A 70,988-nucleotide genomic window follows, 5' to 3' on the forward strand; every position below is an offset into this window, starting at 1 on the left:
TTCCAGTAACACAAGTACAGTCACATCCGAAGGTACTGGGGGTTAGGTCTTCAATGTATACACTGTTAGGGGCAACATTCAGTCATAACAACCAATAATGCTTAGTTTACATGCTTCTGTTAGTCTAACCACATGTGTAAAAGTTGGGTACACGAGCTGCCAAATATGTTTTATTTCTACACAATAATCAGGAATGTCTAGAGGAGGTGAAAATTCAGAGATTGGGGACACCCAGTTGGTGAAGCTTCAGGTCAGAAAATGGAATTTTGAAAGTGCTTTTTTGTGCCGACTGAGGAGAAGCTGTAGAATAGTTGCCTATCGCTTTACATTTGGGAGGGTGATCATGAATAGAAAACGAGCCTGTAATCTCTTGCCTGCACACATTTCTAGGGACAGAAGATGCTCCAGAATTTGAGGAGATGAGGAGTGTGGCAGATTCCACATGACCTGTTCATCTTCTCAGTGGTTTTAGCTGAAATAAAAACTTTATGTTGACTATGGCACATCGGCTCATTAGTCTTTGGGGTTTGACAGGTGATTCTCCTTTCCTTTCCTTTTTCCTTCCTTTCCTTCCTTTTGCTTTCCCTTTCCCTTTCCTTCTTTTCTTCTTTCGACAGTTTCACTCTTCTTGTCCAGGCTGGAGTTCTGTGACATGACCTTGGCTCACTGCAACCTCCACCTCCCGGGTTCAAGCGATTCTCAGCCTCCTGGGTAGCTGGGATTACAGGCATCCGCCACCATGCCCAGTTAATTTTTTGACAGTGGATTTCTATTAAAAATCTAAAATCAATAAATGTGGCCCATAAAGTCGAAATCTATCACCACATAGTACTCCATGTTGTTTTCCATGTTTGAAGAGTTACATAGAAAGCCTCAAATAATAGAACATTGCCATTATTAGATGAAGAATCATTCACCAACAAAAATTACCAAACACCTAGTAAGTATCAGCATCACATGTGTTAAAGATGCAAGAGTGAACAAAGCAGATGAAAATCTTATCCCATGGAGCTCACAGGTAGGAAAAGCTACAAGATTTGCTTATATCAAAATTAATGGCATTTTAACCAGAACAAAGATCCCCCAAATTGAATGTTAAATGATAGACCTTGAACCAAATAACAATAAATGTGATAAAAATGGATATCTTTATATAGAAGTTATAGTATATGTTTACATACATGTTTTATATACATATGTAAGTTCATATACACAAGTTTTATATATATGTATGACTGTCATAAAATGTTAAGGAAAAAATGTTAAGATATTAATACATGAATGGTCAAAGGGCTAGACAAATAGTTCTTACAGAAGACTTGCAGTTGGTAAGTAAAAATGAAACCTCTCCAGAGTGAAACTGCTTCCTGCCTTGGCCTGCCTGTGACCTGCTGATACTTGGATACTTGGGTTTCAATTGATGAGGATAACTGGCAGTTGTTCAGACCTTCAGATGAGGTCTCCTATGCTATGCCAGGGGTTATAACATAATAAAGGCTAGAATGGCAGGCTGGTGAGGACAGTGGAGGCAGGGCCAGGCATTCTGCAGGCCCCCAGGGCACTCCACCTGGGCCTGGCTCTTCTGTCTCTACACTCCCAGCTCCTGCATCCTACTCTCAGTACCCTTCACCCACCCAGAATCGCAGGATTCTTGCTAAAATTGGACAAGGTAGAACCACATGGAAGCCCAAAAATCAGGGCCTAGTTGAGAAGAGAGCTGAGAGCCTGAAGTAGAATTTGGTCCAGAAGACAATCTTTGTCTGACTGGGAGAACAGGGAGTGTGCCACTCTCAGAACTGAGCCCAGCAGCTGGGCTGACGGGAGGGTGGCCATGGTGCTCCCCTGGGGAGTGCTTTCATCTGGAACATGGAGCAGAATGTTGTTTCTGGTTCCAAGAATGATCTCAGCTGCCCTGAGAGAGTGGGATGCTCGCAAGGAGATCTGTGGGATGGTTCTGAAGCCGGAAGGTGTGGGAGGTGATAGACAGTGAATCCCCGTGTGCACGATAAGTGTCTTGGACTCTCTTCTGTGTTTCTGCAGGAATGGTGTTCCCAGGTGGGCCGCTGGCAGCTTTGCCACAGTAACAACAGGTAAGCCCAGGTCTGTGCTCCCTGGGCCACAGACAGTTTGCTGAGGACCTGCTTGGGGAAGTAGGAAGTTGGCACAGAGGTGGGCGGTCCCAAATTTAATAACTGTTACATTCTATTCTCCATGTGACATAAGAGATGCAGACCCTGGATTTCTACCAGCAGTGGCAAAATAGTTCCTTCTGCCTGACTATCCCTCCTCACGGACCCCAGCCTGCCCTTCAGGCTCCAGCCCACGCTGACAGCCAGCCCAGGTAGGCATCCAGCATCATTGCATTGCAGCGGGTAGTTGGACTTAACTTACAAAATTTTAACCAAGACTACACTGTAAGTGTGGCTTCCTGGCCTGAAATTCCTCTGCCAGAAACTATCCTTATTTCTAGCCACCTCAGCTGGTCAGAGTTCATGGGTAAGTATCATTAGGAAAAAGGGGAGAGGTTTAATGGGCCAAGGAAAGAATCATAAAATGTATAGCGTGGGCCATGCTTTCTGCATGGGCGGGGACAGAGCACTGTTCTGGGAGGGAGATGCTGATTTTGCTGTTTTCAGAAGTGGGGTAGAAACCATGTCTGCCATGGGAATATGGCAGGGTGTGGATCCAAGAACCTCTTCTCATTAAACAAATTTAATCACACGGGATTATCATTACACTAAAATACGGTCATAAATTCCCCTAACATGTGAGATAGTACCAGATAGCAGGACCTGTCAGTGGGACTGATAAGGAAATAGCCTAGAGCAGCTGATGAAGGCAAAGAATACGTTCAGACATCTGCAGACGCCACGTCATAAGAAACCTCGATGATGACTACTGGTGGGTAGATTTGCTGTGGTTTGTGGGCTCCATTTATCATGGAAGGAAAGCCTACGTTTCAGATAGAAGGTAGTAAAAATGAAGATGCTATCCTTCTTTCTGTACAACTATACTAAGGACTTTGTGGGGGGTCTCCGATCTGGGGGTCCAAGCCTCTGGGGGCTTCTGGACATCCAGTCACCCCGTGAGACGTCTCCTCAGGTGAGGTAGTGGAGGAAAAATGCAAGATGTGCACATGCCTTACATTGTTGCTAGCAGATGTTCACTTCCACGTTGGCACATGCAGAGCATTGCAACAAGTTGACTGGCCCCACTGACCTTGTTCCACCAACCACAAACTCTTGCCTATTTTTGCACATGTTGCTAATATGGACAAGGGAGGTCCACTGCTATGTGCCTGCACTGCAACAGGCATGTCACAAACATACTGTCTCCATTTCCATCCTGAGAAGTAGGCACTGCCATCTTCCCTGCACATTCCTGAAACCAAGGCTCAGACGAGTGGAACAGTGTGTCCAGGTTCACACAGTGCTCTGTGGCAGAGTCAGAGACAGGACTCACTCCAAAGCCTATTCTCACCGCAAAATGATCTTTTCCCTCTTTTTAAAGAAAGCAAGAGACAACATTTTTATCTGTTAGCTTGAGGTTATGATGGAGGCTGAACAGGAGGAAGTTGGAATGAGGTTGCAGGTTGTTCTTGGTTGGGTATCATATGTATTTGTCTCTGTCTGGGTTGGTTTAAGGTTATAGAAAATGAAACCTGAATTTCAGAGTATAAAATAAATCTTTGCCATTTCCTGGAAACCTGCCTTCAAGAAGGACACGCGGTGAAAGCGGTGGGGCCCTGACGCCTGCTGAGTCGTCACATCATGTTATTGCAGGAGTTTTGCAGGCTTTTCCTCCAACCCCTGCAAGATGAGTTTCAAGGCAGGTGGGGTGGGACAGGCTGGTGGTGGGGGAGATGGCTTATGAAATTCCACAAGGCAGGGAGTCTGGGATTCCTTCCTAGGTTGGGGAAGTCCACACATCTTCTTTGAAAGGAGAATTGATGACAGAATGTGTAGAAGGAATGCCAGAATCTGTCTAGCAAGTCCTGGCTCTGTCGTTTTGTGGGGCCTGAGCGGAGTTCTGTCTGGAATGGAAGCTGGCACTTCCCACCAGTTTTGAACTGAGCAGAGTTCTGTCTGGAATGGAAGCTGGCACTTCCCACCAGTTTTGAACTGAGCGGAGTTCTGTCTGGAATGGAAGCTGGCACTTCCCACAAGTTTTGAACTGAGCGGAGTTCTGTCTGGAATGGAAGCTGGCACTTCCCACCAGTTTTGAACTGAGCGGAGTTCTGTCTGGAATGGAAGCTGGCACTTCCCACCAGTTTTGAACTGAGCGGAGTTCTGTCTGGAATGGAAGCTGGCACTTCCCACCAGTTTTGAACTGAGCGGAGTTCTGTCTGGAATGGAAGCTGGCACTTCCCACCAGTTTTGAAGGGCATCTTCTACCCTAACCACGCCTGAGGGGTTGGTGGGTCCTCTGGCCTTCTCTGAGCTCATGTTTCGGTCTCCTCTGCAACTCTTTATCGACTTTGTTCAATAAACAAGAACCTGCTATGTTTGCTGCCTCACTTCTCGGCATCGTGCTGTGCCTTGGCAGAGATTCCAGCGAGGCCCTGCTGACCTCTACACCTGTCCTGGGCCTGTCCCTCTCCTGCTCCTCCATGCCTTGGCCTCCAAGGCACCCGGACAGCCCTGTTTCTCCTCTCCTGCAGGCCTGACACCTTCTCCTTCGCTCTCCTGCTCCCCCACGCCTTGGCCTCCAAGGCACTGGACAGCCCTGTCTCTCCTCTCCTGCAGGCCTGACACCTTCTTCTTCGACACTCAGCCGAAGGAGACCCCAGGAGGCTCCTGCCTGCCCACTGTAGAGAATAACCACAACATCCTGAACTTTCAGACTATGCAATCAGGATTTCAGTGCCTGGCAGGAGGGTTTATTGCCTTTTATGGCTAGATATATCAACTTGTCCATAGATACCAATGAAGAATGACATATGTTGTAATAAGAAATTCTCAAAGTTTGCTTATAAAGGTGTTTATCTTATCTCCCTTGTCTCCCATTTCAAACAAGTAGACTGGGATAGAGTTTATGCCCTCACAATAGATCAGCAAGAAAATAAAGACAGAGGGAGAAGGAAAATGGGGTAGAGGGAGATTCCCAGTTCCTCATCTGGAGAAATACAAGCATGCCATAAGAGTTGATTCTGGGAGGAGAAAGGAAGGGATAGATCTCATGAGAAGGAGATCTTGGAATTAGCATTGAGGAACAGCTGGACAATATCAGCTACAAGCCAGAGACATACCATCTCTTTAATCCCCACAGAACCCAGGGAGACTTTGGACTCTTCTTTACAACTCACAAAACAGAGGCCCAGAGGTGTTGTGAAGTACCCCTGTCACCCCCTGCCATGAGGACCACTTTCTCCCACTTTCTCCCAGGTCTTGTTCTTTCACAGATGGGCTTCCTACTAATATCTCCACTGCCCCTTGAATGGTGACCAGTTGTCTTCAAAAAGATGAACAGAGCAACATACAAGAAGAACAGGAAGAAGCAATTAGAGAAATCATGGTTTGGCATAAAATACAACTCTGAACTTCCTGATGGCCAAAAACTCTTTTATCTAAGAGTTCATACTTCATATTATTCGAAAAAGGAAGCATGCTGTTTCTTTGAAAGAGAGGCAGTTCCCCCCCACCCCTGACACTTAATTCTAGGAGAGATTTATTATTTGCAGTCTTCCACAGCAATGTCTAGTTCAGTCAATGAAATCTCTGCTACAACTGCCTTGCCTTTTGTGTCTCTGTTTCTGGAGCTGGATGCTCGATAAATGCTTGTGCGAGACCCAACATTAAAATGGTTGTTGAAGAACATATGACCGGGTGGTTCTGAATTACAAGCTGTTCTGAATTCTTTTTCTTTTCAAAACTTAGTTGCTAAACTCACAACAATCTTTTTCCCCAGAGAGTTTTCTATTAGGAGATCAGAGGGTCAGGAACAGTTGTTCTCACAGTATCCAGTGCCTAGACCAGTGCAATTTACTGCACTTGGTTTTGTGTCAAGATGATATTGATCTGTAGTGCGTAATCATTAGGCCACTTGAATTAGAGTGCTATAAAAGTAAGTGAAAGAAAGGGGTAGGGAGAGCTCATCTTCAGGATTTTGCTCCTTTTCCAAGTCTCCATTCCTCTCTAGGTGAGGACAGTTGCCTTCCTCTCCATCTCAGAGGCAGTCCCTTCACAAGAAGATCTGAAATACTTGAAGGTGAGCATTGCCAGTGTGGGTGCTAATACCCGTGTCAGGGTGGCTGGCTCTTTGTGGGAAGGTGACTTCAAAACTGAGAAATGTGTGTCCTTAGCTAATGGAGTGCTTGCTTTGAGATGCCACAGCCCAGACCTTTCTAGCACATGCTATAGTAGGAGCCTGGGCCCATGTCCTTGACTCCTTCATTCTCACCTGGGTCTTCTGCAGCGTATCAGAGGAGCCATTATGTCCCTGTCCTCCAGCCTAAAGAGTCTCCTCACCGTCTGTGTCCTCGCTGCTTTCGTTGCCAGCACTGTGGGTAAGAATGAACAAATGCCCCTTTCTCCCAAAGATCTGAAGGGTGAGGATAGCAATAAGTCCCTTAGGGAGCAACTGTGGACCGTGTGGGCCTCCAAGGACCCATCCAGCCCCACAGGGACCAGGTTTCATGTGACTTTGATTCCCAGGGATCTCTCGCTATTGAAAACATCAACTCTGACTTGACAGTTTTCATTCTTGAATTATTTTTTGAACAATATTTATTTCCTTTTAGAAGAGAGTTACAAATGTGTACAATGTGATCAACAGTGTGACGAGGAGAAAACTTGTGATTCCTCTCATGGCTGCTTCAGCAAAAAGAGTGAATTTAATATGACAGGTAGGCCCCAGCCACCCTGCCCGAGCTGCTGGATACTCAGGGCAGACAAAGGAGGTGCTTAGTGTGAGGGGGTTACTTTGTTCAGAAACTTGATGTATCTCCTCATTCCTTTATGCATCATCTTTTTTATCCTTTCTTCCTAAAATAATGTCCTGCCAGGATGGGGCTAGGAGAGTGTGGTGGCAGGGATGGGGCACTGTGTGAACACTGGGTATTCAGGGAAAGGTATAGGTGATCCTGGCTCCTATACAATCTCGTGGGGACCGTTGAGGCCTGACACTCCCTTTTTAGCAAATTCTAACATATTGTCCCTCTGTTGGTTTATTCTATGGAATGGACCAATGCAAAAGCAGTCTTTCGCAGAAGAGGAAAGACTAAAGACACATGGAGTGGGGGCCTGCAATCCTTTAATACTGGCTGCCCACTGGGCCTCACTGCCTCTGGCGCAGAGAGAAAATTCTTGGGGTTTGGTTCTGTGCAGGGCAGCAGCCCTATACTATCCTGCAGAAAGGCTGTTCTTCAAGCAAGTGTGAGCCACGGGCCTTCTCGGCGACACTGGGGGTTAACCACACATATGGGTATGGCTATCAATGCTGCCAAGCTGAAAAGTGTAACAAAGCAGACTTCCAAGGTGAGGACCAGCTCAGCTCTGTGCTCTCCCTCCCTTCCTCCTCCTGCTCCCAGTCCATCGATTTTAGCCTCTGCCTTCTAAGAACCAGTCCACAACCCATCTTTCTGCTTCTGAGATACCCACTGACGTTGCTTGCCAATTGCTTGTCCTTCTTCCTGTGGAGCACCACGGATAGACACCAGTCTCTCTCTGCATGGGAGACTGAGTGAGAGTGGGGGAGAGTGAGTGGCGGTGGGGGAGAGTGAGTGGCGGTGGGGGAGAGTGAGTGGCGGTGGGGGAGACTGAGTGATGGTGGGGGAGAGTGAGTGGCGGTGGGGGAGACTGAGTGAGAGTGGGGGAGAGTGAGTGAGAGCGGGGGAGAGTGAGTGGCGCTGGGGGAGAGTGAGTGGCGGTGGGGGAGACTGAGTGAGAGTGGGGGAGAGTGAGTGAGAGTGGGGGAGAGTGAGTGAGAGTGGGGGAGAGTGAGTGGCGGTGGGGGAGACTGAGTGATGGTGGGGGAGAGTGAGTGGCGGTGGGGGAGACTGAGTGAGAGTGGGGGAGAGTGAGTGGCGGTGGGGGAGAGTGAGTGGCGGTGGGGGAGACTGAGTGAGAGTGGGGGAGAGTGAGTGAGAGTGGGGGAGAGTGAGTGGCGGTGGGGGAGAGTGAGTGGCGGTGGGGGAGAGTGAGTGGCGGTGGGGGAGACTGAGTGAGAGTGGGGGAGAGTGAGTGGCGGTGGGGGAGAGTGAGTGGCGGTGGGGGAGAGTGAGTGGCGGTGGGGGAGAGTGAGTGGCGGTGGGGGAGACTGAGTGAGAGTGGGGGAGAGTGAATGGCGGTGGGGGAGACTGAGTGAGAGTGGGGGATAGTGAGTGGCGGTGGGGGAGACTGAGTGATGGTGGGGGAGAGTGAGTGGCGGTGGGGGAGACTGAGTGATGGTGGGGGAGAGTGAGTGGCAGTGGGGGAGACTGAGTGAGAGTGGGGGAGAGTGAGTGAGAGTGGGGGAGAGTGAGTGGCGGTGGGGGAGAGTGAGTGGCGGTGGGGGAGAGTGAGTGGCGGTGGGGGAGACTGAGTGAGAGTGGGGGAGAGTGAGTGAGAGTGGGGGAGAATGAGTGGCGGTGGGGGAGAGTGAGTGGCGGTGGGGGAGACTGAGAGTGGGGGAGAGTGAGTGGCGGTGGGGGAGAGTGAGTGGCGGTGGGGGAGACTGAGTGAGAGTGGGGGAGAGTGAATGGCGGTGGGGGAGACTGAGTGAGAGTGGGGGAGAGTGAGTGGCGGTGGGGGAGACTGAGTGGCGGTGGGGGAGAGTGAGTGGCGGTGGGGGAGAGTGAGTGAGAGTGGGGGAGACTGAGTGAGAGTGGGGGAGAGTGAGTGACGGTGGGGGAGAGTGAGTGATGGTGGGGGAGAGTGAGTGAGAGTGGGGGAGACTGAGAGTGGGGGAGAGTGAGTGGCGGTGGGGGAGAGTGAGTGGCAGTGGGGGAGAGTGAGTGGCGGTGGGGGAGACTGAGTGAGAGTGGGGGAGAGTGAATGGCGGTGGGGGAGACTGAGTGAGAGTGGGGGATAGTGAGTGGCGGTGGGGGAGACTGAGTGATGGTGGGGGAGAGTGAGTGGCAGTGGGGGAGACTGAGTGAGAGTGGGGGAGAGTGAGTGAGAGTGGGGGAGAGTGAGTGGCGGTGGGGGAGAGTGAGTGGCGGTGGGGGAGACTGAGTGAGAGTGGGGGAGAGTGAGTGAGAGTGGGGGAGAGTGAGTGGCGGTGGGGGAGACTGAGAGTGGGGGAGAGTGAGTGGCGGTGGGGGAGAGTGAGTGGCGGTGGGGGAGAGTGAGTGGCGGTGGGGGAGACTGAGTGAGAGTGGGGGAGAGTGAATGGCGGTGGGGGAGAGTGAGTGGCGGTGGGGGAGAGTGAGTGGCAGTGGGGGAGAGTGATTGGCGGTGGGGGAGAGTGAGTGGCGGTGGGGGAGAGTGAGTGGCGGTGGGGGAGACTGAGTGAGAGCGGGGGAGAGTGAGTGAGAGCGGGGGAGAGTGAGTGGCGCTGGGGGAGAGTGAGTGGCGGTGGGGGAGACTGAGTGAGAGTGGGGGAGAGTGAGTGAGAGTGGGGGAGAGTGAGTGAGAGTGAGTGGCGGTGGGGGAGACTGAGTGATGGTGGGGGAGAGTGAGTGGCGGTGGGGGAGACTGAGTGAGAGTGGGGGAGAGTGAGTGGCGGTGGGGGAGAGTGAGTGGCGGTGGGGGAGACTGAGTGAGAGTGGGGGAGAGTGAGTGAGAGTGGGGGAGAGTGAGTGGCGGTGGGGGAGAGTGAGTGGCGGTGGGGGAGAGTGAGTGGCGGTGGGGGAGACTGAGTGAGAGTGGGGGAGAGTGAGTGGCGGTGGGGGAGACTGAGTGAGAGTGGGGGAGAGTGAGTGGCGGTGGGGGAGACTGAGTGAGAGTGGGGAAGAGTGAGTGGCGGTGGGGGAGAGTGAGTGGCGGTGGGGGAGACTGAGAGTGGGGGAGAGTGAGTGGCGGTGGGGGAGAGTGAGTGGCGGTGGGGGAGACTGAGTGATGGTGGGGGAGAGTGAGTGGCGGTGGGGGAGACTGAGTGATGGTGGGGGAGAGTGAGTGGCAGTGGGGGAGACTGAGTGAGAGTGGGGGAGAGTGAGAGTGGGGGAGAGTGAGTGGCGGTGGGGGAGAGTGAGTGGCGGTGGGGGAGAGTGAGTGGCGGTGGGGGAGACTGAGTGAGAGTGGGGGAGAGTGAGTGAGAGTGGGGGAGAGTGAGTGGCGGTGGGGGAGAGTGAGTGGCGGTGGGGGAGAGTGAGTGGCGGTGGGGGAGAGTGAGTGGCGGTGGGGGAGACTGAGTGAGAGTGGGGGAGAGTGAATGGCGGTGGGGGAGACTGAGTGAGAGTGGGGGAGAGTGAGTGGCGGTGGGGGAGACTGAGTGGCGGTGGGGGAGAGTGAGTGGCGGTGGGGGAGAGTGAGTGAGAGTGGGGGAGACTGAGTGAGAGTGGGGGAGAGTGAGTGACGGTGGGGGAGAGTGAGTGATGGTGGGGGAGAGTGAGTGAGAGTGGGGGAGACTGAGTGGCGGTGGGGGAGAGTGAGTGGCAGTGGGGGAGAGTGAGTGGCGGTGGGGGAGACTGAGTGAGAGTGGGGGAGAGTGAATGGCGGTGGGGGAGACTGAGTGAGAGTGGGGGATAGTGAGTGGCGGTGGGGGAGACTGAGTGATGGTGGGGGAGAGTGAGTGGCGGTGGGGGAGACTGAGTGATGGTGGGGGAGAGTGAGTGGCAGTGGGGGAGACTGAGTGAGAGTGGGGGAGAGTGAGTGAGAGTGGGGGAGAGTGAGTGGCGGTGGGGGAGAGTGAGTGGCGGTGGGGGAGACTGAGTGAGAGTGGGGGAGAGTGAGTGGCGGTGGGGGAGACTGAGTGAGAGTGGGGGAGAGTGAGTGGCGGTGGGGGAGAGTGAGTGGCGGTGGGGGAGACTGAGTGAGAGTGGGGGAGAGTGAATGGCGGTGGGGGAGACTGAGTGAGAGTGGGGGAGAGTGAGTGGCGGTGGGGGAGACTGAGTGGCGGTGGGGGAGAGTGAGTGGCGGTGGGGGAGAGTGAGTGAGAGTGGGGGAGACTGAGTGAGAGTGGGGGAGAGTGAGTGACGGTGGGGGAGAGTGAGTGATGGTGGGGGAGAGTGAGTGAGAGTGGGGGAGACTGAGAGTGGGGGAGAGTGAGTGGCGGTGGGGGAGAGTGAGTGGCAGTGGGGGAGAGTGATTGGCGGTGGGGGAGAGTGAGTGGCGGTGGGGGAGAGTGAGTGGCGGTGGGGGAGACTGAGAGTGGGGGAGACTGAGTGAGAGTGGGGGAGAGTGAGTGACGGTAGGGTAGAGTGAGTGATGGTGGGGGAGACTGAGTGAGAGTGGGGGAGAGTGAATGGCGGTGGGGGAGACTGAGTGAGAGTGGGGGAGAGTGAGTGGCGGTGGGGGAGACTGAGTGGCGGTGGGGGAGAGTGAGTGGCGGTGGGGGGGACTGAGTGATGGTGGGGGAGAGTGAGTGGCGGTGGGGGAGAGTGAGTGGCGGTGGGGGGGACTGAGTGACGGTGGGGGAGAGTGAGTGACGGTGGGGGAGAGTGAGTGGCGGTGGGGGAGACTGAGTGATGGTGGGTGGCAGGGATTCGTTTGGGGATTTTCTCTAAATGTGAGTCTTTCGATTTAAATAGTTTTCTCTTCAATTCCAGCTGAAAGACTTGTCCTTCCTCATCTATTTAATTCCTCACTCCTTCAATCGTATCTTTTTAGACCACAGATTATCTTCTCTACCATTATTTAAATATTTTTCTCCGGTCAGGGCAGAGAGGGGGTGATTCATGAAAAGGGAAAATAACACTGAATTCCTAATAAATGTTTTTCATTACTTTACATGGAAACATCTAATACCTACAATCCTCCTCCCTCCTCCCCATGCCATCCTAGTTGTAATTGTGTGTGTGTGTATGTGTGTGTATATGTGTGTGTGTGTAGAAATCATAGAATAACCATGATCTTGGGGATAAATAATGAACTCTTTTATCTGCCTATTTCTTAAGATACATTTTTTTTCTCTCTTCAATCAGTGGCTCGGAAGTCCTCAGATCCCAATGGCATTACCTGTCCTGCCTGCTACAATGCGCAAGGTGCTACCTGCCAACCAAGTGACCTCGCCTGTAAAGGGGAAGAGACGAAGTGTCTTAACTTTACAGGCACAGGTATCGATATTTACCCAAGCATTTGGTGTTCACTTTCCTAACGGGCGTAGTGTATTAGCCAATTATTGCTGGATAACTAGTTACTCCCAAATTTACAGCTGAAAACAACAAAGGGTTATTTTACAGTTTTTGTGTGTCAGGAATCTGGATGTGGCATAGCTGGATGGTCCTGGCTCACGGTCTTTCATGAGGTGGACATTAAGGTATCAGCAGGGTCTGTGGTCGTTTGGATGAAGGGTTTGCTTTCAAGCTGGTTCACATGGTTGTTGGCAGGTCTCTGTTCGTCTCCTATGATCTTCATAGGTGCCTGAGAGTCATCTGGACACATCAGCTGGCTTCTCCCAGAACAAGCGATGAGAGAGAGAGAGAGCAAGAGAGAGAGAGACTATAGTTTTTAATAATCGAATCTCAGAAGTGACACATCCTCACTTCCACTCTTGGTCACACACAGATCAAGACTGACAGCCTGGGAGAGGTCTATGCCAGTGCACAAATACCAGAAGATGGGAACCACTGGGGATTATTTGAGAGGCTGACTGGTACACACAGCAAGGTGTGCTACAGGGCCAGATGCTTGGTTATCCCTCTAAGGTTTGGAGGGAGACATCTGGAAGGAGAAAAAAGAAAAAGGAAGAGAGGGGAGGAGAGAACATAATTGCTTCCCATAGCTAGGACTGAGGCTTGAGGGGGACATGTATCACTATGATGTCCTGAAATGAGCTCTTGGCTCATTGGCAATGAAGGGGGTGATGGCACCTCAGTTCCAGTTATTATCATCACTACCGTTATTACCATTACCAAACCCCACGATTAAGCATTTACTTTTTGCATGGTGTCGTTCTGAAATCTATAGAAAGATTTGTAATTTTCCTGAGTAGGGAAGAAGTATATTTGTGGTGAAGGGCACATATGCCATTCGACCATAATCTCTTTCTAGATTGTACAGCTGGATGGAGGTACTGTCAGTTCTCTTCTGATCCATTTGGAAGAGGTTTTCTGGAATTGGTGGTGTTTTACGAGCTGATTAAATGACAGGAGAGAGAATTTAGTGGGAAAAGAGACGAGTTATGCTTTCTTTGGAGGGGAAGGGAGGAAGATCTTGAAGGAGGGTCTGGTACTCGCAGGTGAAGGGCCCTTTGTCTGGATATGTTGAGATGACTGAGAAAAATATGATGTCTGGTAGGATACAGAAAAGGGTTGGAGCTGTTGATAGTGGGCAGTCTCTCTACTCCCTCTTACCATGTGGATAGCACAGACATGCAATGAGATTTCACAGTACTAATCTCCCAAGAAACTCAGAGCCCTGGGGAGAAGAGCCACAATCTTGAGAGAGATCTGCAATATTTCACTGTGGTTTCCCCAAAGGAAGCAAAGGTAAGGAGGAGGACAGGTACCACTGAAGTATTTTAGCAAAATACATGAGATCTGACTTCTTTCTAGCTTTTTTCCTACATCAACGATCCCTTCCTTAGTCAGGACCCAAAGGCCCCAGTCTCAGTCATGCATCTGAGACAGCAAGGTCCCTTTGGGGTCTCTCCTCAACTGGAGAGATGTTGGGACCAGAAGGCAGTAAGGCTTGGTCCCTGGATGGAGTTGGAGCCACCGTTGATGCCTCTCATGCAGAAGGCAGAAGGCAGGGATTCTGGGGCACTCTGCACACCCTTCTCTTCCACAGGGGATGCAGATAGGTTGACCTGAGGATGTGGGTGAGGAGGGGAGACACGACTAACCTCTGGATCCTTCTCTTTGCAGTTAATGACACCATATTATTATTTGGTATGGGTTGTGCAACTGAAACTGCTTGCAACTTGAAGGATGTGGAGACGATAAATTACATAAAAATCCGTACCTACTGTGAAGGCAGCAGTAATGGAAGCCCTCAGCTGATGTCCATCATCTCATCAATTCTGACTGCTCTCTTTCTGCTGAAAGTCTTGATTTGATCTCTGAGGCACTTCCAAGGCCATCTACAAACGTTTCCAAGCACTTCTATAAACCTGAAGAAGTTGGAGACCTTGAATGTCTCCCTCCCCCAGCACTGCCTACCCACAATATCAGAGAATTAAAAGGTTGATACGTCCAGAAGTATGTGTGTGATTACTTGTTTGTTCTTGAGGTTAAAAAACCCTATTCACCCTTCTAATGGCTTCTTTCTTCAACCCAAATAGCACATTTCAGAGGAAGTCTGAATGGCATCTATAAGAATCCCTGTGCTGCCATCTTGGTGTGAATCGAACTATATCCTCAGTCACACATCCTGGAATGCACCTGTTTCCTGATATTCTCAATTCCCACTCTTGATCCTTAACTGCCCATTGCCAGGGAAAATTATTTTGAGTGAACAATTCACATCCCAAGAGGGTCCTTTCCCACAGATTGTAAAGTCACAGCTGTAATGGACTTTCCCTGACCTCAGGATCCTGTGTGTGAAATTCTTGCCATATACTCTGGATACATCTGCTTTCAAGGATGGATGGGTATCAGGATAAAGGATGCAGGCAGAGGTGGTCTGTGAGGTAGTTTTAAATGCTAAGTTTAAAAGATGGAGGTGCATGCATGGAGAGCCAAGAGGGCTGTGTCCTCACGTGGCAGGGTTTGGAACCACAGCAGCCACAGCAACACTTCATAAATGCCTGTGAAAAGGCAGGGGGTCCAGGCGAGGAAAAGCTTTTACAGGATTCAAACTTGCATGATGTTCTTGTGGTGCTGATCCCACAACTAAGTAACCCTGTGGTAGGCTCAAATAGACCCTTTGATTCTCCAAATTCCTGGCACACGACTGGACCACATCTCGCAGCAATTTTTGAGCTATATGTGGGCCAAAGTGAGCACCCTTCTCCAGTATCCTGGCCCATGGAACCCTTCCAGACATGACCCTTTATGCCCTTTCTGCATCTGTTGACTGTGTGGGATGCACTTTGTGTCTGAGGAGGGCTAAGACTCAGTATAGAGAAGACTGGTCCTTAAGTTGCTACTTGGAGGAGATCCACCTGAAGTAGTGTCCCAACCATGAATGCCCAATGTGGACCATTATGTGGGCAATAAAGAAACACTTCTATGTTAACTCTCTGAAATATGAGGGGTTAGGGTACCCCTGTTAGCCTGTCCCAACTAATCCATCTGAACGGCAATGGGAGGAGTACAGACCACACGGCAGAATCCATCTGAACTGCAATGGGAGGAGTACAGACCACACGGTAGAATCCATCGGAACGGCAATGGGAGGGGCACAGACCACACGGCAGAATCCATCTGAAGGGCAATGGGAGGGGCACAGACCACACGGCAGAATCCATCTGAACTGCAATGGGAGGGGCATAGACCACACGGCAGAATCCATCTGAACTGCAATGGGAGGGGCACAGACCACACGGCAGAATCCATCTGAACGGCAATGAGAGGGGCACAGACCACACGGCAGAGACCAGCCCAAAGGCTTTTCTTGACAGTTGCCATCTAAGAGGCGCAGTCTCAAGTAACACCCTGAAACTTGTGAGTTATTCCTTCCCTGGCCTGAACGTGAAGATTTCTGCTTGCTCAAACTGGTCAGCAGTTCAGAACAAACCCAGTTCCCTTGGGCTCTGAGCCGGATCAAAGGGGAACCTTATTTTAGCCTCTGTTATCAAGGCTGCATGGCCGCCCCTGCTGGGAAGTGCTTTGACTCCTTCTGCTGATTTTTCCAGAACAGAAATGGCAGATTCAGGGTAACATCTAAATTCCAACCGTCTTACCTCATTTGGGGCAGTGAGGCTATTCTTCAATGGAAATATTAGAAAGCAAGGAATGTGCGTTTTAGACACGGAGCTTTCAAGTATTTGCACATTGTGTTCAGCTTTGCATGTCCGGAGTCGATCTGGGAGGTGATCTATGGGTCTTTGCAGTACTCTGCCTATCAATGAGTAAGAATTAATTTCTTCTGTTTCTCACGAGAAGAAAGTTGAATTTCAGTAATGACAAACATTTTCTAACATTTGTTGAGGGATTACTACATACCTGCCTCTGGTCTAACTGCTTTACATGTATTAACTCAGTTGATCCTCACAAAAGCCCCATAATGGAAGTACTGTACTATTTTATTCCCATTTTATAGATGAGGAAACTGAGGCACAAAGAGGTTACTAACTTGTCCAACTAGTAAATAGTGGAGTTGAGATTTGAATCCAATCTCTCTGGAGGTGAAATAATCAAGCTGCCCAGTTTATTACTTGTAGAAATTTAGACTTGGTAACAATTCTTTATTCATTTTTTAAATAACCTGTATCAGTTTTCAATTGCTGCCATAACAAATTACCACAAAAGTAGTGGCTTAGAAAACAATGTCATTCCTTGTTCTGGAGGCTCGAGTCTGAAAAGAATTGCACTGAGCTGACGTCAGCAGGGCTGTTTTCTCTGGAGACTCTGAGGGGAAAATCCATTTCATTGTGTTTTTCAGCTTCTAGTGGCCACTTGTACTGCTCGGCTTGTACCTCCCTCCTCCGTCTTCAAAGTACATCACTCCACTCACAAGACCCTAACTCCTCCTTCCTCTCTCAGGAGAACTCCTGTGATTACACTAGGCCCACCCAGATCCTCTGGGAACATTTTCCCATCTCCAGGTCCTTCATCCATCTGCAAAGTCTCTTTTACGATATAAAATGGCGCTCAGGGTGATGCTCAGACCGGGCGCAGTGGCTCAAGCTTGTCATCTCCGCACTTTGGGAGGTCGAGTTGGGGACATTACTTTAGCCCAGGAGTTTCAGACCAGCCCGGGCAACATGGTGAGACTCCGTCTCTACAACAAAACAAAACAAAAAACCCCACAAAAATTAGCCAGGTGTGGTGGCATGCACCTGTTGTCCCAGCTACCTGGGAGGCTGAGGTGGGAAGACACTTGAGCCCAGGAGGCAGAGGTTGCACCCAGAGCTGAGATCGCAGCCTTGCCCCACCCTGGGTGACAGAGGGAGACGCCACCTCAAAACTAAATAAATAAGTAGGATAAATAAATAAATAAATAAATAAACAAATACATAAAATGACATTCAAAGGTTCTGGGGATAAGGATATGGACTTATTTTGAAGATAGTATTTAGCCACCACAAAACCCATCTGTTTGCAAACAAATAAATAGTTTTTAAATTTTTTTTTTTTTTTTTTTTTTTTTTTTTTACAATTCTTACAATGAAAGTGTAAACCAAAAATAAAATTCTAACCCCCTCAACCAACTAAATACACCCCTCCTCTTGGCCAAGGGGATTCCAAAGAAACCTGAAAAACTAGTTCAGGCCAGGATGAGAAGGGAGTGTACGACGTGCCTCATTATACTCTCCTGTCTTTGGAATTCAGACCCAGCTAAGCAGCATTAACATTAAAACAGAGATGGCTGGCCACAGTGGTTCACGCCTGTAATCCCAGCACTTTGGGAGGCTGAGGCAGGTGGATCACCTGAGGTCAGGAGTTTGAGACCAGCCTGGCCAACATGGAGAAACCCTGTCTCTACTAAAAATACAAAAATTGGCCGGGTGTGGAGACGCACGCCTGTAATCCCAGCTACTCAGGAGGCTGAGGCAGGTTCCCGCTTGAACCCGGGAGGCGGAGGTTTCAGTGAACCGATATTGGGCCACTACACTCCAGCCTGGTGACAAAGCAAGACTCCGTCTCAAAACAAACAACAACAACAAAACATTAAAACAGAGATCTTAATACTGACAAAACAGACTCTGTAGCAATAAGATACCAAATTTCCACCTGTCTCCAGCATAGCATCACATGACAGATAGCAGGCCCTGAAGGAAATCGAAGCATTTTACCCCAAAGTAAATTTCTTTGATGTATTTTGAAATGTCCCTGCAAAGTTGTCTCTTGTGGGGCAAATTTACATTCTTTAGAGAATCCCTTTCCCTTTCCAGGTCTTCTGCTGAGCCTGGGTATCTGGCAGGTTCTAATGGCCTGAACAGGAAACATTTGCCACCTCTTGCCTCCAAGGGCAGCCACCTTTGAGGCTTTCTGTACATAATGAGAACCTTGGTCTCCACAACCCCTTATGTTAACCTAGACATGCCTTTCTATTGATTCCAGGTCTTTAGATTAATAACCTAACTCTTTCAACCAACTGCCAATCCGAAAATCTTTGAATCCACCAGTGCAGCAACAGAGTGAACCTTGAGTTGTTCCACCATTTAGGACCGAATCAATGTATACATCACATGTATTGATTGATGTCTTAGGTCTCCTTAAAATACGTAAAATGAAGTTGTAACCCACACACCTTGGGCACGTGTTCTCAGGACCTCCTGAAATTGCATCATGAGTCATGGTCCTCACATTTGACTCGGAATAAAATCTCTTCAAATGCTTTTTTTTTTTTTTTTTGTCAACAAAAGGTATCTATAAATGAGGACTATTGGAACTGTCATGCTAAGGAAAATATTACAAAGCTGTGTTATAGGATGGGTGAAGGGGAGGGCCACTGTACCAGAAAACTCATTTATGGCTGTGGCTGTCTTTGAGAGGGAATTAGCACACACAAAGCACATTAGATCATCAACAGAACAAATCTTTGAGAGAGATTTATTATAGGAATCTTTTTATATGGAACTCTGAACATTATGGATGATGTCCTACCAGATTTTTTTTTTTTTTAAAGACAGGGTCTCACTCTGTTGCTTAGGCTGGAGTGCAGTGGTACAATCATAGCTCACTGTAAACTCGAATTCCTGGGCTCAAATGATCTTCCTGTCTCAGGCTCCGAAGTAGCTAGGATTTCAGGCACATGCCATGATACCTGACTAATCTTAAAATTTTTTTTTTTTTTTTTGTAGAGACAGGGTGTCTCTATGTTGCCCAGGCTGGTCTCAAACTCCTGGCCTCAAGTGATCCTCCTGCTCAGCCTCCCAACACATTGGGGTAACAGGTGTGAGCCACACTGCACTTGACCCTACAAGAAATTTGACAAAAATGCAGAACCAATCTTCTGTTGTCTCCTGCAGAAAAGAGTATGAAATATAATGTAGACCATTGCTTTAGGTAACTGAACATAATGCAGCGTGCTTCAGGGGCTTAAATTGATGAAGGGAGGAACGATTGTGCCTGTCGTAATCTCAGGTAGAGGCTATTCTTCACTTTCCACACACAGAGGCTGATGACCGCAGCTCATTTCTGGCTCTTCATTGCTGTGGCTCTTGGATCCTGAGACAGAGCAGGGACCCCTCTTAGAGGTCTGTGAGTCCCCCAGGCATGGACATAAAAGAAATTCTCGAGTACCTTCAAGGAAAATTCCAGGCACCTAGCTAGCTTAGAAAAGTGAATGAACGATTTGATAAGCAAGAAGGTAATAGTCGTTTTAAACAACAGCCAAAGAAACTAGAGCCAGAAGATGTTTGGCTCCCTATAGAAATTAAACCTAATATCATAACATATGTTCCTGAGCTATTTTTCAGAAACCTGTATCCCCACAAAATGGAACCGAGGACACACAGACCTCAGATAAGGGAGAACTGAGGACTGAACTCTGATTGCCATTAAAAATTTCTTTCTGAGGGGCCTGGAGAAGGTCATACCCATAAGCCAGAGCTAACAGTCTTTTTTGCTAATATTCTTTTTTGTTTTTTAAACAAAGCTCTCTAACCAATTGCAAATCAGAAAATCTTTGAATCTACCCTGACCTGTAAGCTCCACTTCAAGATATCCCACCTGTTTAGGTCAGAACCAATGTGTAACTTCCAGGATTGATGTACAACTTTGTGTGTAGCTTTCCTGAAATTTACCCCTGCTTTTTTTTTTTTTTTTTTTTTGATGGTGTTTCACTCTTGTTGCCCAGGGTGGAGTGCAGTGGTGAGACCTTGGCTCACCACAACCTCTGCCTCCCAGGTTCAAGTGATTTCCTGCCTCAGCCTCCTGAGTAGCTGGGATTACAGGTGCCACCACCGCATCCAGCTGATTTTGTATTTTTAGTAGGGACAGGGTTTCTCCATGGTGGTCAGGCTGGTCTCAAACTCCTGGCCTCAGGTGATCCGCCTACCTTGGCCTCCCAAAGTGCTGGGATTACAGGCATGAGCCACTGCGCTGGTCTACCCTGCTTTTAAAAACCATTACCTGCAAGCCACCTGGGAGGTCAGGATTTAAGCATTAGCTTCCTGGTCCTCCTTGCTTGGTGCTCTGCAAATAACTGCCTTCCTTTTCACTGCTGCAAACCTCAATGTGTATATCTGGTGGGTATACACATTCCCAGCTGGGTGGGCAGACCCCAGTTCGGGTCAGTGATGATCCTTCTCAGAGGTCAGGTCTCTAAGACAAAAGCATGGTGCTCTCCCAACCTCAGGCCTGCCCCCTTTCAAATTTGTGTAGATGACCCACCCAACACTCAGCCCCAAAGGTCCTTTGGTATCTGTGCCTCTTGCCTCCACTCTAGCAAATCCATGTCCAACATCCATGTCCAGCTTTGACATGGGAACTGTGAAAGGAAAATAAATCTCAGGACTCCAGGCTCTAAACAAAAGTGAAACGTCAAGCTGGGAACCACATCAGGCAGATCTGTTTCCCATTTTGTTCCTAAATACGACAGCCTCAAAGATCAAAAAAAAAAAAAAAAAAAAAAAAAAAAAAAAAAAAGCTACATACCTCCTTCACAATTTGTACATTAGGAAATTCCTTCACCCTAAAATAGTTCTGCAGAATTTCACCCTGACCATGTAAATTGACAGCATATCTTCACAGGTATGGGACAAAGGGCAGAGTTCAAAGTCATTTCTCTGCTCACCTGAGACAAATGCCTATCAGATTTCTTCCTCTGTGTTGGGAAAAGCTGAGTGTTGGGAGACGCTGAGGCAGGGCTTGCATATCTGGCATAACATAAAAGAGCCTTGGAACATGTCCGGGATCCAGGATCTAAAACCCCTTGAGGTCTTTGGAACACCAAGCTCTGTGCTAAAGGGTGGAAGGCTGCCCTGATGCACCATAATCTAAGCCCAGGGCATAAAATCCCTCACGGCTTGGATAGAATCCAGGGCTCATGGCTCTGGAATGCATCTAGACTTGCTGGCTCCTTGCTCCTTACTCTCCCAGGATCGATTGTATCTTGAGTTAAAAGAACCTGCTCTCCATTATCTCAAGTAGCAGAGCACATGCTAAACCATCACAGCCGTGAATCATGTGCTTGATGCAACACGCCCTTTCGACCTCCACATTCTCACCACCTGTTTCTTTGTTGGATTACCAATAAACAGCGTGCGCTCCTGGAGCTCGGGCCTTCACAGCCTCCACAATCTTTGTTGGATTACCAATAAACAGCATGGGCTCCTGGAGCCCGGGGCCTTCACAGCCTCCACAATCTTTGTTGGATTACCAATAAACAGCGTGCGCTCCTGGAGCCTGGGGCCTTCACAGCCTCCACAATCTTTGTTGGATTACCAATAAACAGCGTGGGCTCCTGGAGCCCGGGGCCTTCACAGCCTCCACAATCTTTGTTGGATTACCAGTAAACAGCGTGTGCTCCTGGAGCTCGGGCCTTCACAGCCTCCACAATCTTTGTTGGATTACCAATAAACAGCGTGGGCTCCTGGAGCTTGGGGCCTTCACAGCCTCCACAATCTTTGTTGGATTACCAATAAACAGCGTGCGCTCCTGGAGCTTGGGGCCTTCACAGCCTCCACAACCGCGATGGCCCCCTGGTCCCACTTTACTTCTCAAACTGTCTTTTTCTCAATCTGTTGACTCGACCAGAGTTTGTCACCCCCATGACCTGGTGTTGGGTCTGATCCCCCCAACATTCTGCCTTATGTTTATTTTATATTATATAAAAATGCAGATTGAGTCAGATGAATGCATAAGTGACTATTCCTCTACCTACTTCTCACATGTGAAGGGTTTATCAAAGACTCAGAAGCATGCCACTGCCTGCCTCCTATTGACCCACACTTTAAAAATTTTTTTCCACTTTCCCCAGTGTCTGTCTTTTCCCCTTTAAATATTGAAGCCGTCACAATCATCTTTGGAGAAAAGTACAGACCTGTCTCCTGGACGCATCCTTAACCTGGGCAAAATAAATTTAAGTGCTAACTTTTATTTTGTATTGCCAAATGCAGACTACATGGACAGAGAAAGAATATGATATAACCAAGTCTACAAGAAATGACGCAAAATAAAAAAGGGAAGAAAAGACACACACATGCCCCAGACAGATATGAACAGATAGAGGGAAACTGAGGTAAACTGAGGTAAACAAGACACACAAATACAGGCGGGAAGAGGCAGATAAACAACAAAACGGAGGGATAAGATTTTATTAATGAATGTCTCCATCTTGTGGTCATTCATTCATGATGTAGCTACTAATTAAGTCAAGTTTTTGTTTCCATTGTTTATTCATCCATCCACCTTTTCATGCATTCATCCATCAATGCAACCAATATTCTTGAGCTCATGCTATATGGCGGGTCCTATTCTAGTGCTGGGGATAAGACAGTGAGCAAAGCAGAAGAACATCCCTGTCTTTGCACAGCTTTCATTCCAGTTGGGCAGATGGGTGGTAAATTAGATAAGTATAATGTTAGGTTGTGTGATGCTAAGAAGAAAACATAAAGTAGGGAAGGAAATATGAAAGCCTGTTGGAAGATGGAGTTAATATTTTCAGTAGAGTGATCATGGAAGGTCTCACTGAAAGGGTGACTTTTTAGTGAATGCCTGAAGAAGGGGTAGGAGAGAGAAAAGGAAGAAATCTCATGGATATGTAGGGGAAGAGCGATTCAGGAAGAGGAACAAGTCGGTACAAAGCCTTTGAGTGGGAGTGTGGCTGCTCAAGGAATGACAAAAAGATCAACTGGGGCTGGAATGTAGTGAGCAAGGAGGACAGCTGGGAGGCGAGTAAGGAAAAGAGCAAAGAGAGTAAGCAAGGAGGAGAGCATGGAGGACAGCAAGAAGAAGAGGATGAAGGTGAGCAAAGAGGAGAGAAAGAAGAGTGAGCAAAAGAGTAAGGAGACAAGCAAGGAGGTGAGTAAGGAGGAGAACAAGGAGGTGAAAATGGAAGGTGAGCAAGGAAAAGAACAGTGAGTTAGGCAAGGAGGTGATCCAGGAGAACACGCAAGGAGGTAAGCAATAAGAGTGAGCAAGGAGGTGTGCAAGGAAAGTAAGGAGGTAAGCAAGGAGATAAGTAAGGAGAGTAAGGGAGTAAGCAAGGAGGTGAGCAAGGAGGAAAATAAGGTGAGAAAGGAGGGTAAGCAAGAACAGAAAGCATGCAGAACAGCAAGGAGGTGAGCAAGAAGAAGAACAAGAAGATGAGTAGGAGGATAACCAAGAAGGTGAGCAAGCAGCAGAACACTAGGAAACGAACAGCAGGCCCACATTGTTCTGGCTTTGGCATTTTCTCTGAGTGAGGTGGGTGACACTGGAGGATTTTGAGCAGAGGCAAGTACGTCATATGACATGACTCTGGTTGTATTTTGAGCAGAGGCAAGTACATTACATGACATGACCCTGGTTGCTGAGATGAGAGTAGGCTCTAGGGGACTAAGGCTGGAAGCTGGGAGAACAGAAGGGCTATGGCAATACTACAGTGAGAGATGAGGCTTGGATCGAGGTGGTGGCAGTGGGAAAGGCAAAAAAAAAAAAAGTAGAATTCTAAAGATACTCTGAAAGTAGATACAACAGGATTTTTTAATGGGCTTGATGTGGAATGTGAGAAAAAAGGGACAATAAATAAAGATAGAATTTCTTCTTAATTACCAGTGAGGGAGCACTTGTGTAGACTGTAGTCCCTTTGTTTTGGCCAATTTCTCCCTTTTGGAGTGAGAGTTTTTAGCTAATGCCTGTACCCCATTGTATCTTGGAAGTAACTAATTGTTTTTGGATATTACAGGCTCATAGGTGGAAGGAAATTTCTTGTCTCAGATAAGACTTTGGATTGTGGACTTTTGAGTTAATCCTGAAATGAGTTAAGACTTGGGGGACTGTTGAGAAAGGATGATTGTATTTTTCAGTATGAGGAGGGGCCTGGTGTGAGGTGACTGGATTGTAGGGGTGGATTTCTCCCTTGTTGTTGTTCTCATGATAGTGGCTGAGTTCTCATGAGATCTGTTTGTTTAAAAATGTGTAGCACCTTCCCATTTGCTCTCCTCCTCCTGCTCCAGTCATGAAAGACATGCCTGCTTCCCCTTCACCTTCCACCATGATTGAAAGTTTCCTGAGGCCCCCCAGCCATGCTTCCTGTACAGCCTGCAGGACCATGAGCCGATTAAACTTCTTTTTTATAAATTAGTCTCAGGTAGTTCTTTATAGCAATGCAAGAACAGACTAACACAGGGTCTTTGAGACCTGTCAGTGCCATTTTGATTTGTGGATACCTATTTTTTGGGCGGTGCAGGGCAGCAAGGGGAATGAAGGCTGGTATGTCCTACTCTGTCATCTTGGTGATATCACTCTCCTGATTTCATGGAAAGTGAACTCTCACTTTATATCAATTTCAAAACTAAATTCATCCAAATTAAGTAACTTCATTAACTCTGTGTCCACTCAGTATTACGAACATAATAAAACAGTTATCACAAAAATTGAAAATCAACTCTAAATTTATAAACACCAACAGAATGTTTTAATGTTTTTATAGTTTTTACAGCCACTTTACATAACAATGTTGATGACAATCAAAATCTTCTGCCTATTAGAATGTTAAAAAACTAAAAGAGTGTGCGGTGGCTCACGCCTGTAATCCCAGCCCTCGGGGAGACTGAGGTGGGTGGATCACTTGAGGTCAGGAGTTCAAGACCAGCATGGCCAAAACGGTGAAACCCTGTCTCTACTAAAAAAATACAAAAATTAGCCGGATGTGGTGGCAGGCACCTATAATCCCAGCTACTTGGGAGGCTGAGGCAGGAGAATTGCTAGAACTCATGAGGCAGAGGTTGCAGTGAGCTGAGATGGTGCCACTGAACTCTAGCCTGGATGATAGAGAGAGACTCTGTCTCAAAAAAAAAAAAAAAAGTTAAAAGTGTGTGAAATCATTATTGTTTGTCTTGTAAAAAGTTTCCATTTCAATATAATTGTCATATCTTTTTACCAAGTTTACAAATAAGCTTTTCCTTTGACTGGAGGCTAAATTTCAGCTCATGTGTGAAATGTAACATCAATGAAAAAACATAAATTACATTGCCTATTGTGGTCTTTGATTATTAAATGTTTGGCAAGTATTCCTTCTGTTTGAAGAAAATCGTGAATTGGAATTAATAGTATAGTAAATCTTTGTAAAACTTTTCCATGATTCATCCAACGAGCATTGGCAAAGAACACACGTTCATTAAATTCATTGTCTTCTAATTATTCCACAAACTGGTGGCGATTTAAGGCACTGACACATATAAACTCAAGGATTTTAAAAAACTCTATCCATGACACTTTTCATAGAGTCTGTTTGAGAAAACTGAGAGTAAAAATTTTCAGGAGAACAAAGCTATGAATAAAAGCATTTGCCTCTTGTTTTAAAATTCCAATAAATCCTGATATTTGACTTCATATATCTGGAGTACAAGTTGTCATGAGAGAAACAAATATAATCACATTTAGCTGAAATTTTTTCTTTGAGAGATATAAAAGATTAAAATGTACTTATGCCATGAGTTTGATTTTTGGGGTCATGATGACATTTCTCCATAAATTAGGAAGTCCTTTGAGAACAAAAGCCATTAATTTGGTTAGTGTTCTTGTATTACACAACTAATCTAAAGTTAAAGAAGAGTACTTGCAATTTTTCAAACTTTATATCAACTGACATTTGATATCATTTAAACAATCTTCTGTTTTACATGCTATAGTCGGTTGGCTTTAACTGGAGGTCTTTCACTTTGGGTAAAATAAATTATGGCCTTTTACTCATACTTCAGTTATTTAAAAAAATAGTAAAAAAAAAAAAAAAAAGTAGCTGAAAATTAAAATCACCCTGGTTAGGGGGCATTTAAAACAACACAAAGGACAAAAATGTGGGAGCAAGGCCAGGCTCACCCCAGATCAGCTGAATCTGAATTTCTGGCAGTGGGCCTGGGATGAGCACTCTCATTTAAAGCTCCTGGATGATTCTGTAATAAGTAGTCAGCCGTGGACCGGACACGGCGGCTCACACCTGTAATCCCAGCAATTTGGGAGGTCGAGGCGGGCGGATCACGAGGTCAGGAGATCAAGACCATCCTGGCTAACATGGTGAAACCCCATCTCTAATAAAAACACAAAAAATTAGCTGGGAGTGGTGGCACGTGCCTGTAGTTCCAGCCACTTGGGAGGCTGAAGCAGGAGAATCGCTTGACCTGGGAGGCAGAGCTTGCGGTGAGCCGAGATTGCGCCACTGCACTCCAGCCTGGGCGACGGAGTGAGACTCCGTCTTAAAACAAACAAACAAACAAACAAACAAACAGTAGTCAGCAGTGAGAACCAGGGACCTTGGCTTTTGATCATCTCTCTGGTGGATTGAAGGGAACTGTTTTCCATCACAGAGCCGGCTTGTCCTCAGCTCAGTGAGTCCACCCTGTTCACCTAGGGCAGCACTTTCCATCCCTCACAGAAAGATGCTTCCAGCCAGGCCCATATATTTACTGACATTTTCCTCTCCCCCACTCCTCCTACCATTAATTTCAGCTACTGCATCTTAGCCTCCGCCCACCTCTCCGTGTCCATGTCTCCGTATTTCTGCTGCCACATAGTTAAGGTCTCCTCAAAGTCCATCTAAAATCCTAATCTTTCCTTAAACCCACAGTCTTCTACTTTTACCCAATGACCAAACCAATCCCTCAGGCTCCTTAAGCAGAGCGCTTCTGCTCTTTTATGTACTTCTTAAATTGCTTTCTAAGCATTTGAACTGCACATGTCCTCATTCTCTAAATGCTTTGGGACCTTAAAGGCAAGACCCAGAGCTGATTTGCTTCGACCCTGACCCACTTTATGCAAGGCTGGATACACAACAAGTAAACTCACTGAATGAGTAAATAAACCAACAACTAAATGTAACTATGGAGAAATTAACACTCATGAAAGAATACATAAACAAAAAAATGCAGGTTTAATTCATAAATGGAAGTGGCTAGGCCCTTGCCAGAACTCAATGAAGTACCCTCCCCAGGAAGAGAACAAAGAAGATGGGAGATGGGGGTCTGATTCTGGCCCCGTTTCTGATGGCTGATTTGCAATTTCTACTCTTGTTAGCAATTGGAAAACCCATATAAGAAGTTATCGTCTCTTTGCATAGGTCTGCTTGTATGCATCTCTTCATTTCAACGGCTACATCACGAATACCTGCAAGAAACCGTAAGTGAGATGTCCACTCTCTCCTCCTTCCTTATACTCAGCATTTTACCCATACAGACTGGGCTGGAGTAGGATATAAGTCAAGTCACACTCTGGTGTGATCCACCTGACAGGGCTCTCTGTAGCAGAGGCAATGAGCTGGAAATGTGTCCTCCAAACACAGGACTTCCAAATTCTTAAATCTTTTAAAAATCTACGTCAATCACATATTGGCATATTTTCTAAACTTTATATGAACTTTTCTCCAACTTATATTACCACTTGGGATAGCATACGCTTTTATAGACACTTTACGCCAACAGTAGTAAGAAGTCCTAATGACTTTGTTAGGAGTATTCTGTATGCTACTGATACTCAGGGTAGTTGGCGTGTCTGTGTTTCAGTTACATAGACTCTTTGTAAATTTAGGAACATAAATCTAATCTCTTATTCTTGGTCAGAGTTATCGTTTAAGAACTAGCTAGACATAAAAAAGCTATGACTGTGATTGTGTTCCCTGCCTTTCAAAGCACCTTCAGACACATTCTTTCACATGGCACATATTCTATGCTCTTGATGATTTCATCTTATTTCTTCCGGGGTGTCAACAGCAATCGAGAGATTGCTATTTTAAAGCAAATACATCCCTCTTTTGTTATGCAAATTACAGAAAGTAGAAACATAAGAATCCAAGAGGCCAACCAATATGGTTAGCCTCTGTAGTTGCCTCACTTAGATGAACTTCAGGAAGGGGGAGCTCCCTAGAGTCAGCAGGAGGATATGAGCAGGTAAAGAGGAATTACGGAAACAACCCAACCCTCATGGAACTCAGCCCACTGCATTTCGTGCTATTCCACACTATCACTCCTAATTCAATTCTCAGTTAAATGTCTTCAATTAATTTAGAATTTTGTATTGTATTTTCTTAAAGCAAGCATAGTAAAATATAATTTGCAATCTCTTCGAGGAAAGTTTAAGCTTGGTCATTGCTTCTCTCCAAAGCCTTTATTTTGAAAATTTAAACAACAACAACAACAACAACAACAGAGAGGAAAAAAGCACACATTGCCCCTGGGTTTTTTCTTTTTTTTTTAAACCTAAACAAAATTTGCAGAAGATGGCGATTCCTCCTCCAAGCTAGCAGAGAGCCTGTCAATGAATGCACATATCAATTCAAAAATGAGTGAATATGAGAAAGCCAGTTGGACATACTTAAGAGTCAGACCACTGCTGTGTCCTCATTTCTAAGAGATCTGGACAAAAGCTGATTTCTCCTCTACCTTACCCTTGGAACACAGACCCCATCGGCTTGGGAGAGAATACCAGTACATCCGAGAAAAGTACCTGTGTTGATGATGCCAGAGAATTCAATACACTTTGTTTTATCTGCCGCACACCATTTGAGTTCTGGATCACATTTCCTTCCCTGCACTGCAAAGCATGTCAGGCACTTAAAGCCACTGGAGCTGAATTCATCCACATCCTTCTCCTCTAGGTCACTCATCATAATCTCCCAGGAAACTGTTAAAAAAAGATAGAAAACAGGCTAGTTATTTGCCATTGATAAGTAAATGTACTCATTCTTATAGAACAGCCACTAGAACTAGATCCACCCACCCCATTCACCCTTCCCTAATCCTCACCCCTGCCTTCCTCATGTGACACTTTCAAATGCATCCAACAACACTAGAGTTATTATAAAAATCCCTGCCATTATGGAGCTCATTTTCAGATGGAGGACGCAGAAAAAAACAAATGAAGAAGAAAAAAATGTGATATGTCAGATGACGATAAATACTACGGAGAGAGACAAAACAGGACAGGATGTGCAGGGTAGGGATGTAATTTACGGGGCGGCCAGGAAAGGCCTCACAGAAAAAGGGACATTTTTGAGAGGAGGCCTGGAAAAGGTCTACTTCCAAACACTTACACAGAATAATGTGGTCTTACAAGTAAAGGTCACGGGTGGCAGCACGCACAGGATACTCAAAGAAGGAGCCCAAACTGACAAGAAAGAGCCTTGGCTTCTCCTGCACACTCTGCCTCTGGGGCTCCATAACAATGTCCTAGTGAACATAGGTCGACTGATTCCCTGCTTCCATTCCAGTGTTCCTGCTGCCACCTGCTGTCATGGGCAAACAGAGGGCTTGGCTGTTCCAGTGAAAGATGTCCTGGCACAGAGCAGAGAATGGAGGGGACTATGAATAAAGAGGTGGAAATCTGTGGAAAATTAAGAGCAAGGGGAAAAAAGGAGTAAAAGCCATAGTATTTACCTGAAGAATTCTTCTTAGGCTATCAAAAGGTGGTTTTGATTTGTTCACCTCCCCAAAACCAGGGCCTCCTCTGCCTCTGTTAACCCCTAAGGGATGAGTAGTATGTGACACCAAGGGGACATGCCCACCTGGGTCCTGTATGCCCTTTCCCCACCTTGCCTGGCTACCAAGAATCCTGGGATTTCTTGTTCAAACAGACTGAGGTCTAACCAAGCAGTTGTCAGAGGTGGTGGGAGTGGGGAGTTTAAAATTCAGCATTGGCGTGTCCACACACATGATCACGATGGCCTTCACAGTGAAGGGGAATGTGGAATGGGGAAAAGAGATGGGCTGGAGACCAGGATCCAGATTTCTCAGTGCTGCAATTCTCTGGCATGAAACTCTTGCGAACATTCCAAATCTTTTAGATCATTCTGAAGACATATTTTTACAAGTAAAAGGATGGAAACTATTTTATTTTAATTTTTAGCTTACTGTATTTCTTTTAAATATTGTGACATATTACCATGGGCCCTGCAGATGTGAGGGCAGCCGGCCCTCCACCCTGGGTAGGAGAAGGGGTTGGGAAGGCAGTGCTGAGACCTGGGAGCCAGTGCTGCCATGGAGAGAAGGAGAAGCAGAGACCAGATATGCCCAGATGCCTCTCCACCCACTACAACCATTAGATATCCAGGGCTAACCAGGCTTGCTTTCTCTGGAGAGTCTTGTTTGAGGAAACACAATCCAAATGTAATTTTAAAAACGCATAGATTCGGCTCGGCACAGTGGCTCACACCTGTAATTCCAGCATTTCGGGAGGCCAAGGCAGGTGGATTACGAGGTCAGGAGATCGAGACCATTATGGCTAACATGGTGAAACCCTGTCTCCACTAAAAATACAAAAAATTAGCCGGGTGTGGTGGTGGGCGCCTGTAGTCCCAGCTACTCGGGAGGCTGAGGCAGGAGAATGGTGTGAACCTGGGAGGCGGAGCTTGCAGTGAGCCGAGATTATGTCACTGTACACCAGCCTGGGTGACAGAGCAAGACTCTGTCTCAAGAAAAAAAAAAAGCATAGATTCAAAACTAATTAGTAAAAACTTATCACTTTAAAAAGTAATTTTAAAAATTAAAAAACAAAATAACAAAAATTCCAATCGTTAATAAAGAGACCTTCCAATTCATAATTTCTCAGCAATACGTCTCATATCCCCTTTTGACACTTTCCAAACTCTTTCATACCTTACTCTGCTCTGAAGCTACTCTGTCCAATGTATCTATTTAAAATTAATTAAAACAAAATATAATTATTCAGTTTCTTAGTCACACCAGTCTCATTTCAAATGCTGGATAGCCACACACGGCTCGTGGCCACTGTACCGGACAGCACAGGCATAGACATTTTGATAGTGCAGAAGGTAATGATGTATGCAAATTAAAATTGCAGTGAGGGGGTTGGTGCCCAAGATAGCTGAATAGGAACAGCTCCAGCCTCCAGCTCCCAGCGTGAGTGACACCGAAGACGGGTAATTTCTGCATTTTCAACTGAGGTACTGGGTTCATCTCACTGGGGCGTGTTGGACAGTTGATGCTGGTCCGCGGGTGCAGCTCGACCAACAAGAGCTGAAGCAGGGCGAGGCATCGCCTCACCTGGGAAGCGCAAGGGGGAAGGGAATTCCTTTTCCTAGCCAAGGGAAATTGAGACACACAACATCTGGAAAATCAGGTAACTCCCACCCTAATACTGCACTTTACCAAGGGTCTTAGCAAATGGCAGACCAGGAGATTATATCGCACACCTGGCCTGGAGGGTCCCACGCCCATGGAGCCTCCTTCATTGCTAGCACAGCAGTCGGAGATCTAACTGCAAGGCGGCAGCGAGGCTGGGGGAGGGACGCCAGCCATTGCTGAGGCTTAAGTAGGTAAACAAAGTCGCCGGGAAGCTCGAATTGGGTGGAGCCCATTGCAGCTCAAGGAGGCCTGCCTGCCTCTGTAGACTCCACCTCTGGGGACAGGGCATAGCTAAACAAAAAGCAGCAGAAACCTCTGCAGATGTAAAAGTCCCATCTGACAGCTTTGAAGAGAGCAGTGGATGTCCCAGCATGGAGGTTGAGATCTGAGAACAGACAGACTGCCTGCTCAAGTGGGTCCCTGACCCCTGAGTAGCCTAACTGGGAGACATCTCCCACTAGGTGCAGACCGACACATCACACCTCACACGGCAGGGTACACCCTGAGACGAAGCCTCCAGAGCAAGAATCAGACAGCAACATTCGCTGTTCAGCAATATTCTATCTTCTGCAACCTCCGCTGCTGATACCCAGGCAAATAGGGTCTGGAGTGGACCTCATGCAAACTCCAACAGACCTGCAGCTGAGGGTCCTGACTGTCAGAAGGAAAACTAACACACAGAAAGGACACCCACACCAAAACCCCATCAGTACGTCACCATCATCAAAGACCAAAGGCAGATAAAACCACAAAGATGGGGAAAAAGCAGTGCAGAAAAGCTGGAAATTCAAAAAATCAGAGCGCATCTCCCCTTCCAAAGGAACGTAGCTCATCGCCAGCAATGGAACAAAGCTGGAAGGAGAATGACTTTGACAAGTTGAGAGAAGAAGGCTTCAGTCGATCAAACTTCTCAGAGCTAAAGGAGGAATTACGTAACCAGCGCAAAGAAACTAGAAACCTTGAAAAAAGAATGGATGAATGGATAACTAGAATAATCAGTGCAGAGAAGACCTTAAAAGAACTGACAGAGATGAAAACCATGACATGAGAACTACGTGACAAATGTACAAGCTTCAGTAACCGACTCAATCAACTGGAAGAAAGATTATCAGTGATTGAAGATCAAATGAATAAAATGAAACGAGAAGGGAAATGTAGAGAAAAAAGAGTAAAAAGAAAAGAACAAAGCCTCCAAGAAATATGGGATTATGTGAAAAGACCAAATCCACGTCTGATTGGTGTGCCTGAAAGTGATGGGGAAAATGGAATCAAGCTGGAAAACACTCTGCAGGATATCATCCAGGAGAACTTCCCCAACCTAGTAAGGCAGGCCAACATTCAAATTCAGGAAATATAGAGAACGTCACAAAGATACTCCTCGAGAAGAGCAACTCCAAGACACATAATTGTCAGATTCACCAAAGTTGAAATGAAGGAAAAAATGTTAAGGGCAGCCAGAGAGAAAGGTCGGGTTACCCACAAAGGGAAGCCCATCAGAGTAACAGCAGATCTCTCGGCAGAAACTCTCCAAGCCAGAAGAGAGTGGGGGCCAATATTCAACATTCTTAAAGAAAAGAATTTTAAACCCAGAATTTCATATCCCGCCAAACTAAGTTTCATAAGTGAAAGAGAAATGAAATCCTTTACAGACAAGCAAATGCTTAGAGATTTTGTCACCATCAGGCCTGCCCTACAAGAGATCCTGAAGGAAGCACTAAACATGGAAAGGAACAACAGGTACCAGCCATTGCAAAAACATGCCAAAAGGTAAAATCCATCGATGCTAGGAAGAAACTGCATCAACTAATGAGCAAAATAGCCAGCTAATATCATAATGACAGGATCCAGTTCACACATAATAATATTAATCTTAAATGTATATGAAGTAAATGGTCCAATTAAAAGACACAGACTGGCAAATTGGATAAAGAGTCAAGATCCATCAGTTTACTGTATTCAGGAGACCCATCTCACATGCAGAGACACACATAGGCTCTAAATAAAGGGATGGAGGAAGATCTACCAAGCAAACGGAAAACAAAAAAAAGCAGGGGTTGCAATCCTAGTCTCTGATAAAACAGACTTTAAACCATCAAAGATCAAAAGAGACAAAGAAGGCCATTACATAATGGTAAAAGGATCAATGCATCAGGAAGAGCTAACTATCCTAAATATATATGCACCCAATACAGGAGCACCCAGATTCATAAAGCAAGTCCTCAGAGATTTACAAAGAGACTTACAGTCCCATACAATAATAACAGGAGACTTTAACACCCCATTGTCAACATTAGACAGATCAACGAGACAGAAAGTTAACAAGGATATCCAGGAATTGAACTCAGCTCTGCACCAAGCAGACCTAATAGACATCTATAGAACTCTCCACCCCAAATCAACAGAATATACATTCTTCTCAGCACCACATCGCACTTATTCCAAAATTGACCATATAGATGGAAGTAAAGCACTCCTCAGCAAATGTAAAAGAACAGAAATGTTAACAAACTGTCTCTCAGACCACAGTACAATCAAACTAGAACTCAGGACTGAGAAACTCAATTAAAACTGCTCAACTACATGGAAACTGAACAACCTGCTCCTGAATGACTACTGTGTACATAATGAAATGATGGCAGAAGAAAAGATGCTCTTTGAAACCAATGAGAACAAAGATATAACATACCAGAATCTCTGGGACACATCTAAAGCAGTGTGTAGAGGGAAATTTATAGCACTAAATGCCCACAAGAGAAAGCAGGAAAGATCTAAAATTGACACCCTAACATTACAATTAAAAGAACTAGAGAAGCAAGAGCAAACACATTCAAAAGCTAGCAGACGGCAAGAAATAACTAAGATCAGAGCAGAACTGAAGGAGATAGAGACACAAAAAACCCTCCAAAAAAGTAATGAATCCAGGAGCTGGTTTTTTGAAAAGATCAACAAAATTGATAGACCGCTAGCAAGACTAAGAAAGAAGAAAAGAGAGAAGAATCAAATAGATGCAATAAAAAATGATAAAGGGGATATCACCACTGACCCCACAGAAATACAAACTACCATCAGAGAATACTATAAACACCTCTACGCAAATAAACTAGAAAACCTAGAAGAAATGGATAATTTCCTGGACACTCACACTCTCCCAAGACTAAACCAGGAAGAAGTTGAATCCCTGAATAGACCAATAGCAGGCTCTGAAATTGAGGCAATAATTAATAGCCTACCAACCAAAAAAGGTCCAGGACCAGACGGATTCACAGCCGAGTTCTACCAGAGGTACAAGGAGGAGCTGGTACCATTCCTTCTGAAACTATTCCAATCAATAGAAAAAGAAAGAATCCTCCCTAACTCATTTTATGAGGACAACATCAACCTGATACCGAAGCCTGGCAGAGACACAACAAAAAAAAAGAGAATTTTAGACCAATATCCCTGATGAACATCGATGTAAAAATCCTCAATAAAATACTGGCAAAACGAATCCAGCAGCACATCAAAAAGCTTATCCACCATGATCAAGTGGGCTTCATCCCTGGGATGCAAGGCTGGTTCAACATAGGCAAACCAATAAACCTAAACCAGCATATAAACAGAAGCAAAGACAAAAACTACATGATTATCTCAATAGATGCAGAAAAGGCCTTTGACAAAATTCAACAGCCCTTCATGCTAACAACTCTCAATAAATTCAGTATTGATGGAATGTATCTCAAATTAATAAAAGCTATTTATGACAAACCCACCGCCAATATCATACTGAATGGGCAAAAACTGGAAGCATTCCCTTTGAAAACTGGCACAAGACAGGGATGCCCTCTCTCACCACTCCTATTCAACATAGTGTTGGAAGTTCTGGCTAGGGCAATCAGGCAAGAGAAAGAAAGAAAGGGTATTCGGTTAGGAAAAGAAGAAGTCAAATTGTCCCTGTTTGCAGATGACATGATTGTATATTTAGAAAACCCCATTGTCTCAGCCCAAAATCTCCTTAAGCTGATAAGCAACTTCAGCAAAGTCTCAGGATACAAAATTAATGTGCAAAAATCACAAGCATTCTTATACACCAGTAACAGACAAACAGAGAGCCAAATCAGGAATGAACTTCCATTCACAATTGCTTCAAAGAGAATCAAATACCTAGGAATCCAACTTACAAGGGATGTAAAGGACCTCTTCAAGGAGAACTACAAACCAGTGCTCAGTGAAATAAAAGAGGACACAAACAAATGGAAGAACATACCATGCTCATGGATAGGAAGAATCAATATTGTGAAAATGGCCATACTGCCCAAGGTAATTTATAGATTCAATGCCACCCCCATTAAGCTACTAATGACTTTCTTCAGAGAATTGGATAAAACTGCTTTAAAGTTCATATGGAACCAAAAAAGACCCCACATTGCCAAGACAATCTTAAGCCAAAAGAAGAACGCTGGAAGCATCACACTACCTGACTTCAAACTATACTACAAGGCTACAGTAACCAAAACAGCATGGTACTGGTACCAAAACAGAAATATAGACCAATGGAACAGAACACAGCCCTCAGAAATAATACCACACATCTACAGCCATCGGATCTTTGACAAACCTGACAAAAACAAGAAATGGGGAAAGGATTCCCTATTTAATAAATGGTGCTGGGAAAATTGGCTAGCCATAAGTAGAAAGCTGAAACTGGATCCTATCCTTACTCCTTATACGAAAATTAATTCAAGATGGATTAGAGACTTAAATGTTAGACCTAATACCATAAAAATCCTAGAGGAAAACCTAGGTAGTACCATTCAGGACATAGGCATGGGCAAAGACTTCATGTCTAAAACACCAAAAGCAATGGCAACAAAAGCTAAAATTGACAAATGGAATCTAATTAAACTAAAGAGCTTCTGCACAGCAAAAGAAACTACCATCAGAGTGAATAGGCAACCTACAGAATGGGAGAATATTTTTGCAATCTACTCATCCGACAAAGGGCTAATATCCAGAACCTACAAAGAACTCAAACAAATTTACAAGAAAAAAGCAAACAACCCCATCAAAAAGTGGGCAAGGGATATGAACAGACACTTCTCAAAAGAAGACATTCATACCCAACAGAAACATGAGAAAATGCTCGTCATCACTCACCATCAGAGAAATACAAATCAAAACCACAATGAGATACCATCTCACACCAGTTAGAATGGCAATCACTAAAAAATCAGGAAGCAACAGGTGCTGGAGAGGATGTGGAGAAATAGGAACACTTTTACACTGTTGGTGGGACTGTCAACTAGTTCAACCATTGTGGAAAACAGTGTGGTGATTCCTCAAGGATCTAGAACTAGAAATACCATATGACCCAGCCATCCCATTACTGGGGATATACCCAAAGGATTATAAATCATGCTGCTATAAAGACACATGCACACGTATGTTTACTGTGGCACTATTCACAATAGCAAAGACTTGGAATCAACCCAAATGTCTATGAGTGACAGAATGGATTAAGAAAATGTGGCACATATACACCATGGAATACTATGCAGCCATTAAAAAAGGATGAGTTCGTGTCCTTTGTAGGGACATGGATGCAGCTGGAGACCATCATTGTCAGCAAACTATCGCAAGAACAGAAAACCAAACACCGTATGTTCTCACTCATAGGTGGGAATTGAACAATGAGATCACTTGGACACAGGAAGGGGAACATCACACACCGGGACCTATGGTGGGGAGGGGGAGGGGGCAGGGATAGCATTAGGAGATATACCTAATGCAAACGACGAGTTAATGGGTGCAGCACACCAACATGGCACATGTATACATATGTAACAAACCTGTATGTTGTGCACATGTACCCTGGAACTTAGAGTATAATAATAAAAGAAAATTAAAAAACAAAACAATAAAAAAACAAGAAATGTTCATCAAGCAAAACAATGAAAAATAAATTTAAAAAATTGCAATGAGGGGCAACAGGTATTCTCATCTATTTCTGGTGGGTAAATTAGTAATCCTTTTTTTGAGAAAAATTTGCACAAGCTCTTTTATCCAGCAATGCCTAGGTATTTTCCCACATGCATTTGTACAAGGTCATTCATTGTAGCATCCTCTGTGATAAGATGTGATCAGAGGTGATTGAAATTCTCATGGTTAGATGGATTCTGTCATATCCATGAAACAGAGATGAATACTACCATAGACAGAATATGGCCATATTCGGATGAAATGAAAAGTTCTTCAAGATGTACTTTTAAGGGAAAAAAACAAGATGTAGAGCATTTGGTATAAAATGCTGCCAATGGAAAGAAAAGATGCATTTGGGTATATTTGTAAATAACAGACCACTTCTGGAAAGGTAAACAAGAAAGGAATAACGGTGGCTGCTTCATAGGAGTTGTGTTGGGGGCTGAAGAGGGTAGGATAATATATGGCATAGGCATGTATTACTTATTTTTACAGTTATACAATTAAAAACAAATATAAGTAAATTTAAAAATGGGACAATACATGAAAAAGTTTTAAAATTTGTTTTTCCTCCTGAAAAAAAATGGCTTGCTACAGAAAATATTATATTCAAACAAACTTCACTACAAACCACTACAAACCACTAAGCAATCTCTGATCAGCAGAGCAAAGGAGGGCACTTTTGAGGAAACAAGTGGTCACCTGGTTAAGTATGAGATTAAGTATCACTTTCTCCCACTCCCCTCAAAGTTGCCCTCATGTCTCCCTCTGCCCCTTGGGGCTGCCTGGCTGGGGTCCTAATTTCCCAAGGCAATGGCATGTGAACTTGAGGAAAATTATTAGAGTGTGTGCCATATGCAGACTGATAGGTCTTCCTGCCCTCTCAACCAAATGCACAAACACTCTTAAGCCCGATATTCCAGTAAATGGGTTTTTTTTTTTTTTTTTTTTTAAGTTTTGGACTTTGATTTCTGTTAAAATGCAGAGCATCCCAGGCAAGTTAATAGCGCTGTTCTTAGCTATTCATAGTGAGAGGAACGATGATTTTACCATCCTTTTTTTGAAAAATGAGCTTTGATTGAGAAAAATCAGTGGAGCTGGCTTTGGGCTCTAGAGGAGGTAAGACAGGATAGAGTGGAGAAGACAGAGGATGGGGAAAGGAGAAGAGAACTTGAAGATTGGAAGCTCCAAGATAAACTTCCACATTTTACCTAAGGCCTGTTCTCAAAATAAATAAAACAAGACTTTCTGTAATGTTTTATTAGGTGTGGAAAGCAGAAGAGAAGAAAATACATCAAGAAAAAACTGTAATTTTACGTAAAATTATGCTGAACTTTTTTTATCTTATCAAAAGTCCTAAGTTGGCTCATAATGAATTCTTACTAAGTGATAGCTATTTTTACTGTGATGCTGGTCCACCAGTATGGGGCGGGGGAAAGGACAGGTGGGTGGTGGGTCTATTTTCAGTCTGCCCTCCTCTTTCTCATCAAAGGAAAGACGAGAACTTTGAGAGGCTGAGGCAACCAGGAAAGGTGCAAGGAGGTGGCCAGAACAGTCAGTGCTGCTGAACGCGAATTAGTCCACTACCCAGACGATGTGAAAAGCTGGCTTGGGAGGGGATGCAGGATGCCCTGGCAGCAATGGGAGAAATGTTAAAATGATTATGTGGCACTAACTGAATGACTCTTCCCAATAAGCAGACCCAGAACATCTTTCTTCTGTGAACAACCAGGGACAGTTAGAGGCTGTTCACACCCTATAACCTTCAGGGAAATCGGGGAAGTAGAACTACTTGGATGAGGGTTAATGATTCACGTTTCACTGGTGAATACTTTCTCTCCCCTCCATTCTCCCAACATGAAGTGGTCTCTGGAGAAAGACAGACATTAAAGCTCTCTTTAATGAGAGCTTATTAAATGCCAGGCATTGTGTCAGCCCTTTACTAGCTCACATATTCCTTACAACTCTAATAGGCAGGAACCAATATTCTTAGTGCTCTAATAAGGATAGCTAAGAACAGAGAAGCTCAGCTGCTTTCCTGAGGCCAGGCAGTCGGTAAGTGGCTGGTCAGGAGGCAACACTCAGGACTGTGTCCCCAGCACTGTTCTGTAGACTGTTAAGCACTGTGAGGGCAGGAACCGTGCCTGCTCTTTCCTTGTGCCGTGCTGAGTACACTGCCCAACCAAGAAAGGTGACTGGAGGTTTGCAGAATGCAAAGGGGAATGCGGCTGGGAATGCGAGAATGAAGGCAGAAATGCCGGAATAAAGGCCGGACTGGGGTAGAGAAAGCAGGCGGGGATTCAGAAACGCGGGTGGGAATTAGAGCAGGGATGTGGGAACGCGGAAACCCCGGTGGGAACGATGGGGAGAAAGTGGCGATGTTGGGGGATGCAGTTGGGAATGCAGGAATGAGGGTGGAAATGGGGGAATGCAGGCTGGAAAAGAGTGGAGAATACAGGAACGCAGAGAGGGATGCTGCGGGAATGCGGGAGGACCCCGAGCCACCCGCTCACCTGTGAAGAAGGGCAGGAAAGCGAGGCTGCAGGCCAAGAGGAGCCCGCCTGCGGCCGAGGGGCGCATGGCTGAGGCTGCGGCCGGCCCCGTCGCTCTCTGGGGAAGAGAGCAGCCAGTGAGCTCCGTTCCCCGCAGGGGGCACGCCCAGGCCGCGGGCCGCCTCCCGCCACGCCAGTGGCCTTTCCGCCGCCGGGTGCGAGCGCCCCTCACAGCGCCCCGGATGCTGGGTGGGCCGCGCTGGGAACTCGGCCTCTGGAGGCGCCTGGGACTCGGAAGCACGGCCTAGCCGAGACTTGTCGGCCCAGGGAGCCTCTGGCCTGTCCGCTCCTTTCCACAGGCGCTGGGGGCCGGCGGGAGGCGCTGCACCGGCAGCTGCGGCCTCGGGGCGGGGCGGCTTGGTGAACAGGTACCTGACGCCGGGCGGTCCGGATGGGCTAGGCCGGACGGCACTGCGCATGCGCCGGCCTCTGCAGTCGCTTTGGCCTGCTCCATTGGTCCTCACTTCCCGCTCTTCCCGCTCTTCCCGCCCTCTGGGAGCCTTGGCCAATGAGATCCCGGTGGCTCCCGGCTCACGTGACTGGAGAAAGCCTGGTGGGCTATTTCCACAGTTCCGACGATTGGGAGAACTTGGAGGAGCTGGAATGTCTGTTTTTCCAGTTCTTTGGTTCTCACCCCCCGAATTAAAGACATGCTATTGTGGCTGACCCTCTTCCCTACCTAGCCTAAGCGTTTTTGAGGAAAGGGTACCTATATATTTAATTCTCTGACCAGGAACATCCTACCCTACCAATACCCTCCAAGTCCTCAATGCATCTAGTGCAATTCTGGCACCTCTGAAGATTTTCTAACACACCCACACCTCCTTGAGACTGAACACTTTGAAAGGACAGGGACTGTGTATATATGCATGATCCGCATACTTCCAGTCCTTAGCACTGTGCCTGGGACATAAATGCATTGTTAGTGTGTGTTGAATGAACACACACATAGGTAGAAGATTCCCTTTTCCCTATAAGCAAAAGAGTGTTAGAATTCTTGCTGTTACCCAACTGCTGTTTTGATGGCTTGCTTTTCCGGCAGCTGCAGAAGCTCTAATTCTTTGTGGAAACAACCTAAATGTTCATCAATGGATGAATGGATAAAGAAAATGTGACATCTGCCTACGATGATGTGACACCTACCTTACTCAGCCTTAAAAAGGAGATCTTGTGACAAGCTACAACATGAAGGCATCTTGAGCACATTATGCTAAGTGAAATAAGCCAGTCACAAAAAGACAATTACTGCATGATTCCATTTACATAGGTATCTAAAGTAGTCAAACTCTTAAAAACAGAAAGTAGAATGGTGACTTCCAGGAGCTGGGGAAGGTGAAGGGCAGTTATTGTTCAGTGGGTGTAGAGGTTCAGTTTTGCAAGATGAAAAAGTTCTAGGGATCTGTAGCACAACAAGGTGCATGTAGTTGGTAGCACAGAACACTTAAAAATGATTAAGATGGTAAATGTTATGGAATGCGTTTTTTCCGCAATAAATAATAACAATAATTTAAAGGAAAAACCTACTCGTTTAACATTTACATCACAACCTTCATTCCTTGTGGCAGATTCACCAGCCACTAAGTTGCTTTGACCATTCATCCAGTGTTTTGACCCGTGATTGATAAACATCCCCTAAAGCACTTTGCAACAGAACTTGCTGCAATGATGAAAATGTTCTATATCTGTGCTAATACAGTAAGTACTGTGGTGGGTCGAATGGTGGCCCCACATATTTGTCCACATTCGAATCCCCAGAACTTGTGAATATTACTTTATATGGAAAAATGTGTGATTAAGTTAAGAATCTTGAGGGAGAACTTATCCTGGATTATATAGGTGGGACCCTAAATGCAATCACATTTATCTTTATAAGAGAAGCAGAGGAAGTGTTTTTGAGACAGAGGAGAAGACACAGAGAAGCAGAGGCCATGTGACCATGGAGACAGAGATTGGAGTGATGAGACCCACAAGCCAAGGAATACTGACAGACACTAGCAGTGGCAAGGAACGGAGTCTCCCCAAGTCTCTGGCAGAAGCGTGACCCTGCCAACAACTGATTTCGGAATTCTGGCTTCCATAACGTTGTGAAAATATATTTCTGTTTTTATCGGCCACTTAGTCTGTGGTAATTTGTTACATCGGCCCTAGAAAATTAATAGAAGTAACACATTTGGCTCTTGAGGTGACTGTACACTTGAAATGTGGCCAGTAAGGCTGAGAAATGGAATTTTAAATTCTATTTGATTTTAGTTAATTTAAACTATAAATCATCTTGAGTTGCTGTCTTCTGCCCTTTAGCCGCACTCCACTTCCACACAGTCACACAGTGAAATTTCTTTTCTTTTCTTTTTTTTTTTTTTTTATTATACTTTAAGTTCTAGGGTACATGTGCACAACGTGCAGGTTTGTTACATATGTATACATGTGCCATGTTGGTGTGCTGCACCCATTAACTCATCATTTACATTAGGTATATCTCCTAATGCTATCCCTCCCCCTCCCCACACCTCACGACAGGCCCTAGTGTGTGATGTTCCCCTTCCTGTGTCCAAGTGATCTCACTGTTCAATTCCCACCTATGAGTGAGAACATGCGGTGTTTGATTTTCTGTTCTTGCGATAGTTTGCTGACAATGATGGTCTCCAGCTGCATCCATGTCCCTACAAAGGACACGAACTCATCCTTTTTAATGGCTGCATAGTATTCCATGGTGTATATGTGCCACATTTTCTTAATCCAGTCTGTCACTGATGGACATTTGGGTTGATTCCAAGTCTTTACTATTGTGAATAGTGCCACAGTAAACATACGTGTGCATGTGTCTTTATAGCAGCATGACTTATAATCCTTTGGGTATATCCCCAGTAATGGGATGGCTGGGTCAAATGGTATTTCCAGTTCTAGATCCTTGAGGAATCGCCATACACACAGTGCAATTTCTAAATCTCTGAACACCTGTCCTGGAACTGAATATGACATTACTCAGGCTCTAACTCCCAATCCAGTTGTCTCCAACATTCCTAACCCCTACTCCCATGGCAGCCTATTATAGTCTATAGTGTCTCAACTGTTTTTCATCAATTCTCCCAGAGAAGTTTTTAAAATATATTCTTTTCCCAATTGACCTCTCCTCCATTAAATTGTAACACTGCTGATAAACTGTTTATTTGTTTGTACATTGTGATCTCTCAGAGGACCACAAACCATTGTAATACCTAAGATTTCTCCCTACCTCTCCCCCTTAAAAAACTCCAATTTTTGCCCTCTTAGGGATGATATTGTCCCCATTGAGAATGCATGCCCTAACCCAGTGATTCTCAACAGGAAATGATATTGTACTCTGGGCTACATTTGGCAATATATTGAGGCATTTCTGGTTATCACACTGGAAGAGGAAGTGGTGTGCTACTGACGACTAGTGGGTAAAGGCCAGCAATGCCGCTAAACATCTTATAATACAACCTTCCCCCAACCACAGCAAAGAATTATTTAGCATAAAATGTCAATAGTGCTGAGGGTGAGAAACCCTGTGTTAGCCTAGGCAACTAAAGGCCATCAAGGACAAATCTGTAGTTTGATATATCAAAATTTCTCATTTTGTGGAACTGTGGGGCATCACACCAAGGACTTATAGGATTTAGGGGAAGGGTAAATCATAGATTCTCCTACTCTTCTCAGGAGAAACTTAAATGAAACTCAAAGCAAAGCACAGATGTATGTAAATAAAACCATGTCGAGTCTGAACTGTCAGGTACAGTTTCCTAATGAAAAAGTTTAGACACAAATGTTCCTGGAAACTCCTTGTCTGTACCTCTGCTCCTGGGTTGGAAAGCAAGGCTGCTTTTCTGACAACATGTCTGATTCTCTAGGCAGGTTCACAGTGAGTGAGAAGGCAGTAGTCAAAGAAGGGGACCATTAAGACATTTTACAACTCAAGACTGCTCTTGGGAGAAACACTGTTTCTTGTTAACTCTGCAAGGAGAGTTATCTGGTGTCTGTTCTCCCAGCTTGACCAATGTCAGAAAAAATTAGAGCTCATATTTAAAGCCCCATCAATAACTCAACTTGTTTGAACCTTTTTATAACTTCCACTGAGTAGTCCTTTTTTTTTTTTTTTGAGACAGAGTCTCTCTCTGTCGCCCAGGCTGGAGTGCAGTGGAACGATCTTGGCTCACTGCAAGCTCTGCCTCCCGGGTTCACACCATTCTCCTGCCTTAGCCTCCCGAGTAGCTGGGACTACAGGCGCCCACCACCATGCCAGGCTAATTTTTTTGTGTTTTTTTTTTTTTTTTGGTAGAAATGGGGTTTCACCGTGTTAGCCAGGATGGTCTCTATCTTGTGACCTCGTGATCCTCCCAAAGTGCTGGGATTACAGGCGTGAGCCACCGCGCCTGGACTTTCACTGAGTAGTCCTTTTATTTTCTCCAATGATTGCTGATCTGGTCTAGACTCCAGTTACTATCCCGTGTACCCTTGCTGCTTTAGTGTTCTTCTCCTGTCAACTGACTTGAACACATTTGACTCTGGAGCCATACAGACATTCAAACAGAATTGACAAAATAAAACAGACAAAAATCATGCAAGCAAGCAGGGAAAAAATATCTCACCCATGTAGCTACATGCTACAACAACTTTATGCTTGTTACCCTCATTTGAGCTCCAAGTTAGCTCAGCAATCTTTTTACTCCTCTTCCTCTATTCCCTTCTGAGAGACTTCTCTGCCCAAAAGGCACAGCCACCTGCTATGAGATGCACACACTCATTCACTTATTATATTCAGTCTCCAAGTATTTGTTAACGTCTTACTATGTGTCAAATCCTCTGGCAGTGTGCAGAAATGAAAAGCACACAGTTTCTGCCCTCGAACAGTCCAGTGCGAGAGAGAGATTTATTAGTAAACCAACAATTACTATATAGCAACACACATGTTTGTAAATGTCTGGGTGATCTAGGTGGCTCCTGGCTTCGATTACCAATGATAGAGTATGCATCAGGCAGGATGAGTCTGGGTTTGTTGTAGTAACAAACCTCATTCTCTCTGTCGCCAGAAGGTGGCAGAAGCTCTGGTCCAATCAGAAACCAAGGCTGCTAGAAGCTGTAATCTCAACAAGAGCTTTCCTTGCCACCATATCAGGGAAGAGGATGTGGCAAATCATGTACTGGTGCTTCAGTGTTCCTCAGGTCACATTCCACTGAGTGGTTGAAACAGCTGTGCTGACTATGCCTAACTTCAAAGGGATGGGGCAGAGTGATCCTACCGTGTGCCTTGAAGGAGAAGAGTATTTGTGTAGAGACCTAAAGACTAACACACACTAATATCTCGTAACATCAGTAATGATTTGAACACTGAGATCCCTTTGTTTCCTCCCTCTAGAAAGAAAGGAGAGCTTTAAACTTTGTTTAAAAAGAAAATAAAAATGAGGATAAATAAACTGATAAGCAAAAAAAAAAATAGTGTACCACTTTACAAGGAAGAAAATATAAAACATTTAAGGTAAATATCTTACTGGACTATCGATAATCTACACCAGTGCTATTCAATAGAAATTCAATGTGAGCCAAATTTGTATTTTTTATTTCTTTGGCAGTCTCATTATGAAAAGTAAAAAGAAACAGGTGAAATTAACTTTCGTAATATATTTTATTTCACCCTATACACCCAAAGTATTACCATTTCAATATGTAATCAAATACAAAATATTAATGAAATAGTTTACGTTTTCTTGCTCTTTTTTTGTGCCAAGTCCTCAACATTGAGAATGTATTTTATTCTGCCTCAAAAACAACAAAAAAGAGAATATATTTTATACTTTTGGTACATCTTGATTTGGATATTAAGTTTTCATTGGAAATCCCAGATCTGTATTTTGATTTCACAAAATATATAGTTGAAAAAGGGGAATAACATGTCCAACTTGTTCCAAACATATTAAAAAGTCTTCCAATAACTGACTCAAGCATCGATTTTAAAAATTAAATTAATTAAAATAAAGTTAAATTAAAAGTCCAGCTCCTCAGTCGCACTAGCCACATGTGGCTAATAGTTGCCATATCGGGCAGCTCTGCTCTACGTTGGCAGTTTGTGGGTAGAAATTCCGTAGGTAATCAATAAAAAGTGGAAATACAAACATCACCTGGAGAGACTGGGATTAAATAATTTATGGAGACTAGAAGGCCACAGTTGGGGCAGTGGGGCCACAGTGTCACCCCAGCTTCCACATCCCTGCTGGATTCATCCCCATAGGAGGAGACCAGGGATCATGCCTTCATCCCAGCTTGAAGTCTGAGCATCACATTGACTCTGGTTGAAGAGTATGATGGTTGGCTCCATTTATCCCACTGGATGTGTCTTCTCTTGACCTGTGATTGTCCTTACTTCTTTCCAACTCCCCAGTAAATCTGAGATTAACCCTAAATAAGATTTTAGTGTCTATGTTCCCTATTCCTCACCATTTCATAGTCTCATAATCCTGGCTTTAACTGAGAAAACCCAGGTAATACACTGCACTCTGGGTACGGTTCTTCAAGACATAGGTGACGCTTGAACTCAAGCATCAGGATATTAGGGGGAAAATATGAATTGAAACGAAACCTACAGATTGTCAAAATGGACTGTGCTATGACTTGCAAAGCGGATACACTATACCAAAACATTACGTCCATCGGAGACTATCCAGGCCCAGTCTTTTAACATCACTTAGTTCAGACCCATATGTTTCAAGATAACATACCAGATAAACAGATTGAAGAGTCACTGTATTCAGATGTTCTAAACATATGACCATTTACTGTTTTAGCAATTCTCTGGTTTACAAGCTCTGACCAATCTCAGGCAGCACTATCCTATGACTAACTCCAGCCCTCAAACTATTAATACTCTGTCCTTAGTTCATCCTTTTCGAGACTTCCCATGGTTCCTTATGGCGGCTGTCTTCCTTGTTGCAGGAAGTAATAAATAAACGTATCTCTGTTGGCTCCCAATGTGTCCTGGTGATCTGTGGCCGACGGACATCAAATTAGCTTTCCAACTGCCATGTTCCTCCTGAAGTGCCCCACAGCCTCTGAGCACACTTCTGCTGGACCCTTTCTGATAATAACAAATGCCTTAAATATCGTAGTTCTATTCAAACCAAGAACAATCACATTGAATGATTCTCATTGTATTACAGGTAGCATGCACACTATTCCATTTGAGGATATTTAATTTGTTTAAAACAGGACCAAGAATTGTGAGTGAACATCTCTATTGGCAAGTCAGACAACTCATCAGGTGATCTATGGCCTTCTGAGAAGGGAGACTGTTCCCTGGTTTTCTTCATAGGTAGACGGGTAGTCCACTGTGAGTTCACCTCTCCAGCCCTCTTGCCCTTATTCTTTTTTGCTTTTTGTCCCATCTGAGATTCTCTTAGGCACTTAATTGAACAAGGTTAATCTTTTATTCAAAAAACATTGAGGACCTAAAAAATGTGCCCAACTTGGAAGCAACTTGCATCCCGTGGATCTTGGTAGTAGTAATTTCACTGGTCCAGTGCTGCCAATACTTAATTGTTGTGTGTTAAAAACTGCAAGCTAGTCGAGGAAGTAGAGGCTGTTAATGTAGGTAAACCGGTGCTTCTCAATCCGTTTATCTCGCTGAGAATGAAGTATGGATGAGAGGAGATACTGACCTTTCTCCTCACCTCAGTGCTGATTCTCAAACTTAAGTGTACATCAGAATCCCATGAAGGGCTTCTTAAACATGAATTATTGGGCCCTGCTCCCAGAGTTTTACTCAGTAGTTCTGGGTTGGGTCCACAGAGCCTGCATTTTTAACAAGTTTCCAGGTGACCCTGATGTTTCTGGTCCAGGGAACACACATTGAGAACCACTGCCATGGAGTGTGTGGAGCACCCAAACTAGTTGTCTGTATCTGTGAACAGCCCCAAACCTTATCTCAGTATATACCAAACAAATTCTTTAACTTTATACACGTTTCACGATGGGGAAGATGTTGACTCTATACTGCCGAAATTTAGGAATCTTGAAAAAAATGGGATTGAAGTAGTTTTGTGTTGAAGTGCAGAAAATGGTGTTATGTTTAAATATTTGTCTGAGAAAACCTATGAGAAGTATGGAAAGAAACATACCTTTTATTATAGCAGGAGTATGGGGTTAAGGGAGGAAAACCAAGAGACTGAAGTTGAAAGTTTAGTGAGAAAAAGTAAAAGAGATTCCTGTTTCTGTAGACTACATTCTGTAAAGCAGAAGGTATGTCTTCTGTTCTAGTTTTCTATTAATGTGTAAAAGTTGCCAAAAAATTATTGGCTTAAAGCAACACACGCTTATTATCTCATAATCTCCATGGGTTGGGATTTTAGCATGAGTTAACTGGGTCCTCTGCTCAGGGGCTCACCAGGGTAAAACACAGGTGTTGGCCAGGGCCTTAAACTCATCTGAGGCTCTAGGTTCTTTTCCAGGCTAATTCAGGTCGTTGTCAGAAATCAGTTTCTTGCTGGGTCTGAGGCCCATTTTCTTGCTGACTGATGGTTAGGGGTTGCTTTCGGCTCCTGGAGACCACGCTGATGTCCTACCTGTGTGGCCCTCTCAAAAATGGCAACTACTTCTTCAGAGACAGCAGGAGAATCTCTTTTCTGCTATGATAAAGTCTTATAAAGTGTCACATAATCACCTTGCTCAAATAACAAAACCTAATCAAGGTATTGACTGCCACATCCAATTCAAAGGTGCCGTCTGCACTCAAGGGGAGGGTATTTGGCAGGGTGTATATACAGGGGTGTAGGAATCTCGGGACCATGTTTTACAGGGAGCTGGGAGATGGTGGAGTTGAAGGTTTAAGTAGGGTATCAATGAGTCAAAACAGCCCCCCTGTAGAATGGGAGAGAAAGCTAAGAAAATCCAGAAGCCCCATGAAGCAATGTTAGATTCCCATTTGAAGTTTCATGCTATGGCTATTTAATGCTCCAGTCCAGAAATCTGTGTGGCTTTTCTCCAGTGGAACCCAGCATTCAGGTGAAGTCAGTAGGAAGGTTAGCACGTTGTTTGATTCAGGGTTGCAGTTTTCCCGGATGTGTGTAACTTAAAGGCCACCAGTCAATGTTGTCTATGATATGACCTAGAGAACTAATGGAAGGATTGGCTTATGGGGTCTAAACTGAGTAGGTAAATACAAGAAGCAAGAACAGTGGGGAGGGAGAACGTTTCTGAAAACACCATGTCTTTGGACAGATAGGTGAGGTGTCTGAAGTAAAGATTTCATAAGGAAATAATTCTTGGTGATGACACAATTCTTAGCATGACCACAGAAGAGGACAGCTGAAATGAACTATAAAGATCATTTGGGATTAAATTGAGATGTTTGATGGAACATTTAAAAGGACCCTAAATCAGATTTCTAGAATCACTGTAGGACTTTGGGTGGAAAGGAAAAGCATAAGCAGGTGCTGTGGCTATCAGTAAATTAGGTCAATAACTGATATTGACAAGGGTTTGCAGAGGGTGGAAGAGTCAATCACTACAGTCTCAAAAAAAAAAATCACAATTTTACACAAGTGGAGGAAAGACGTTATGGTCTAGGAGTATCCCTGGGGAACATGTTGCAAGATGACCCACTCTCCTATCCAGGTGCTCAGAGCCTTCCCCAAAGCTAACCTCTTTTGATCTCTCCTCTCCACAGCAGGCTGGGTATAGGGGGGAGATATTATTCTCTTTTGTTCATTTTGACTACTTATCTTCAGTAAGTGCATCTATTTTCATAACTAGCCTCATGTGCAACATGCGGAAAAGTCACAGAAGTGCAAGTCACGTTCACTGAGTCTTGCCTTTTCTCCTCAACTAGACTGTGAACCTCTTAAGTTTCTTTGATATTCTCCCAAATTTAACCTACATGGCAGTATTTCTCAAATGCAAGGTCAAGACCCAGTAGATGGCTGAGAAATCTATTGAATGCATTGAGGTCAACATTTTTTTTCAGTAAAAGAGAAGAAGATAACAGAAGAGTATACATTTAAAGGGTAAAGATTGTTATGTAAAATTTTCATTTTTGCCATATATAAAATATACAAACACAAATATATGAAAACAAATATATAAGCACAAACATACACTATATATGTATACTATACAGACACGTATATATGTATATGTATATAAATGAAAGATACACTCATCTACATCGATGTGCTGGATTGCAAGGTAAAATATACTTACTGAGATTTGGTCAAAAAATTATGAAACACATTGCTCCTTGATATGGAACATATGCTAGGTGCTCACCACAGGCCAACTAGACATGTAAGATGAATGAACAATAGAATTGGACAATTTCAAGAACTTATGAACCAAAGATCGAAAGATACCCACATACACACACACAGAGTAAGAGAAAGAGAGTCTAGGTGGGTGACTCTGTGTTGGCCTCTGAATTTGAGACTGCGCTAAATCCTTTCATCGTGACTCTAAGAGAGCAACCCTGCATGTACAGGAAGCTTTGTTAAAACATTCTTTAACAGCACATCTCTTATAAGCAAGATTCAAAACATCCCTGCCTACAGAGAGGGAAGGAAATGAAAACATTTCTGAGAGTTTTCCTGTATAACAAGTCCCCTGCCCTGCAGCGAGGTCTTTATGAGAGTATAACTGGAGCTTCACAGGGGAAGAGTAGACCACATTTCCTTGGTAGAGAGAGGTCATTTGTGTAAAAGATTTGAGAATCCCTAAACCCTCTAGGTGGATCTAAAATCCTGCTGAAATCTATTTCTATTCTTTCTGGGCCTACTTGAGGGATCCTGAGTTTTAAGTTAAAAGCTACCTCTTTTAATAAGTAAGGAGAACTCCCAGGTTTAGCATCCTGGAATATGCCGACTAAGTCTGCGACCCTCATCGCACATGCTCACATGCTTATGGGTCTGTGTTTTCTAGCTATCAGCGACAGAAAAGGACCAGGCCTGAAAGATTTAGCCAGTCAAGAAACAGGCCTTTTAAAATTCAGTGTATGACCTACAGAGACAGCAAGAAGGTGAGCCAAAGGTGTTGGCTCCCTGTGGTCCTTCCAAGGGTGAAGAGGCAACAAGAAAAGCCAGAGAACCGCAACATGAATAACAGACACTCCTTTCTGCTGAGGAGTCAGCTCCATCCTGCAGACAAGCAGTTTTACAGCCTGCAGCCATGCTGTAAAGAGGGTAAGATAGAAAGCCTTAGGTCTCATCAGCACTCAGAAGGTGATAAGAAATTATCACCTTCCAGAAGAGACGAGGTGAGGTGAGGTGAGGTGAGGTGAGGCCTCCAAGGAGAGATGAGGTGAGGCGAGGTGAGGCCTCCGGGAGAGACGAGGTGAGGTGAAGTGAGGTGAGGTGAGGTGAGGTAAGGTGAGGCCTCCAAGGAGAGATGAGGTGAGGCGAGGTGAGGCCTCCAAGGAGAGATGAGGTGAGGCGAGGTGAGGCCTCCAGGAGAGACGAGGTGAGGTGAAGTGAGGTGAGGTGAGGTGAGGTAAGGTGAGGCCTCCAAGGAGAGATGAGGTGAGGCGAGGTGAGGCCTCCAAGGAGAGATGAGGTGAGGCGAGGTGAGGCCTCCAGGAGAGACGAGGTGAGGTGAGGTGAGGTGAGGTGAGGTGAGGTGAGGCCTCCAAGGAGAGATGAGGTGAGGCGAGGTGAGGTGAGGTGAGGCGAAGTGAGGCCTCCAAGGAGAGACGAGGTGAGGCGAGGTGAGGCCTCCAGGAGAGACGAGGTGAGGCGAGGTGAGGCCTCCAGGAGAGACGAGGTGAGGTGAGGTGAGGTGAGGTGAGGTGAGGCCTCCAAGGAGAGACGAGGTGAGGCGAGGTGAGGTGAGGTGAGGTGAGGTGAGGCCTCCAAGGAGAGACGAGGTGAGGTGAAGTGAGGTGAGGTGAGGTGAGGTAAGGTGAGGCCTCCAAGGAGAGATGAGGTGAGGCGAGGTGAGGCCTCCAAGGAGAGATGAGGTGAGGCGAGGTGAGGCCTCCAGGAGAGACGAGGTGAGGTGAGGTGAGGTGAGGTGAGGTGAGGCCTCCAAGGAGAGACGAGGTGAGGCGAGGTGAGGTGAGGTGAGGCGAAGTGAGGCCTCCAAGGAGAGACGAGGTGAGGCGAGGTGAGGCCTCCAGGAGAGACGAGGTGAGGCGAGGTGAGGCCTCCAGGAGAGACGAGGTGAGGTGAGGTGAGGTGAGGTGAGGCCTCCAAGCAGCTCCCTGTAGGTCTTTCATGCTTTCATGTCCCAGGACGATGAAAAGGAATTCAGTCGAAACTCAGCTCCAGGATGTTATGTGGCCTATGTGGATACAGGCAAGGTGGCCAGGACATCATGGCAGAGCCACACCCTACACACACGAGGTGTCATCTCAGTACTCCCCATGCTACTGCTCTCCCTGGTCTCCTTGAAATATAACCACCATCTGCCATGGCCCACGGTCCCTCTTCTTACCTCACTGGAAATACAAACCAAATTCAAACACCGCCTGCTATGGTTTGGGTAGGATTTGCTTGACTCCTCCAAACCTCCTGTTGAAATATGATTCTCGGTGTTGGAGGGGTGGCCTCATGGGAGGTGTGTGGGTCACACGAGTGGATCCCTCATGAATGGCTTGGTGCCATCCTCATGGTAATGAGTTTTCACTCTATTAGTTCCCATGAGAGCTGATTGTTAAAAGGAGCCCAGCACCTCTCCGTTCTCTTTCTCTTGCTTCCTTCCTTGCCATGTGATCTCTGCACAGCTGGCTCTCCTTTGCCTTCCTCCATGAGTGGAAGCATCGTGAAGCCCTCACCAGAAGCAGATGCTGGCACCATGCTTTTTGTGCAGCCTACAGAACTGTGAGCTAAATAAACCTCTGTTCTCAATAAATTACCCAGCCTCAACTATTTCTTTTCTTTTTTTTTTTTCTTTTTTTAATTTATTTATTATTATTATACTTTAAGTTGTAGGGTACATATGCATAACGTGCAGGTTTGTTACATATGTATACTTGTGCCATGTGGGTGTGCTGCACCCATCAACTCATCATTTACATCAGGTATAACTCCCAATGCAATCCCTCCCCCCTCCCCCCTCCCCATGATAGGCCCCTGTGTGTGATGTTCCCCTTCCAGACAGCAACACTGAACAGACTGAGACACCGCCCTAGCCCTCTTTACAATTCTCCTCTTAAATGTAACCTATGGATCGGAAACAGCAACCTTTATTTCTTTTCAAATTTGTAATAGCATTTATCCTTTCCAAACTATTATTGTTAATTATATAAGTAAATATACACTTTTTTTTTTAATGCTTCCACTAGACACAAGGCTCTAAACCATGAGGGAAAATGCTGGGTTTGTGTCCATCTTTCTCTGTCCCTGAAAACAGTTTGGTGCTGCTGGATGCATAAGCATGGTGCTGGCATCTGGCAAGGCCCCAGGGAGCTTTACTGATTGCAGAACGTGAAGCAGGAGCAGGCACATCACAGAGCCAGAGCAGGAGAAGAAAAGCTTTCTCAATAACAGAAGCTTCCTCCTAATAGAGGAAAACACCATATCTGAATGTTCTGGAAGTGAAGAATCCCTGTTAGAATGTACAGTATTCTCACATTCCCTACAGGTAAGAAACATCCTAGTGTGATGAAACACCTCAGGACTGAGCCTCAAGAGAAATACATTTTCACCCAAGTATTGCTGCCTACTTAATGGGTGGCACTAGAAGGCAATGACTGTTTTAAGCCTGTTTCCATAACTGTAAATGGAAGTACAAAGCTGTCTTTAACATGTGTGATACCCTATTATTATGAACTTTCCCTGACAACAATCATGAATAAGGCTGATTCCAAGAAGGGAGAATGAGACAAAGGGATACCTAGGGATGATTTCTGAAGCATTATTTCCTGCAGATAAAAACCTAAATTTCAGATTAAAATAATGCAATTGCTATCAAAATCCCTATGGTAACTTTTTTTTTTTTTGCAGAAATATAAAAACCTAATCTAAAATCCATATGGAATTTCAAATGACCCCGAGGAGTCAAAACAATCTTGAAAAAGGACTAAGTTGGAGATCTCTCATTTCCTGATGTCAAAACTTACTAAAAAACTGCAATAATCAGTGTGTGGCACTGCCATAATGACAGATATATAGACCAATGGAATAGAATAGACAGCCTGGTACAATTGTGTACATGGTCAATTGATTTTTGACAAGAATATAAAGAGTATTCAAAGAGAAAGGAATAGTCTTTACGACAAATGGCATGGAGAAAACTGGATATCCATCTCAAAGGAATGAAGTTGAACCTTTACTTTACCTCATGTACAAAAATTGACTCAACATGGATCAATGACCTAAACATAAGAGCTAAAATGATAAATCTTTTAGAAGAAAACATAGAGAGGCTGGGCGCGGTGGCTCACACCTGTAATCCCAGCACTTTGAGAGGCTGAGGTGGGTGGATCATGAGGTCAAGAGATCGAGACCATCCTGGCTAACACGGCGAAACCCCGTTTCTACTAAAAATACAAAAACTAGCCGGGCGAGGTGGCGGGCGCCTGTAGTCCCAGCTACTCGGGAGGCTGAGGCAGGAGAACTGCTTGAACCTGGGAGGTGGAGGTTGCAGTGAGCCGAGATCGTGCCACTGCACTCCAGCCTGGGCGACAGAGTGAGACTCCATCTCAAAATAAAACAAACAAACAAAAAAAAACAACAAAACAAACAAACAAACACATAGGGAGAAATGTTCATAACATTAGCTTTGGCAATGAGTTCTTGCACATGACACCAAATATACAGACAACAAAAGAAAAAATAGATAAATTGGACTTCATCAAAATTGAAAACATTTGTGCATCAGAAAACATTATTGTCAGAGTAAAAAGAAAACCCATGGAATAGGAGAAAGTATTTGCCTGTAATATATCAGGATTAATATCTATAATATGTAAATAAGTTCAACTCAGCAACCACAACAATAAAACAACCTAATTAAAAATGGGTGAAGGACCTGAATAGATATTTCTGCAAAGAAGATGTGTAAGAATAAATACACGAAGAGATGCTCATCATTAATCATCAGGGAAATGCAAATCAAAACCACAATGAGATACTACTCACTGGATGACTCTTCAAAAAAATAGAAAATAACAAATGTTGTCAAGGATGTGGAGAAATTGGAACCTTTGTGCATTGCTAGTGGAAAAGTGAAATGGTACACCTACTGTAGAAAACAGTTAGCCAGCTCCTCAAACAGTTAACATAGAATTACCATATCATGTAGCAATTCCACTTTTGGCTATATATCCCAAGGAACTGAAAGCAGGGATTCAAACACATATGTGTATGCTAATGTTCACAGTAGCATTACTCACAATAGCTAAAAGGTTGAAACAACCCAAATGTCCATCCATGGATGAAAGGATAAATGAAATGTGGTATATACATACAATGACATATTATTTTGCCTTAAGAGTGAAATGCTAGTATATGCCACAACATGAATGAACCTTGAAAACTTTATGCTAAGTGAACTAAACCAGACACAAAAGGACAAATATTATAGAATTCCATTTATATCAACAATCTAGAGTACTGACAAATTCACAGAGATAAAAAGTCGAACGGTGATTGCCAGGGGCTAGGGAGTGAGGGAATCAGGAATTATTGTTTAAGGGGTGGAGATTCTATTTGAACGATGAAGTAGTTCTGGAAATGGATAGTGGTGATAGTTACAACATTTTTGAATATACTTAATGCCACTAAATTGTGCTTGCAATGGTTAAAAGGGTAAATCTTATATATATTTCACCACGATTTAAAAAAACCTTTTAAATATGTGACAGAGGAGTTTTGAGATAATGTGATAAAGACAGTTCTGTAATGTAGATATGCAAAAATCTATGAATATTAAAAAATTCTCACATAAAAGGCAAATGGTCTAAAAATTGGAGAGCAATGTAGATTTTCTACTTTGAAAAGTTCCCAACCCTTCTGAGAGAAGAGAGATCCACAGTTCCTGTTCCACCACTGGCCAAGAGCCTTCTGTGCATCTTAAGTGATCTAGAACTTAGCCCATATCAATTTGGCTCCCAACTGATGTTTGATTCACATCCACACAGAATGGAGAGGAGAAAGTCCTGAACCTATTCTCGTTGCGACTCACTGATTGAATAAGATAAAGGATCAGTTCTCTAAACTAAACTGAGAGGAATCTGGTATTCACTATTCGCAAAAAAAGAAATAAAAATAAGCTTCCAGGGTTGACTTGACCCATTGACTGGAGGACAGTAAACATCTAGACACCTCTTTCTTTAGAAAGTGTAAGGATATTTTTGCTCTTATCTGGTCACTGCCATCTCCACCCCAGAATGTTCATCTTCTGTTGTTCTCCTTGGAAAGCTCATCCAGTTGTAACTTTAGATTGTTCTATTCAATTGTACCTTTTAAATAAAGTATAAAAAATACCCAATGTTATACTGCCAATGAAGAGTACATAGCCCATATTATGTTTGGGTGGACAGTGGTTGAGTTTTTCTAGGCAGCTGTCTATTCCTAAGACTTTGCAGAAAAGGCATCATTTGCCATTGGACATTTCTTTGGGTACATCCACTTTGCCTTCAAATAAAGGGAAGGTAGATGATTGTGTTGTTATAATAAAATAAACAAGAATAAGATCCTGTGGTAAAACTGGTGCTTGGGTACGATCATGTGAGGAATTTGAGTCTATTCCTGTTGCTTTTGGGTTCTTGGTCATGTAGTCTTTGCTTAAGCCAATGGCTAGAAGGGTTTTTCCTATGTTATCATCTAGAATTTTCATGGTTTCAGGTCTCAGATCAATTTAATCTCTATAATATATACAAACGTATTAAATTGTCACATGTGCCCACCAAATATATATATCTATTATATATTAATTTAAAAAATGTATACAGAAAACTTCTGATGAGGATAAAATTAAATAAAGAGCAAGTTTGTAATATGTTAGGGATAAGGTAATTTAATCTTGGGAAGTCTTCTGTAATTGTTCAAGAATTTGTCATTTTTTCCCAGTTTGTCACTATTCCTCCCTCATTTTCTCCTCAGGCAAAAGTATATTCCCTGAAGCTTGAGGTCTGTCCTTAAGTTTTTCCTGAAATTTAGCTTTGTGCTTCCACACTTTACCTTGAAATGTTCCATGTACAAGAGAGCTAGGCTTCGTCATGTCACCTGGCAAATATCACCTAATTACTTGGTTTTTACATCTTTCCATTTTCATGTTCTATTAAAAGACAAAAAGCAAATGGCCTACATTATAAATTGTACATAGTGGAAATACTATGACATATTTCTTAAGTGAAGGTCAAGTCTAATCAGGGCCGGCCACTTTTTCCATGTGGACATTAAATTCTCACAGCTACTGATTTTCTTACAGTCCCCACATTGCTTTCTGATGTGTGTTTTCTAGTGCGGTTCATCTACTTTTCAGCAAGGTTTTCCTGGCATTCTACCGCATGAATGATATAGTTATTCTTCCCGTGCCTTGAAAGGGGGTCTGCTCTCTATCCATCACTTCTTGGTGTGAAAGGATGTAGGTAAAATTAGGTTCACTGCAAATGCCCAGCAAGGCAAGTGGCTGTGATTTACTCCATGGTTTCAGAAGCTTCCTTTTATATTTGCTTCACATTCTCATTTCCTGGCTTCTGCCTCATGCTGCAAGATGTCTGCTGAAGCTCCAGCCGCCATGACTACACACCAGCCAGCAAGAAAGGCGGGTGATGTCGAGAGGCATGTGATATTACCCTGGCTTCTGAGGAACTGCTGGAAAGCACAAACCTTTATACCTGTAGTCCACTTGCCAGAGCTTACCTAGCTGCGAGAGTAACTGGGACACCTGTTCTTGTTTTTCATTTTAACATTTAAATTTTACTTTATTTTAAAATGTATTTTTAATTGATACATAAAATTATATGTATTCATCATGTACAGCATGATGTTTTGAAGTATATTAAAATATGCATACATTGTGGCATGATTAAATCAATCTGTTTAACAAATGCATTACCTCACATAGTTATCACTGTTATAATAAAAACACAATGTCTACTTTCTTAGCATTTTTCAAGAATACAATATATTGTCAGTAACGGAAATATATTCTTTACTCCAGGTAGTATCTGCTCAGATGAAATTGGAGTATAAAGAAGGTGAGGAATATAAATTATTCTACCATACAGACACAAGCACGCATATGCTCATTGCAGCACTATTCACAATAGCAAAGACATGGAATCAACCTAAATGCCCATCAACGGTAGACTAAACAAAATACGATACACCATGGAATACTATGCAGCCATAAAAAAGAATAAGATCATATCCTTTGCAGCAACATGGATGGAGCTGGAGGCCATTATCCTAAGCAAACTAACACAGGAGCAGAAAACTAAATACTGCATGTTCTCACTTATAAGTAGAAGCTAACCTTTGAGTACATATGGACGCAAAGAAGGGAACACGAGTGTGGTGGCTGGGAGGAGCAAGCAGCATCTCAACTAGCAGAATAGCTCCAGAATGGGAAGCAGGAAGGTGCAGGAGTAGAGTATTAAGGAGGAGAGTGAAATGAGACAAAGAATGTTGGACTTTGCAGAACTTTGAAGGCAACGAAAAAGTTTGTTTTATCCAAAGAACTATTCAATAACAAATAGTTATTCAATATTTAATAAATGTCTACTATGTGCCAAGTGCAAGGACAAAAACATCTGCCCTCATGGAGCTTAATTTGTGGTAGGAGAAGACACATAGTAAGCAATGTAAGTTATTAAAATACATCACGTTAGATGGCTATATGTGTTAACAGCAATTAATGTGTGTAATGAGAACTGCTAAGGGGATTGCAGGGGACTTTCGGGAGTGGGGTTGCTATATGTAGTTAGATTTGTGTTTAGAGATCCCTTTGGCTACATCTTGGAACATAAGTTGTGAATGTATATGTGGGGGTGGGGCAAGAAAGGGGACAGGGAGGTCTGTTTGAAAATTCCTGCATCGTCCAGGTGAGAATAATTTAGGTATTTTTGGACCACAGTAGTGGTGGCACTGGTGACCCAGAGGCCATCTTGTGGAGAGGTGAGGCAGGAACTGGTGAGGGACTGGATATGGGTGCTGACAAAGACTCATTGTTCTCGTGTGACAACACTCAGTTACCAGCCCTGGAAGAAGCTCAGGCTTCAGGGTGAGATTATGACTTTGTTTCCTGACATGGTGAATTTGAGGTGCCTTTGAAACATCCAGTGGGAGTGCTGAGGTGGCCTTGGGTATGTGGCGAGGAGCTTGGAAGAGACATCTGAGTGGCCTATAGTTATGTATCTCAGGCTTTGGTATCAAATGGTAACCGAAGCCAAGAATGGGAGTAACTAGGGAGTGTAGACTGAGAAGAGAAGTATCTAGCCGCACTGGGTTTTGAGGGCCTTCATCACTTAGTAGGAAAAAGTGCACCAGAAGCAGGAGGAAAACAAGGAACATGGTATTATTGCCCAGGGAAGGAAGATTTTCAAGAAGGAGGAACTAGAAAAGGGAACAACACTGTTGTGATTAGACAAGAAAATGTTCTTTGGATTTAATTGTTCATCCGAAAGTTATTTTTTGATTGACTCGATATGCCAGGAACTCTTCTTGGAGCTGAGAATACATTAAAGAGGAAATTCTGTGCTCTCCTGAACTACACATTCTAATACACAAATGGGATTAGAGCAAGATGGTGAGGGGGGGTGGGAATGCTATTTTGGAAAGGGTAATCAGTGCAGGTGTCTTTGATATGGTCACATGTGAATAATTCCTAAACGAAGGCAAGGAGAACTCCATGTAAAAATGTGAGGAAAGCCCCCAGGCATCGGGAACTCAGCATTGAAGGATGCTGAGGTGGGATTGTGCTTGGGAATTTTGAACAAGGGGGCCAGTGTGGCTGGAGCAGAGTGAAGAAAAAGAGGTATGTCAACACAGAAGATTGGAGAAATAGTCAGGTATCAAGGGCTTGGTGGGACCTTTGGCTTTTACTGGGTAAGAAGGGAAGCCCTAAGACATTCAGTGACACAGAGAGGGTGGTTTATCGCTGCACTGCCCAGGGGATGGCTGAAGAAAAAGCCTGACTAGAGTTTGTTGAGATGGACAGGGGGAATGATGAGTGGAATCAGATGTTCTGGAAACCTCTCTGAAAAAGTAGAAGTGTGGTGGCTTGAGGGGAATCATTTCACTTCCTTGCATGTGGATTTGGGACTCTTCCTCTCATCCCAGAAGGGAATCCTAGAACAGGATCCTGGAGCCATAAACACATCCCAGATATGGAAGGTCATATGCAATAGATGTCTGTCTATCTTCAGACTCAATGCCTATGAGTGAACTCAGATCTCATACGTGTGTCTCCTAGCCCTCTCTCCTGGGTCTCAAGCATTCCTACAGACACCACACTCTCCTATGACCTTCTTCATTGCCCCAGTCACTTCCTTGTTTCTGAGGCTGTAGATGACAGGGTTGAGCAAGGGTGTGAGAACAGTATAGAAGACAGATACGACATCATCCTGGCCAGGAGAGTGGTAGGATGCAGGTAACATGTAGGTGTAGACAAGGGGCCCATAGAAGAGGTTGACTACTGTCAAGTGGGAGGAACAGGTGGCCAGGGCCTTCTGACGCCCCTCCACAGAGCGCATCTGGAGCACAGCCACCAAAATGAAGGCGTAGGAGGTGGTGATGAAGGCAATGGGCACCAAGAGGACCACCACACCTGTCACAAAGAGCACCTGCTTATAGGCCTCTGTGTCTGCACAGGCCAGCATCAGCAGCGAAGGCACTTCGCAGAAGAAGTGGGTGACCTTTCGTGAGCCACAGTAGGGGAACTGCAGGGTTAGCGAGGTCTGGATGGAGGCATTGAGGGACCCTCCCAGCCAGGAGCTCACAACCATGAGCAGGCAGACGCGACGGCTCATAAGCACTGGGTAACGCAGAGGGCTGCAGATGGCTACATAGCGGTCATAGGCCATGAGGGCCAGCAGGAGACACTCTGCAGCTCCCAGGAACATGAAGAAAAACATTTGTGCCCCACAGCCCCCAAAAGAGATGCTCGTCCAATCAAAGAGGAAGGCCACTATCATCTTGGGGACAGTGACTGAAGAAAAGAAGATGTCCAGGAAGGACAGCTGGCTGAGGAGGAAGTACATGGGCTTGTGGAGCTGGGCGTCGGCCCAGATCAGGAGGACCATGGTGGCATTGCCAGCCATGGCGAGGATGTAGACCAGCACCACCATGCTGAAGAGGAACAGGTGCATCTGGCTGTCATTGAAAAGTCTAGTGAGGACAAAGCCAGTGGTGGAGGGGTGGTTCCAAGGCCCTCTGCCTGCCTCCTGCCGAGCCTCACTGTGGAGAGGAAAGCGAACCGGCTCACCAGGGGCTCAGATACATTCACTCAGAGACGGAAATGGGGCAAAGATGGCAAAAGGGCAACAACTAGGAAGGTCGGTGAAGAGGCAGCTGATGAGCTTTGCAGTGTCCTTATAAATTTTTTGTAGGGTCAACATTATTTCACAATGAAAAATTATTACAAAAAGCATGGTGTGCAGCCAAAGTAGTACTCAGAGGGAAACTCATAACTCAAAATACATGTGCTAGAAAAGAGAAAAGTGTAAAAACTAGTGATCTAATTTCTGTTTCAAAAAGGTAGGAAAAGAACAACAGCAGATTACAACGTCCCATGTTTTTGAAAAATGCATAGTTAACAATATTCTTAACACTTCAACAAACAAATATGTGCACAGGAAAACATTGAAAACAAAACCATTTATTCTTATGCCTAACTTGAGGACTAGACCTACCAATACGTGAATTACGTGGTTCAAAGTCCTTACTTGAGCATCCACGTGATATATTTCTTTGAGAAATAGGTTAGAGTCGCTGGGTACAGTGGCTCGCGCCTATAATCCCAGCACTTTGGGTGGATCACCTGAGGTCGGCAGTTTGAGACTAGCCTGACCAACATGGAGAAACCCCATCTCTACTAAAAATACAAAATTAGCCGGGCGTGGTGGCACATGCCTGTAGTCCCAGCTACTCAGGAGGCTGAGGCAGGAGAATGGTGTGAACACGGGAGGCGGAGCTTGCAGTGAGCCGAGATCGCCCCCCTGCACTACAGCCTGGGCAACAGAGTGAGACTTCGTCTCAAAAAAATCCAAAAAACAAAAACAAAAAAACCTAAAACAACAACAACAACAAAAGAAATAGGTCAGAGCCCGTGTCTGTTGCTGACGTGTTGCATTTTATTAACTAGTGGAGCTGTGCAGGCATCACAGTCTTTTGTTACCTTGGCCCTAAGGAATTCCAGACTTGGCACCTTTGCTCTTCTGGAATTTTGACACTATGTTCTCATTCCCTTACTGTTGTTCTCTTATCTTGATTTCAATAGTTTCATGATAGCTGAGTCCCATTATGTTAATTAAGAAGATTTTTAAATAAACTTCTTGATAAAGATTGGGCCTCTTTTAAAATATAAATCTATGGAGTACGTGTTAGGAATACGTAAGCCAGGTCAGTAGTTTCCTTTGGGAGGGATCTGCACCCCTAAAGGGCTCCCTTCTGAAATTATATTTATTCAGGTAAAGTCAAATCTCAAGGAATTATGAGGTAAGCGATGATAGGAAATAAGTCACCCAAAGGCAGTTTTAGGAGCTGAGGATGAGGGACAAATTAGGATTAACGACGCTGCTCCAAGGATGAGGTTGTGCTAGACGTGGTGAAGACCCGTTACCTGGCAAGTTCCCTGAGCCAGGAAGCTCTGCGGAAACCCTGGTCCCAGACTCCTGAATCCTAGGGAATGCCTTCAATTTTAGCTTTTATTTCTGCGTATGTCTGATGGCAAATGGCTTAAATGGAGGGATTGAAGGGAAATAAAATGAACTTCCCAGTATGGTATTAAGGAGTCGAGAATATGAGAGAATAATGGAGCTGGGGGATACCACAGGGTCACCGGGACAGAGTGCGAGGGGCAGCAAGTGTCCCAGAGGGACAGCACATCAGAGAGGTGACAAGGCTGTACGATCTATGGATTTCTCCATGGGTGCCTGTGCTTTTCAAAGCTCGAGCTCCCACTGTTCTGAAGTGTGGTACAAGCTGACACTCACTGACTAGTCTACTGCCCACATCTCACCACTGTATGGTCAAAGGTCAAAGGATCTTAGAAACTGGAACTTGCCGAGAGAGCAGAGAGAGCTGTGCCAGGAAGTGGCTCTCTCGGTGCTTGTCCTGGTTCTTCTTGCTATGCCAAGGGGCCTCCCTCATCTATGGCCTTAAACTCCACCACTCTGAGGCTGCTCACAGCAGACACACAGATCCCTTCGATGTGAGTCAGACGTGTTCGCGGTGCGTAGCAGGGCCCACTCCAAAAGCCTGTCTCTGGAGCGCAGCACAGAAATTAACGAGGTTAAACTCAAACTTTTGAGACATGACTTTGAGTGGAGCTAAAATATACACTGCACCTATTTTCTGTATTGTATGATGCGTTGCCATCTTGAGGACTCGTGGACCTGGGGAGGGACTGCACTTCCCAGGGTTAGCTAATTCCTAGAGATGGTGAATACCTTGCTTGTGAGCATGCCTTTGAGAAGCAAATCAACCAATTCCCGAGTCTACAGCCCCACCCACCTCCTTTTATGAGGTTCCCACAGTCAGGGACACCTTCCTGTGCTCAGTTATGATTCACCAGGTCCAGCTCCGGGGCAGTTAGAGACCACCCATAGAGCCCAGAGCCCACCCAAATTATTCACACTTTCCAGTCCTGAGCCTGCTCAGCTGTTTACCCCGTTTCTTCCCAGGGAAGACACAGCGAAGGCTTGGTCTCTGTTTCCTGCTCACTCCTTCTGCCTTCCCCGTGTGGCCCTGCGTGGTGTGTGTGCTCCTCCGGGGACGTGACGAGCCACCGTTTCAATGCCAATCACTTCCCGATCCACTGGCCTTGCCATACACGAATTAAAACGAAGCCTCGGGTACATTTAAAAGCTTTCCTCTAAAGATAGTTTTCTCACACGTCCCTGTTTCGGTGTCCTGTAAGCTCAGCTTGTCTTGTTTGGTGTCTCAAATGTCTCAGACCACCGTGTTTTACATCTGGAAGGAGCTTAGTCCAATATCTGTTATTGGTGAGAAGTGACAGCCTTGATCAAAAATCTCTTTTCTAAAGTTTACTTAATTATTTTGATGCTTATTTTTGGTTAACAAATACTTGATCTTCTAGGCCAGGTCCAAAATAACTCGTAACTGTTCTGAAGTGGTTTTTCTCAGCCTCGGCACGGTTGGTATTTTGGAACGGATACTTCCTTACTGTGGGGCACGGTTTTGTGCATTGCAGGACATTTAGCAGCATGCCTGTACCTGACCCTGCAGATGCCATGGCAACCCCCTTCAGTTGCAAAAACCAAACATATCTCCAGACATTGCCAGATGCAGGGACACAGTCACCCCCAACTGAGAACCCCTGCAGTAGAAACTTACCATCAGTTACTGTTTTTCCCCTTCCCTCGCTCTCCACCAAGGCAAATGAAAAAGGACAAGAACCTACATGTTTAAAATCTGCGATAATTTGACTCTGACTTGGCTGAATGTTCTTGTCTGGTTTTATCCAGTATAAGGCATGTGGTTGAGTACCTGGTCTCTGGAGCCAGGCTGCTTGGGTTCAAGCCCCAGCTCCACAGTTTCCCAGCTATGTAACTGGGACAGGCTACTCAGCCTCAGGTTCCTCATTTCAAAAATTATTGGGACTGTTTGGAGCATTAAGTGGTTTTAAATGTAGAGTGCTTAGAACAGAGTTGGCCCAAGGAATGTGACATTTTGAGTTCAGCTGCTACTAACATCAGCACTGTTACCACTTTTATAACCTCAGACCTCTGCTCCCCTCTGTAACTTAGGATTATCATGCCCACTTCCCAGGGTTATTGTGAGTGTGGAGTAAGGAAAATGGTGAGATCATGCCTTTTCCAGAGGAGGTATTCAGTGAATGTTAGCTGTCTTCTTCCTTCACTTAAGCAAATCAGTTTTGCAAAATCATCAGAGTTAACTCTGGTACTCACCGGCAGGAGCTCCTAGTCCCTCCCACTCAGAGGTTCCCCTTACATGCGCTTCGTATTGTGAAACCTTGCAGGCGGATGCATTTGTTGTAGTTAAGTGAACTCCTCTGTCACACTCCAGATCTCTCCACCTAGACTGAAAATTACCTGTGACCAGGGACTGTGCCCTTTCTGTTCTATTTCATGACGGATTGTAGTTCATGATGGCCCTTGGTCAATGCTGGTGGGCCAAAGGAACGTGTATAATGGATAGATGAAAGAAGCATATGCTTGCTCAAGAAAACACTGCTATCCCCACGCCACCTTCCATCACGGCCATCTGAAGTCGACATCCCTCCGGCTGGTGGGGCTGTGCATGAGTGCCTGCTCCCCGGAATGCATCCTCGGTTGTCTGGGCACTGCTGATTTATCTTCTCAGGCAGTTTCTCAACATGGCAATGAATGCAGCACGTGCATGTGTGTATGTGTGTCTCAGAGTAATATTCAGGGAGATTTATTTCCTTTCACCCTGTTTCCCAGGAGAAACAGATCTATTTTTCTATTCCGTCCACCATACCTAGATCATAAGTGGTACACAACAGGTCTTAAAGAACTACTAGAATGAATGAAAAACGAAATCCTGGATGCAACTGACACATTTTGTGTTGTGGGCTACATCTAGCCCAAGTTTTTGTTTTGTTGTGTTTTTATTCTCATTGGTTTTTTGGTACTGATGTGACTTTTTAACTTCCCCTACAGTTTTACAGATTTTTTTGTTTTTACACAGCCTTGGTTTTTGCCATCTAAGATAGGCAACTTATGGAGAAGGCCAGTGTTAATTCCAAAAGTATGAATGCTTATGTGCTTTGCTGGGGACTGTGTGTATGATAGTAAAACAATAAATTATATTATCTCATTTAAAATGACAGTAAAAATAATAAATTATATTATCTCATTTTGTTTTAAAAAAGCAAAATTCCAGATCATTGAAAATCTTAAATGTGGGAAAGTTTGACAGAGGAGAAGTTATGGAATTGTGTTTTTGTGACTTTTCATAATAAGCTTATTGTAATAAGCTAGCTGGGGCTGCATGGATGGGTGGAGGGTTTAAATTATTTCCTCTTATACTTCACATTGCATACTCACCTTGAATTGCCCTGATCCACAGTCTCCATGGGTGTCTCGGTCTCTTGTTGACTTTTTTCCTTCTTCCTTGTCCTTCCTGGGCTCCAGGCTGTGGCTCAGAGCCTGAAGCAGGTCCCTTTGGGTGTCTACATGAGGGGTCATGAAAGCTGAGGTGTAAAATTTGTCTCTTTTCACACAGGGCACTCCTAAAGGCTCCCCATTTTCCCATAGGGCCCCATTTTCTAAAGTATACTTTATCCACCTTTACCGCAATGAGGGTGAATTGTTGCGTATTCTTGGTGCTCTTCCAACTTCAGAATGCTGTGATTGCAAAGCTTCTGTCATTGAATTTTGCCCCATATTCCTACCCGCAGAGACTCAGATTGCACAGTCCTGTGTAGCACTTAGGAATTAGTTGTGCTGTTGAGACTTATAGGACACGTATGCTGGGAGGACATAAATTGCTCAGCCCCAAGCCTTCAAATTACAGATGAGATAATGGCATTTAGAGCAAGGTCTCCAGATTTGCCTGCATACTGGAATGATCTGATGAGTTTCAAAAAAGACTAATGCCCGTGCCTCACCCCCGAAGTAGTGATTGAATTGATCTGGGATATAGCCTGGTCTTTGGAAGGTTTAAAAGATTTTCAAGTGATTCTACTCTGCAGAAAAATCTGGGAACCGACGACTTAGGGATTTCACAGACAGAGGAAAGACAGATATGCCAACTGCTCACACCCCCAGGGCTCCTTAGGCCAAAGGGTCGTCTCTGGATCGGCAACGCCAGCTACTTGTTCAATGTGCAAATTCTCAGGCTCCACTTTGGACCCATCAAATCAGAAACTCTTTGGAGGGCTCAGAAGTCTCTTCTGACAAACCCTCCGGGTGATCCGCTGTTCTCAGCCAGCAGTGATTTTGCTTCCAAGGGGACATTTGTCAATGTCTGAAGATATTTTTGGTTGTCACAATGAGGAGGTGAAGGTAATAATGGTACCAAGTGGGAAGAGGCCAGGGATGCTGTTTAACATCCTACAGTGCACAGAACAGGCCCCCACAAAAAAATTAACCAGAACAAAATATCCACAGTGCCAAGATCGGGAAAGCCTACTCTCAACATGCTTGTTTCCTGTGGTAAATCCGATTCTCCCAGACACGGCAGAGTGGTGGGTTCAAACTCATTCTCAGGCAAAGCTCATACTTATTTTGACAACATTTCAACTGTTCTCCAAAATCTCACATCTCCAAAATTAATGAATAATTAGTCACAAAGTCTAGTTAAAATAATTAAACACATTACAGTTAGTATACCTACTTCCATGCCACATAATTTATATGTGCTGCTCACATAAAACCTACATAGAAACCTCTAAAGAAACAGCATACATACCGACAAGGGAAAAACAGGTGTCTCTCTAGCCCCGCAGACTAAACCCTTGGACAAAGGTCCGTGGTTAACGAATGTAAAGTGAGACGGGTTTACTGGGACAAGAACATCCTGGCAGAGGCAGAGGGTGTTGTCTGTCTCTAAAAAACTGATTGAGGAAGAGCGTGGCTCTTTAGGATTCTTTACAGTTGGGAATGGGGTGGTCTATACTTGTGCAGACACCTGAGGCTCTGTACTTGTACACGATACATTTTCCAAAACTAAAAGTCAGTGATTCTCTACCTGCCAGCTCCTAAGTATTTTCCAGGTTTTCTGTGCAGGCAGTCAAGTGACTTCAGAAAGAAGACACAATCTAGATTTTAATGAATTCTATATAAGAGCAAGTGTCAAGGTCTGCGATAAAGCTTCTTGTTTCTGGAAAGCGGGGACTGCTCCAAAAATCACCTACATGCTTCCTCAGCTGTAATGCAGTGTATTCAGGGGCTCCAGGGCCCCCAGACTATTGTTCCAAACCATTATATACACAAGGTACTTAATTGTGGGGCAGGCTTGGGCATAGACAAATCAACACAGCGTCATCTTGGTGTCTGGGGAAACTTGGCAATTAGAGACATGGAGGTCCTTTCTTTCCTCCCTCCCTCTCTTCTTTCGTAACATCTATTAAAGTTGGTTTCACTTCTAGCTTTTTGTTTCGGTCCTATTGTTCTAATGAGCTTTTATTCCTTAATTTGAATGGAATCAGAATGAGAAGCAAATGAATATTTCTTATCTCCCATTTTATGTTAGACATGTATGATATTTTCTCATCTTATCATGATAATATATAATTGATTATGATTTTATACATGAAGAAACAGAAGTTCAGAAGGTTAACCAGCTTAGTGCTCAAGGTCACCTGCCAAGCAGATGGCAGATCTGAGATGTGAGCCACGTCTGGGTCACTACAAAGCCTATGGGCTCCCTGGTCTACCATGTAGCCAGTGTGTACGACACCAGCCCTAGATTCATGCTTGGGAATTTAGGTCATGCCAACATGCACAGGTGCCCACAACGTGACTATTTGGTGGTTATATATACACAGGTCTAATAAACTGTCAGTTTGGATTGAGTCAAACAGTTAATTCAGTGAAAACTATGACCTATTTCTTAACAAGATATGCCTAATTGTTTTATAAATAATAAGTCACATCTTACATTTGAATGGTATAAAAAATTACAAAATGTGGCCTACTTTCAATATCTCATTACTTGATCAGTTCACTCATTCTTTAGGCAACTGTACATAAGACAGGCAAATTTTTATTGCTACTGGGTGAATACACCCAGATCACCAGGATAAGACTGTTGTGCTCTCAGAATTTATAATCTCAATTAACACTCACAGCAATGGTGTGAGGTGAATATTGTTATCTTATTTTGCAGAGGTGGAAATTGAGATTCCAAGAGGAAATAATTTTGTCCAGGAACACTAAATTTGGAACCACTAATGATTCCCACATCAGCCAAGTATATTCATTTTTTGAACAAATTTTAACATGTTTGGTTGCTGTAGAATTTTTATTCATTCATTCGTATTTGTACTCACTTGATGTTTATTTATTTTTGATACGTAATATTTTACATATTTACTGAGCATCTGTGATATTTTGTTGCTTGCATAGGTTTTATAGTGACCAAGTCAGGGTATGTGGGGTATCCATCATCCTGAGTATCATTTGTATGTGTTGGGAATATTTCAGATTCTCTTTTCCAGCTACTTTGAAATGTATAATACATTGTCGCTGACTATAGTCACCCTACTCTGCTATCAAACATTTGAACTTATATTTAGCTCCCACATATGAGTGAGACATGTGAAATTTGTTTCTGTGTCTGGCTTATTTCCTTTAACATAATGACCTTCAGTTTCATTCGTGTTGTGGCAAATGACATTATTTCATTCTTTTTTAGGGCTGAATAGTATTTCAATGTCAATACATATTTATTGACCACTGTCCTTATGCTGTGTGATGTTGAACTTCTGACTCTTAGAGCAGGAAGCTGCTTATGGAACTCTCTCCTTTTGATTCCATGCAATCTGTTAATAACCATCTTGTTTCTCTTCTCACATTCGTTTACAGAGATCCCTGTCTTGATTCCATGCAATCTGTTAATAACCATCTTGTTTCTCTTCTCACATTCGTTTACAGAGATCCCTGTCTTGATTCCATGCAATCTGTTAATAACCATCTTGTTTCTTTTCTCACATTCGTTTACAGAGATCCCTGTCTTGATTCCATGCAATCTGTTAATAACCATCTTGTTTCTCTTCTCACATTCATTTACAGAGATCCCTGTCTTCTCCAAGGTTCCAGGTGCCCAAACAATCCTGGAAAATGCGTAAGCCGAAGGCCAGGGAGAAAGAACCTCTCCTCCTCACCGAGCATGGACTTGACCAGGGCTGCCTTCTGTAGTTCACTGACCACCATGGTACTGTTCTGTCGGAAAGAGTAAAACCAACTTGTGTTGCATCTGTGCACACCGATGTCATGAATTCAGAGTGATAAATGAAAGGAGTTTCTTTTTAAAATGTGTATTATGGCCTTCTGTTCAATCTATTTGTCAAAATTTCCTTTATATTTAAAATGCTATATATTTAAAGGCAAGACCAGTAAGTCTGATTTTTTTATTTCTTTTTTCTTTTCTATTTCCTCAATTTTCTTCTGATCCTCACTAGTTCTATATTCAGCTCTCAGCTATCTTCAGTCTCTGTCATCATTACCTAGTTTCAGATCCCAGGAACTGAGGTGACCAGCAGGGCTGCACAGACGCCCTGTGTTCAGGAGTGTGGCGTGTGCACCACAGTCAACCCCACTGAGTCGTCCACCTGCACTCGACTTATGTGTAGGGTGGCCTGCTGTGAAAGCGAGGGAGATCTCTGGTTGCTGCTTTGTACTTGATTGTCTGTGTTTCTTTGTTAATTATGTATGATCTCACTCTTTGTCCAGCCAACAATACATGCCATAAATATGAGACTGGAGAATGTCTTAGGGATTTATCAATGGGTTTACATTTACTAAACAAAATAGAAAAACATTCACACACCACCACCACCACCACCACCACCACCAGTGAAATAAATTTATTCAAACCACCAGGGAGGAACCTGGAGTTCTCAAGAACGATTCTTCTTGTATTTCGACTGCAGCTGGCTAGGTTAAGAACTAGCGTGGTCAGATCCAGCAAAGCCACTTGTGCCAGAGAGCTGAATGTGTTGGAAGTCCTGATTTTTCAAATAAGCCCACAGATAGCTTCCTTTTTAAGTACTGGTTTATTTTATTTTTTAAGAACATAAAACTACAAATTGTGCATACACAAATTTTGTGTCCACATTCAAACTTGTAGCTATATAAATTTAGACAACATTTAGAAAACATTTTGACCCTGGAGCTTAATTTTTGGAAATTTACGCTAAAGCAATTATTAACAAGGATAGTAAAGATGTACACACAAATATCTTCCATGCAGCTTGGAGGCTACATTAATACAAAGAGGGGAAAGAAACCAAATGTCTAGCTGTAGGGAAATAGGTTAAATTTTACTAGGTCCACCTGAAAGAGAATCGTTAATCCTTTGA

The 70,988-nt window shown here is 44.4% G+C and overlaps 3 protein-coding genes across 8 annotated transcripts; 1 reads left to right on the plus strand and 2 right to left on the minus strand.

Moving 5' to 3' along the window:
• Positions 1-1,561: 1,561 nt before the first annotated feature.
• Positions 1,562-14,215, plus strand: LOC100427314 (protein RoBo-1-like). 4 transcript variants are annotated; one of them, XM_077997738.1, is made up of 9 exons: positions 1,562-1,669; positions 2,041-2,090; positions 2,224-2,341; positions 6,139-6,207; positions 6,415-6,505; positions 6,740-6,844; positions 7,326-7,475; positions 12,002-12,133; positions 13,886-14,215. In XM_077997738.1, the coding sequence occupies exons 5-9, from the start codon at positions 6,433-6,435 to the stop codon at positions 14,074-14,076; spliced, it is 651 nt and encodes a 216-aa protein (XP_077853864.1). In that variant the 5' UTR covers positions 1,562-1,669; positions 2,041-2,090; positions 2,224-2,341; positions 6,139-6,207; positions 6,415-6,432; the 3' UTR covers positions 14,077-14,215. The 4 variants fall into 4 exon arrangements, with proteins under 4 accessions (XP_077853864.1, XP_014983843.1, XP_014983851.1 ...); XM_015128357.3 differs by lacking the exons at positions 1,562-1,669; positions 2,041-2,090 and having other exon boundaries at positions 2,168-2,341; XM_015128365.3 differs by lacking the exons at positions 1,562-1,669; positions 2,041-2,090 and having other exon boundaries at positions 2,182-2,341; positions 6,743-6,844.
• Positions 12,210-42,675, minus strand: LOC106995352 (uncharacterized). Of its 3 annotated transcripts, XM_077997774.1 has the most exons (4): positions 39,816-42,675; positions 28,712-28,888; positions 13,983-14,130; positions 12,210-12,468 (listed from the first exon to the last, which is right to left on the minus strand). In XM_077997774.1, the coding sequence occupies exons 1-2, from the start codon at positions 40,271-40,273 to the stop codon at positions 28,864-28,866; spliced, it is 483 nt and encodes a 160-aa protein (XP_077853900.1). In that variant the 5' UTR covers positions 40,274-42,675; the 3' UTR covers positions 12,210-12,468; positions 13,983-14,130; positions 28,712-28,863. The 3 variants fall into 3 exon arrangements, with proteins under 3 accessions (XP_077853900.1, XP_077853889.1, XP_014983864.2); XM_077997763.1 differs by lacking the exons at positions 12,210-12,468; positions 13,983-14,130 and adding an exon at positions 16,315-16,904; XM_015128378.3 differs by lacking the exons at positions 12,210-12,468; positions 13,983-14,130 and adding an exon at positions 24,670-27,376.
• Positions 42,676-60,225: 17,550 nt separating this feature from the next.
• Positions 60,226-63,106, minus strand: LOC713246 (olfactory receptor 2Z1). The gene is made up of 2 exons (XM_077989269.1): positions 63,021-63,106; positions 60,226-61,192 (listed from the first exon to the last, which is right to left on the minus strand). Exons 1-2 carry the CDS (start codon positions 63,104-63,106, stop codon positions 60,226-60,228), a joined length of 1,053 nt encoding a protein of 350 aa, XP_077845395.1.
• Positions 63,107-70,988: the final 7,882 nt, after the last annotated feature.

Source organism: Macaca mulatta, chromosome 1 (assembly GCF_049350105.2).
Source record: "Macaca mulatta isolate MMU2019108-1 chromosome 1, T2T-MMU8v2.0, whole genome shotgun sequence".
NCBI lineage: Eukaryota > Metazoa > Chordata > Mammalia > Primates > Cercopithecidae > Macaca > Macaca mulatta.

Bases quoted from the DNA above. Each gene is read 5' to 3' on its own strand.
- LOC106995352 (XM_077997774.1), bottom strand. From the start codon at position 40,273: ATGCGCAGTGCCGTCCGGCCTAGCCCATCCGGACCGCCCGGCGTCAGG. The intron at 28,889-39,815 runs GTGAGCGGGTGG...TTTTTTTAACAG, and splicing joins TTTCCTGCCCTTCTTCACAG to TTTCCTGGGAGATTATGATG.
- LOC713246 (XM_077989269.1), bottom strand. From the start codon at position 63,106: ATGAGGGAGGCCCCTTGGCATAGCAAGAAGAACCAGGACAAGCACCGA. The intron at 61,193-63,020 runs GCAAGTTCCAGT...TCCTCTCCACAG, and splicing joins CAGCTCTCTCTGCTCTCTCG to TGAGGCTCGGCAGGAGGCAG.
- LOC100427314 (XM_077997738.1), top strand. From the start codon at position 6,433: ATGTCCCTGTCCTCCAGCCTAAAGAGTCTCCTCACCGTCTGTGTCCTC. The intron at 6,506-6,739 runs GTAAGAATGAAC...ATTTCCTTTTAG, and splicing joins TTTCGTTGCCAGCACTGTGG to AAGAGAGTTACAAATGTGTA. The intron at 7,476-12,001 runs GTGAGGACCAGC...CTCTTCAATCAG, and splicing joins TAACAAAGCAGACTTCCAAG to TGGCTCGGAAGTCCTCAGAT.